Genomic DNA, 71,771 nt, shown 5'->3' with positions numbered 1-71,771 from the left:
AGTGAAGAGGTTAAAAAATATATTTTTTATCCCCAACGATAATAATACTCATGAGCCTGACAGTTTTGATAGGTGTTATCATATTTATTGGGATGTTATTGGTTCTAATGTTTGTATTATCGTCAAACAATTCTTTATCCAAATTTGGATTCTTCCCATGATGAATTCTAATATTATTTTCCTTATTCATAATATTTTTATAGTAGAATTCACCAAATACTTTATATTATTATTGTTTTATTGTTGTTAATTTATATATATATATATATATTTATATTTATTGTGTTTGAGGTTATCAGATCAAACAATTCTATCTCATAATAAAATACTATTTATTAACATTTATTGAAATGCATAACAACAACGCCTAATAAAAGTAAGACAAATATTGTGCAGATAGATTTACTATAATTATAAATGGTGTATAACTTAATGTTTATCTAAATATAATATTATCGAACTACAGTATTTATATACAAACAATTTTTCATTAAACATTTCCAAAAGTGCAATGAGTGACGAAATCTAATATTTAAAATGTTAAACCTAAAATTATGCATTCAAAATTCATTCATCCTCATATTTAGTTTTTAAGACATTACATTATTACATAATTAATAAAATATTAGTTCAACATTAGAAAAAATTCATAATAAACAATAAAAAATTACGATACTATTAATATTTAAATATTTATTAGTTATATAATTTAGTTGCGAATAAATTAGTAAAAAATAGGATCGTAATTTCCCAATGTCACCAAATAAATTAATGAAAGTTTGCAAAAAATAGTCTTCTAAATCACCAATGTATCAATGTTATGTTGTTATATTTTTCGAGAAGAGTTATCATCTCCATATGAGATCACTAATTAATTTCCATTAATTGTACATTTATAATCTATTAATTTGGTGCATACGGTGGTTTTTTTTTATAAATAATGTCTAAACCAATATTTAACATATAAAACTAAATAAATAGTATACAAACAAATTAATAAAAATGATTCTTAACAAGTGAATATATTGAATTGACTTTAATCAAAATTAATTATAAAAAGCACTTTTTAAATTTTGTTTCCTTTGGATTTTGAAGTAACAAATTATGACTTTATGGTATAGATTCAAATAAAAGGAATAGATTAATTCAGTAATATCAAAATAAAAGATAACGCTAACTATTTTCATAATCAATTAAGAAAAAATAAATAAATCCTACCACAGTAACATATAAATAAATACAAATTATTAAAGTAGTCATTTCACAAGTATTTTCTTACTTTTTTTAATATTTGTTAACCACAAATTTACCACGTGTTTATGTTGATTCTAAATATCTTGTTCACAAATCATAACATGTTTTATTTACAAATGATGTGTAGGTTCATCCACAAATCTTTTATATTTGAGCAAGATATCACATGAGTGTGATTTTTTAATTAAAATGAGGGTTTCATTTTGAATTCTCAATTTTTTCTATTGTTTTATACAAAATGTCAAAAATAGACTAAGATAAAATTGTATCATAAAAGTACAACATAAAGAGTTATATGTATAGTTAGTTTTTGAGATAATTTTAATCATTTTAATATGGATAATGCTAAATTGATATTCACATTTACTTAAAACTTGCATAAGGGTGCATTGGGGAATTCAATTATGTTTGACTTAGCACAAATACACTTAGCTTTCACATTAGGTTTTGCTACATTGTTTGTAAAACTCAATTTTTATATGTCTAACACACGTGTATTGCATCTTAGCATGATCATGATTAGACCGACACAAATGTGTTGACATCACTTTAAGACATGATACATTTTTTTTTGGAAGTAACAATACAACCATGTTAATTTATGATCATCATTATGTAACCATAACGAGTATGTTGTTGGTCATGCTGAGTTGAAAATAAATTTGTTGGTTGTCTTGATTGGATGACTATTATTTCTTATTTATTTGATATTTTCTTTTCTTTTTTGAGAAAAAAAAATAATAATAAATTTTTTCATTTTTTTTTTGTAAAATAATTTAAACTTTATTTATTTTTATTTTCTAATAGTTTGTTTGAACTGGGGTGTGAGTGAAAAAGAAAAAAACAATAGAAAATAAGATTTTTTTAGATTGAGGTAAAATAATTGGAAAATTTGTAGTAAATATGTCTTTGAATTATTTCTAACAATAATGTGTTATATAATAAATTACCAATACGTCATTGATTGTTTTTTTTTTTTTTTGAGAATGAGTATAAAATAAATTTAAATTATAGGTAATTTTTGAAGTAATTTGTTTATGTAATTTTTTCAAAGATAACTTTATTTAATTAATATATTTATATAAATTCAAGTTTAATTTACGAACATCATTAATATAAATTTAACATATTTCACTTTTATTCAGTAACTCTTTTCATAATTTAAAAACAGAATCCATCAATATATATTTTATTTAATAGTATATAGTTTTTGTAGTCATACTAATATTATTAGTACAGATTATTTATCATTAAAAATAATAATTAACCATATGGGAAACCTTTAATGCATAGAGGGATTATAAATATTGTCATTAATTTTTCTTTCTTGAATATTTAATGCAGTAGTAGTATTTTTAAAAATTTGAATTAAAAATGGGTGATTAGGTTGATGAATTTTGTAAGAATTGAATTAAGTATTTTACAATTCAATGTATGTTTTTTATAATACTATAAAAATGATATATAAAAGGTAACCATAAATAACTAAAAATTCTTTAAAGTTGAACTATAAACTAGAATATAGTGATTTAATTTTTTTTATTCCTTTCTTCGACAAACTTCACATGTTCCTTGAATTAAATAACCACTCATATGAATCATAATCAATTATAGTTTAAATAGGTGAAGAAAATAATAGTTTTTCATAATACATTGAATATTTTGTTATTATTAATATTAAACAATAAAAAGTAATGATTATTTACGAAAACAATATCAAAATTGTTGGGTATGACATATTAAAAAAAGTAAAAAAATAAGAAATTATTTTTATCAAACACTTGTCAAAGGTATAGAAATAAAAAGACAAGTGTTTGATGAAATAAATAAATAATAAAGAGTTTCATGAAATCAAAATCTAATATCAGAACCGCACGTGCACTTTCTATGTGACACGTTTCACAGTTTAACTGCCACTTTTATTATTCTATTATTCCAATTTCAGAAATTCACTCACATAATTTTTCCCACCTTCATAAGAATAATAATTATATTTTTTAATTTAAATTTCCATTTTATTTTTTTGTTATTTTTTGTTTTCCCCTTCAGGGATAAATCTCTCGGTTTTCTCAACTAGTTTCTTCTAATGTTTCAATAGGGTTTCGAATTATTCTGTGTTTTCCCTTTGAGAGTCTCTCTGCTTTGGTTTTCTCACATTTTTTTTTCCAAATTCGTGGCTCTCCCAGGTTGAATTTGATAGGTTTTTTCAATTTAGGGTTAGGGTTTTGTGAATGGTTTGTTGCGTGCAAATTTAATTGGGAGTGTTTTTATTTCCATACCCGCTTCAGTTTCTTCGTTGGTTCTGTTGCAGAGAGAAATGGGCACTTTCCCCTTTTGATTTTCCCGTTGTATCAAGTATCAAAATCTGAGCTTTTTCTTTTGTTCTCCCGCTGGTTTTTTGATTTGGGGTGGATTTTTTTATTCTTTCTATTTTGGGCACCCTAGTACATTGAATTGGCGCGGCATTCTCTTGAATTTGCAACGTGAGAGCTGGAGAAGCTGCGATGAAGTGGGTATTCTCAAAGTAGCATTCAGTTCGAGGTCGAATATTCAGTCCGAGCATGGATTCTTCAAGGGATGCGGGTGTTGTAGCAGGGACAGTGCTAATTCCCATGCGTTTTGTGTGGCCATATGGAGGAAGGAGTGTGTTTCTCTGCGGTTCTTTCACACGGTGCATATTTTGTTGATTGTTGCATGGACATCTTAATTTTTTGCTTAGAATGTTCTGGTTTAATCTTGCTTATCTCTCCTTTTGTTGTAAATTTTATCTAAAAGGTGGTCTGAGCTTCTACCGATGTCGCCAGTGGAAGGTTGTCCAACAGTGTTTCAAGTTATTTATAATTTGCCACCCGGTTACCATCAGGTCAGTTCATGGTTGTGTTACTAGCTTAATGGTGCGTGTGTTGCGTTTGATGTTTTGTGGATTTGATAATTTGTTTTTGCAATTAATTAAAGAGATGTCTTGGTAGCAAAGCATTGCTTTCGCTTGTGAGGGTATATCACTGACTGTACTCTACATTACTCCCATGTAACCAAATTATAAAATTCATGGAAGTGTAATAGGACATGGCGCTTGAGGTTTTTTGCAAAGGTTTAGAATGCTAGTTCCTGTTTCATGATACTTATTTAATTTTTTTTGAATGCTATCTGGTGTTGTCAATATTCTTATCCGAGTTTGAGGTGTGATGTGAGGCTCAAACTTGGGATTTCAAGTAGCTGATTATGATAAGCACTGGTGGATTTGAAAGATGTTATTTTGAGGAAAATGTTTGACCATAATTCATGGTGGTTTGATACTTATTATTATGAAATTATTTGAATACAGTACAAGTTTTTTGTTGATGGAGAATGGCGGCATGATGAACATCAAGCTTACGTACCAGGAGAGTATGGGATGGTCAACACTGCCTTCTTGCCAACTGATTCCAACTACATGCCTGTTTTGAATCCAGATGCACCTGGAAATAGCATGGATGTGGATAATGAGGCTTTTCGCCGAGTGGTGAGAGTTAGTCATACCCTGACATTTGTGTTTGTTTTTATTGACTGGACTGCTTTATGTATTGTGGCTATGTTGTACTTGGAAATGGAATTTCAAAACACAGATCAATCAATACTCAATTCTATGAACTGACTGGATTCTAGAGAATGTTTTGTAACTCATTTTGAAGTCAAGGTCTTTATCCAGCAATATTGATCTATGTAGGCCTATCGAGTCTTCTATCTGGAATGAAATTATATAAAATCATCCTGATTCCTTATTTGTTATAACTCAACCCTGGTAACATACAATATCTTGTTGTCCATGTTGTTCTGTTGTCTCTTATAATTCGATTTCTGCTCATGTTTGAAATTGTATCTATGGAAGAGGAAGAAATATAGGCATAACATTAATTATACATAAATAGAAGAAATTCTGTTTTCTCTAAGTTAAATATTATATGCCTATGGCTATGCGAACTGCTATAGTTACAATAAATAAATAAATACAGAATTTTTATTCTGTTTTTCACCAGTATCTTATTTATTCGCACAAGACATGTAATGGTTCAGAGTTCAGACTTTAAGTATATTATGTTGTTCACTTAAAAAACAGGTCCGGGTGACTGATGGTACCTTCAGTGAGGGGCTGCCAAGAATATCAGATGCAGATGTACAAATATCCCGTCAGCGTATTTCTGCATTTCTGTCTTCCCACACTGCTTATGAATTACTTCCCGAGTCAGGCAAGGTTTGGAAGTTTTTACCGTGACCCTTTATTTTGGATGTTATGAATTGACGACATTGCAAACCTCAAACTTGAATTATAAAATTACTAATTTAGTGACTCCTGGCCACAGGTTGTTGCTTTGGATGTTGATCTACCAGTAAAGCAGGCATTTCATATACTGCATGAGCAGGTAACTCTTTTTCCGTTTCAGATGAATTGAAGGTTTCCAGGGTCCCTTTAGCCTATATTGAGTATTTTTGCTAAACAAGTGTGCATTTAAGTACCTTTATACTGATAAATAGCTGAGAATGAACTCATGCATTTTGAATTATTCTATGGAATTTGACCAGTTATTTAGAATCTTTGCTTTGACAATGATTTTAAGTCTTTTCCTTATTCCTTCTTATGCATTAGTTTTATTAGGTTTAGTGTGAATTGCTGTAGAGATTTACATATGCATTTTTCTGATCTGGATAACTTACAGGGAATTTTCATGGCTCCTCTTTGGGACTTGTGCAAGGGGCAATTTGTTGGTGTTCTTAGTGCTTTGGATTTTATTTTAATTTTAAGAGAGGTATTTCTTTTATATTTTATTTTAATTTAATTAATTTAGAGGTATCATATGTTTAGGATCATTATTTTTTTGTATTGTCAAGTTTTTAAATGCTGCAATGCAATGCTTTGTGTGGTGATGTATTGTGATGCTGTGAAGCCAGAGTCTGAACTCCACTGATAGAATTACTGTATAGAGTTTTTTTTTTCTTATGTAGCTGCGAAAAGTGGTGACCTGAAACAGGGATGCTTATTAAGCTATCATATGGACCACTTTTTATTTTTATTTTTATCTTCTCTTAATTATAAAATGTGAAGCTGGGCCAAAGACATTTTCAGAGAAGCTCCAATAAGTAAAAGGAGTTCTTTTTATTGAAGAAAAAGCTATAAACAGAGCTTTTGCAGAAGCTAATTTGAGGAGCTTCTTCTTTATGGAGAAGAAAGGACAAACAAAGTCCAATGCTGCCTAAGTCTCCTAATTTGAGAGTGCTTTTAAATTTTTTCATGAGAGTCAACTTACTCCTTTTTGCTACATGTGACCATTTTCCCCCAACCTGGGAGGAGCTATTCTACTGGGTTCTTTATATCAGATCATGAAGACCTGGTTTTATCATGGGAAGAAAGAGTTACCTAGAGCATTTTTTTATTTTTTTTTGCGTTTTCTTGTCAGAGATGTCTAATGAACCTGATAAAAAATTTATATTTTTTATGTTAAACGTGGAAGGAAAAGGTCTGATCCATGGGTATTGAATTTTTTCCAAACACGCTCTTAATGATTCAATGTAATCATTCTCATTTTCCAGCATTATTAGTAAGAAGAAAAATTTGTTTGATAACTTATTACTCTTCATGTTGATGACCAGTGGAATATATAGCTTTGGTTCTTTTGCTACTATTGTGTATCACTTATTATTCTTAAATTTTTGCACAGATACCCTAAAGTTTGTTTGTGTGTGCATGTTTGCATAGCTTGTTGAAACTTTTAATTTCCTATTTTCAGCTGGGGAATCGTGGGTCCAATCTGACAGAGGAAGAGCTTGAAACACATTCCATATCAGCTTGGAAAGAAGGAAAGTCTTATCTAAATAGGCAGAACAATGGAAATGGAACTGTGTTTTCCACACGTTTTATCCATGTATGTTTTTTATGGTTTTTGTATGCATAACTCTCATCTTTTATTGCATATTATGTTTGTAAAATCTATAACAATTAATAATGAGGATTAATTTCTATAACTGTTTTTTTGTGTACATATTTTTTTTTACCATTTTTATCTTTTGTATGGTCTTACCATCTTTTACTCTTATCTTCATTAACTAACCTTTTTGTTTCTATAATTTGCAAGAAACTACCCACAATGATTGTTTTTATTTTGTTTTTTATTTTGATAATTATTATAATAATTAAAAATTCTTAATTGTATTCTTTGTCTTTTATTAAAAATGTGGACACACATGTGCGATAATGTTTGTGTTTCCACTGGTATATATAAAGATCATGGTGTATAATGAGCAGCTTGAGTTACTTACTGCTGTGTTTTTCTTTTTGTTGTTAATTCTATCTCAGTAAAAGGCTGATGAAGTTAAATGTAGTTAGTGTTTACAATAAGCCTAATTTAATTAAAGTGAATTGATAACATAGTTGATGAATGATGGTTATGGCACCACCATAATGGAATAGTGGGGCGCATTTTATGCTCACCTCACCACCATTTGCCTCCTTCTTTGTGCTGCTTTCTATTATTTTTTTTTATGTGGTTGTCATTGCACTGGCAACATAGTGCTATATAGCGATCATTGCAGAAATGGACTGTTTTTACAAAACATTTTTTGAAGAGTTTCAAATAGGACTTTTAGAATCTTTCTTCACTCTTTGCTCTCTCCTGGGCATATTGCAACTCATTACCTTCTACCACCTTCTGATGATTATGGACTCGGTGACTCAAACCCTGGTCATCCGAACTTCCCTAAATCCTGTCTGAGTTAAATATTTTATTTTCTTTTTTTAGTTTTTGTCAACATATTTTCTTTTGTCCTTTTTTCTGTTTTTATAATAGTATTTCTTACAGTCCAAACTTCACTGTATTGTTTATAAACTTATTAGGGCCTAAAATATTGAAGTGTTATCATTACTACGACTATTTACTGTCCTTCTAGTTTTCATTTGCTGTTATTTCAGGTTGATAAGAAATTGGCCCTTGTCTACTTAGATTTGATCTTTCCTTATAAAAAAAAGAGACAATAAATACTGTTGCTCCTTCATTATTCTTATTTATCTTTTGTTCATTTTTAGTTTTGATTCATTAGATTAAATTCAGTCTGTTTTTGAGTAGGTAGTGTCCTTGACAGTCAAGGCATGGATGGAACATAAGACAAGGATTTTGAATTTAAACCTTTCTTGGCCTAGACTTGTATGTGTTTCCAATCATGAAACAATGGAGCGGTTTTAGTAATTATCATTGTATGCTTTAATTTAAGGCACTTGTCTATTGCATTGCACCACTGTAGTTCTATTAGTTTAATATGTTTGACATTCTTATGTATTATTCTATTATGGTGCAGTCAGGTCCATATGACAATCTGAAAGATATTGCTGTGAAAATCCTCCAAAAGGAGGTTTCAACTGTTCCTATTATCCATTATTCTTCTGAACAGGCTTCATTTCTGCAGTTACTACATCTTGCTTCACTTTCAGGAATACTTAAATGTAAGTTTTGTTGAATGATTTCTTTAATAATGTAGTTAGTTATGATCCTTACCAAATTGATTTTTCAGGCCTTTGTAGGTATTTTAGGCACTGCTCTAGTTCCTTGCCTGTACTTCAATTTCCAATCTCTGCAATACCTGTGGGCACGTGGGTACCCAAAATCGGGGAATCAAATCGGCAGCCTCTAGCAATGTTGAGACCAACCGCTTCTCTTGCTTCAGCCCTAAATTTATTAGTTCAAGGTGTGAACTTTTTGTCTGACCTTGAACATAGTGTATCAAAAAGAAAAGCAACAGAGGGAAAGAATGAAGATATTGGTATCCTATTATGCTTTTGAGGTATTAGGCTGATGATAGAGAGAGCATTGTCTCCCACTATGAGACAAATTTTAACGTATGACTAATCATCAAAAGAAAACATAAATTTTATGGGGTGATATCATTTTTTTTATGCAAGCATTAAAATGTAAAAGAAACACATTCTTTGAGAAAAAGCTCAATTTTAGTTACATTAATTCTCGCCCTTTGCTTTTGCAGCCCAAGTAAGCTCAATACCTATAGTTGATGATAATGACTCATTACTGGATATATATTGTCGGAGGTCTGTTGTGTTTTATATCCTTATTATTGTTACACTTCATGATGCCTTGTTTGATGTACTATGTCTAAGTCTATGGTTCAAACATTACTTCTCCTAGCATTTTGATCATTGCGTGGTTTGTATATTCTAACTTCCACCCCATCCTTCTTTATTAGCAGTGACATAACAGCTTTGGCGAAGAACAGAGCATATACACATATTAATCTTGATGAAATGACTGTTCATCAGGCAAGTTCGTTTTCAATTTGCATACCTATAAACTGCTGACAATGTATGTTTTGGAAATTAAAAAATAACATGTTCTGATTTCATCTTTTCCTCATTAATTTAGTTAGGATGTGTATTTAGCCTACTGGCCCAGGGACGTGGATGATGATGATCTTAAGAATTTGTAGATTTATTTAGCACCCTTTCTCTAATCATTTTTCTTTAAAAAAATCTGTTTAGTTGACATCATATAGCTCAAGGTTAAGAAGAAGGCTTTGAGTTAGAGGTTTGGTCTTGTTGAAATATTTAATTTCCTTTATTCTTAAGCTAATGTAACCTCATATCATGAGTAAACACGCATGTTTATTTTTCTTGACTATTTGCTGTTGAGTAGATCCAGTGGATCTCAATAAACTCGATGAATAAATAGATTCTTAAGTAATATCTAGTATGATATGGAATTTTATTATTTCTTTCCTTCAAACATCAAGGTCAAGAAGGCTTTGATATAGGTGTCTGGTTTTGATGAAATATACAATTTCCTTTATTCTTAAAATAATGTAGCCTCATATCTTGAATAACATTTGATTATATGTTTATTTTTCTTGACTATTTGCTGTTGAGTAGATACAATGGATGACATCAATAAACATTGATCACTGAATAGATTCTTAAGTAATATTAAGGAAGCTGTGTAATTTGATATATATTTTTTTTCAAATATTAATGTTGATGCCAAGTTTAGGCTTTCTACTTTTTCATGTCAAAAGTCAATGTGCATTATACACGGGAACAAATTCACTTATGCTGAGGGCAAGTCTTGCAAATTACTTTACTTAATAACTTATTCTATAATATAAATTTCATAAATCCAACCATTGAATTTAGACAAATTGAAATTCTTGTATGTATATAATCTTATAATCAACACTTGCTTATATTTTAGAAGTATATTAAGTTAAAATAAAGTTGATTGATGAAGTATCCAATACCTTTTAAATTATATCTTCTAAATTATATGAAAATTTGTAGAAGTTATCTATTTAACATGAATTCTCTATCCAGCAGTTGGATGAAATAAATTCAATATATATGAATAGTAAATTTGATGGACTAAGTTAGACAAGCAACACTTTTGGAATAAGTAAATTCCTCCTCCTAGCATCCCTGTATGATCTATTTTGTGAAATGATCTAATTTCCACAGAAGGCAGTCTATTTGTTAGTAGTGCTGTTATTTATCTGTATTAATTTCCTGATGGCTATTCCTATTATTTAGATATTTTTAATTTCCACATTTTTAAGATTACGGTTGGAATTTTGTTGCTTTGATTGGTTGCATTTTATAGCTTATTGTTGTAACTTAGTTGCACTACTGCACAAGGGCCAATATTTGTCAGATTTTGTCTTGGATGTTAATTGAGATTTCTTTTTTCCATTTTAAAAAAATAAAATTATTTCAATGTTAGCATCCCTGTCTGCTCATTTTCTAAGCTAAGGTTGCATACTTTATATATTGATATGAAGTCATTTTAGTGTTTTTCTTCTTGTGACATTATCTTTTGCGTGGTTTTTTGTCCAGGCTTTGCAGTTGGGCCAGGACGCATATAGTCCCTATGAGCTTAGAAGTCAAAGATGTCAGATGTGTTTGCGTTCTGATTCTCTGCATAAAGTGATGGAACGCTTGGCAAATCCAGGTGTTCTTGTTTTCCCTTTCTGATAAGCATGGCTTTCAGTATCATTTTCTACACAATTATGTGATTGGTTTACTATTAATTCAAAGGTTACCTTTGGAATTTTCTTTTGGTAATTTCGGGTTTGCTTTCAGTTGCTATCAACCTTCATTTGTATATTCTAAGCTTGGTAAAATCTAATATCTTATTTTGTAGACATGTAACCCCAAATTTCATTAACATGGAGGACAAAACTAATAATTATATAGATTATTACTTAGCATTTAACATATTCTACCAAGCTTAGAAGGTTGTAACATTTAACATATTCTGATGGTAGTGGACTGACAAAAACTGAAGGGAAATTGACTAGAAAACTCTTATTTAAAATAGTTAGTTGCTTAATATTAGAAAGTGGAAGTAAGTTGGGGCCTAGTCATAAAGCTGTAACAAGACCTTTCTGATATTTTTTCATGGCATAAGCTTTCTGAGATTTTATTAATAGGGTTAGGTACCAAATGGATGAAATGAAAACGTAAAAAATGAAGTGTTGTACTGTATCCATTTTATTGCCTAAATTTCGTAGTATATGCTATTTCTCAGGATTTTGTTGATGGAATTGCATACCAGATGTCAATATAAACGATTGTGTCCAAGTTACAACAATGTGCAACATTCATTTTGTTTGTTTTTGTTTAAGTTGATATAGAAGTTAAGTTTTAATTTACCCAGATACACATTGATTTCATTTTGGAGTCAGGTGTGAGGCGGCTAGTGATTGTGGAAGCTGGAAGCAAGCGTGTAGAAGGCATTGTTTCATTGAGAGACATATTCAAGTTCTTCCTTGGTGGTTAGTTTGATTGGTGAATGGAGAAGTGAAAGGGTATTTGTTGTGTAGTGCTTATGCCATACAATTAGCCGCCATGACTTGTCCAGCCATTGAAAGTGCTTTCTACACTGTGATTTGATCACATTTCATTGTAATACAATTGGATTGGCCTCTTTCTTTATTGCCTCTTTTTAAGATTTTAGGCTGAGAAAGAGGCCTGTAAATTCACAGTATACTTGATTGCCCCAAATTTATTCATCTCTCCCCATTCCTATTATCTTCAAATGTATTGTGCTCCTGACAATAGATACCAGCAAGGTGGGGGAGCACAACATCTGTAATCATTCCATGCTGTGAAGATATCAAGTTTGAAGAAAGAAAAAAATGAGGTTGAAGATTGAGATACTGTTGTTTTATATTTGTTGATTAATAATCCTTACTTTGGGTTTGTTTGTTTACCTTACTTAAGAATAACTTTAGCCTAAGTAGCTTATCAATAAGGGACCTTTGCATATGAAGTTGTATCATTAGAGAACCTATAAGCAACAATTGTTTGTACTAGTTTATCTAATAGTAGGACATATGTTTAAGCAACTCTCTTCTGTTGCATCAGGTGCTGCTAAATGTAATGATGTTCTAAGGGCATTAGATTGCCCAAAATTTCTTCTTTATTATACAAGTCATTTTTAAAAAAATATATGAAGCATTAGTTATAATTTTTTTAACCACATTCATATTCCAGTGATCATATTCATTAGTAAATAAGTTTTGATACATGTATGGATAAGATGACTTAAAAAGTAAGGAAGTTTCATTTATGAAAGTGCAAACATATTTAATTGATACATTTAAGACATTAATACAAATAGATATTAATTTAGAAATTTTTTAATAATAAAATTAGTTATAAAAAAGTTAATCTTTCAAATAATATTTAATTTAGTTTATATAATAACTAATTATTTTTTATTTTTAAAATAATATCTAATTTAGTTAATATAATTAATATATTTTGAACAAGATTATAATATATTAGTAAAAAATACGGATGCACTGCATCTATTTTTTATGATAATAATAAATAAAAAAGTAAATATTATAATAATTAAAAAAATAAAAATATTTTATTAATTTTTATAATATTATATTTAAAAAGAAATATTACTTATTGCAGGTAACGTTTATAAATAATAAAGTTAATAATAAATACACTAAAAGTAATTAGAAAATAACTGGTAAAAATATGAGGGAATATGCATTCACATTTTTTACTACATTAAAATGTATAATTTTGTTATCATTATAAATAATTAATTGAAAATAAAAAAACAATACATTTTAATATATATATATATATTAATTTTGTAAAAATAGTATTAAAAGATTATCTAGCTGTTATGTTTTAAAAGGGGAATTATTTAGTTATTTTAAAATAAAAAAATTCAATTATTTATTTATTAGATAAATAAATAAATTCTTTATTAAATATTTTTCAGATAACATATTTTTTTTTACCAAATAATATATTTTCTTTATATAATGATCTAGATACTTAATAAAATAAATATATTATTACATTATAAATATTGTTATAAAAATAATTATAACAAGAAATACTTTTTATAATTTTATTTTAAGTAGTTTTTATTTATTCTGTAGGTAATTTTTTTATTATAACTATTTATTTTAGTTTGAAAAAACAGCTAATAAAAAAATAAAATGACCAGAATTTGTATAAATTAGAAAGAAGAACATCTATCAATAAAATTCTCTTTATTAATAGTTAATAATTATACTCGTATATTATAGATGTTTTTTAAATTCTCTAAATTTTAAATAAAATATTATCTAACTCAACTTCCTTTCCAAATAATAAAACTTTTTGTTATTTTTGTGTACAGAAGATTAGATTGATTTCAAACTACAAAGAAGAAAGAATAACTAGGATTTGAACAGAGAATCTGAAACAGCAGATTTTCCTCAAAATCCAAATGGTGAAAGACATTGAAACTCTGACAGAAGATGAAAGAAGGGCACTTCGTGGCAGCAAATTCGCCCCTCTTCCTAGTAGTTCCAGTTCTAAACCTAGGTTTGTTTGTTCTTCTTTTTAGGGTTTTTGCTCCCTTTTCAATTTTACACTTCATTGTCAACCCCATGATCAAATTTTTTATTTTGAATCCACAGTTTCAATTCTCTTCCCTTCAATTTTAGTGGGTCTGACGTGAATTTTCGATTGGTGGATTTTTGTGACAGGTTGGCTCATCCCGGTGGACCCTTGGCGACAAATAAAGCAGCGGCATTGGCGAAGTTTCTTGAGAGAAAGTTGAAGGACCCGAATGGATTGGCATCTATTAATCCTGATCTCCTTGAACTGGCCGTAAATAATGCCAAACAAACTGTCCATGCAAGTAACACTTCTAACTCTATCTCTCCTCTCTTGTAAGGCCTTTGTCTTGAATTTAATACTCTTACTGTTTTTATACAATCATTTACTCATAGAATGTGATGTAGGATAAGTTTGCAGAGTTTTGCAATAATCCCTTTCAAACTCATATATGATGTTTTTTTTTATTAGTTGATAATGTAGATTTGTTTTTAGGTCAGAACTTTTTTGAAGTTGTACTCCTTTTTGTGTATTAGATTAGTTGTCTATGTTTCATTGATTAATTATTAATATATTATTTGGTATTTATACTTGTTGATACTTTGCTGTTTTGACCTTATAAGTAAAGATTGTAAGTTTTAGACTGTGCACACAAACATATTTGATGTGTTTTGGACTCTACCGGTTGTCTTTAACTCTGATAACTTTGACAGTTGTAGCACTGCTGCAAAAATTTTCTGGCGGCTTAAAATTGTCTAAAATTTTCTATCGATGTAAAATTGTCAGAAAATTTTCAATCGTGGAGGAAGAATATGACAGTTTTACGCAGTAAAAACGAATTTTGTAGGGGTCTTAACAGCGACACCAACACCATAAGCCACTATAGCATGTGCATTACAAGGACCAAGACCAAACAAATTAAATTTACTTGTTTAGAGACTAAAGTTTGCAATTTTTACATATGGGACCAAAACAACAAAGTGTGGATTATGGACTGAATTAATGATACAAATTATTTTATTTGTTTGGCTATTAAGTTGTTGTATGAGAAATTCAAATTTCATCAGACTGAGTGTGGTTTTGCTGTGACTATTGTGGGGATTCTGGGCTTGGCTTGGCATCACCCGGGCAATCATGATTAATGTTTATACTATATCCTGTTCTGTGATATTTATTTTTTCATATCAAGTACACAGAGGCAGATTAGAGCTACAATACAACTCACATTCTATTTTATTTCCCCCTTTTGCAATGTTAGGCATAATCTTTTCTGTTTGGATTTTGGTTTCTAGTTTCTTTATCCGATGTCTTTAATTTAATTTATGTTATATTCATTAAGTATAATCTTTTATGATTCCCTGCAACATTAGGTGGTACTTCCAATTTACAAAGAACTATTCGGCATGTGGACTCCTTTGGTGACTCTGATCCTAAGGTTCTTGCTTCATTAGTGTTAATGGTTTCTGAACAGTTGTTGAGTTGAGATATCAGCCTTTTTCACTTTCTCAGTTTGTCATTGATGTTGACAGGATTCTAGCGAAGAAGAACTGAACAAACTATCTGAGGTAAAGGAATCCAAGAAGAAGAAAAAGAAGAAAGAAAAAAAGAAAAACAAAAAGCGAAAGGTCTCTACTTGTTAATGTGATTGGTTATTTACCTTGAGACTTTTACCATTCACATAATTAGGTTTGTTTTGCTGCAGAATGTTGAGGACCTTGGATGTGCAGTGATGAAAAAGCCTAAACAGAAGTTTAAATTCTGATCTTACTTGTACTAGCAGATTTTTGAAATAGAGGATTGGTGCCAAAATATTTTAGTCATGGTTTTCTTTCCTCGCCCGAATTTGTTAGCTAGAAGTAAATACGGAGCAGTGGATGCAATGTTGTGCCAGAGCTTTTGATTCTATCGATATTCCCAGCAAGATACAATATAGACTACAAACTTTTTTTTTACCTGATTCTTTCAAGGTGTGCTCCTGGAAGGAATTTGGTTGGAAACAACTCTAATATCCAAAGGCTATGGATGGTGAAAATGCACATAGGGTGGTGTTATTTAGATCTTCCATGTGATACTCTAATTCAGCAGAGGGATATGCACTTCCTTTTAGCCATCCTCTCTTTCAATATTTTTGTATCTTTTTTCGTCTTTATTTTATCTCTTGTTCGTTTTGTTGTTAGTCATCATCTCTTTTTTCTATTTAATTTAGTTTTGCAAAAAGAATTAACTCTAGTTTTTATTTTAGTTGATCCCACTTTATTTTTTGCTGTTTGCACACATACACACATTAGTTCTGTTATATATGCCTCAGATACAAGGAGGGTTGTTTATTATGGGATGTGGAAGAAGCATTTTTTTACTATAAATATGCAAACAGAATCTGGTTCAATGATGTAAATGGTTGAAGTAATTCTACAGTCAGGGACTTCTCTGATAGTTCTGAGAGTATATGGGAAGGCTTCTATTGCAGAGAATTATGTGCTTTATAGTAACTTGCAATTAGGATTTTTATTAGCAGATATGAACATCATGATTGCTACTTGATTGTAGTTGAGCACACTTTTTGTTATGATAGAAATATCAGTCAATTACATCATTAAAAAATCATCTTACATGTTGATAAATTGAGATGCGTCATCACTGTTTAACCTATTGTGTTGGCAATAGGTTGTGTAGAAACCCTTTTTCACCAAGTTGACAAAAACGCTTTTAAGCTCAATTCAACTTCTCTTCTATATCTAATATGTTATTTTAAATTCCATAACCCAAATGACCATTCACTTATTTACTACCTACTTGAGCATGAATTTTTCTGATAAAACATAAATTTTCATCCTCATCTCATCCAGTAGGCAATGCACATTGCCTTAAGAATCACACATAGTGGAGAGAAATATTCAATGTGGAATAAGTCTAGACATTATCAATTATGTAACTTATCCAATATGATCAATTATGCAAGCCATATAATCAATTACCAAAACCATTCAATCGACTATCGAAATGCTCCAAGCAATGGTGAAATGACAGAAGCCAGTGGGTGGAGTCATTCTGATACATATAAGCACTTTAATGGAGTTTGTGCCCTTTTTCTTAGGTTTTTCATTAAAGCCTGCATCTTAAGAAAATGATAAAGATTCACCTGTTGGTAAAAGAAACTGTCTCAATAATTTTCAAACAAAAAAATCTGTTTGAATATCTTGAAGTTGTCTCTATAATCACTGTATCCGACAACATTGTAAGCATGTCGAACAGTTCAAGTTTATTGAGCATCCCGCTTGATCAAAGCTAAGATAATGCCTTGTGTACTGCACAAGTGAATCACAAAGTCGATGGCTTTTCAATTCTTTTACATTGATCTCTTCGGCAAAAGAATCACAATTTCCTCCTTTTGTTGGTGTTTTTCTTTTCCTCAAAGTTAGCATTGTGATGAACAGTTATCTCCTCAGCAGCATTTCTGTCCTGTTCTTCCAGTGCTTTTTTGACAAAAACGTTTAGTTTCCATACTGTGTAGTCGGTCTGCATAAAGTAGTCAAATTGGTTAATAGCACCAAAGCACTTTCTATACAAAACAACTTAGGATAGTTAGGACAGAATCAACCAAAAATGAATGAGAACAAACTTTATTAGCTATAGAGTAACATTGTAAACCTGATTATCAAGGTCAAGGTTCACTTCTAGATCATTAGGTTTGAAGGTTGGGTCATTCTCACAAATTATCTGCAATGCCTTGTTGAGATTGTCAAAATTCAGTCTGTTGAAAGACTTCACAAGTTCCAGTCTCTCACGAATCGATATTTTCCTGCAGTATTGCCAACAAAATAACAATGCAAAATACACATAATCAACACAATGCCACAACATGGACAAACAAATAACATAGTGAACTCAAAGTCACGTATTTTGAGGATCAAATTATGAAAAAACAAATATTTATGGACCATATATATCTGCATTAATCCTTGTGAACAGTGACTTTCTAAATAAAACTAACCAATTCATGCAAGGGTAAAAGGGTTAAATTACAATCCAATGTTGAATTGTTGTTCATGAGTGGCTCATACTTCAATGTCACATCATCAGTATAGAACAATTCGTTGAAAAGTAACTTTAAAGCAGAAAGTATCCAAGGGTTAAATGAAATGATTGTGTATTCCATAACAACGAAAATCTATTGCACCTTCATGAATATGCACACCCCTCTAAACAATGCATACAAAAATGACTTAATAACTTCAAAAGCAATTAAAAGTTCCTAAAGATACTCTACTCAAATCTGGAAGATTATCAGAACTTGATCACTTCATTTCAATGAAGAATGTCAACTAGATTAGTTAATTTAAAACTGAAAAACTAATTCAAAATCATTTATTTCCCAAGCATTGAACCACGAAGAACACCAAAATGACACTCTTAATACAAACAACGACAAAAGCCTTACCAGACTAGCTGAGATCGACTATATGCAGCACACAATTACATTTGGCTCTGAATACTAAATCTTCAGAGATATCTCTCATCATATTTGACAATGTTGTTCTGTTTGGTTGGGTTGGGTGGGAAAAGCAAAGTTTTTCCATGCTTCAAAGAATCATTTCTGGTCAAATCTAGGAATGGCACTAGGAAAGGAACACAAGAACAGCTGGAGACTTATTTTACTTTGCATATTATTATCTATATGGATACACAGGAACCATATTTCTTTCAGGCTTCTCAACTAAATCAAAAAGAGGGGGCGGGAATCGGTCAAAGTTAGAAGTTGGTTGTGGAGAAAAGGAAAACAAGAAAAAGCATCAATGTCTAATTAAGAATGGTGGTCAAATCCTGTGTTATGTCTATCTTCTTATTGTAAAACTAGGACTGAATCTTGATTTAAAAGGTCCATTGGACTCCCATCTTTTAATAAATTTGTCTTTATGTAGAAAAGACCAAATCATCAAAGATATTATTTGTCATGATATTCCTTTTAATGAACAGCATGAGTAGGTGGAGAAGTTAGTGATACCTTTCCACCAAATGTACTTGTAACTAGGTGCTGGTATACCTTTATAAATTCAAGTACCATTTTGTATTTAATATCCTTCATAGTCTCAAGATTTTAAAAACACTTTAACTTCATTGTCAAAAAGACAGGACAGTAAACACAGATGACTAATAACACTCATTTATTGCAATTTGACCTTCATCCCCAATGTAATATTAACTATTAAGGGACGACTATTTCACGAACCTGCACTTTTCAATAACCATTTCTTTGAGATTCTTTAACTGCACCTCAACCTCGCATAGCTGAAACAACATGTAAGCAAACTCATTAATCATCTGATAAGTAATGCACTAAATTTACACACAACTTAACAAGGAAATAGTATATCAACCGAAAGGCTTATATCCTTTGCCATATTGGCATAAGTAGCTTCTTGAACAAGCTGCTTTTCCAACTGGGCATTTGCTTCTTCCTTTAATTGTTCACTTTCCTGATATAATCACATGAACAGGTATGAATATTTGGTAAAATGTTCATAGAATGACTAAAAATCACTACGATTTTGACTATTTCGTATCTGCAGCCTACAGAATTATATATAAGAAAGTTCCATTCATCCAAAGAAAAAAAAATATTTGGGGAAAAGAGATTACCGCCTGAGCAACTTTAGGCAACAGTTGCAGCCATTTCTTCTCAAATTTTTCCAGCAATGACTTTGCCATAATGTGGATATCATGTTTTTCGTTGTTGTATTTCATTGCATTCTTAAAAATCAACCTGACATCAGAATATATCTCACGCACATTCTTATAACCAGAACCATCCTTTGCATTCATTTTCTTTTCTATCGTACTGAAATCCATAGGCTTTGCAATAATCTAAGAGAAGAAAATTAAACAAAATATTTCAATAAAGCATTAAACAAAGAACCCTGTTAAGACAGTATTTTAGCATGAAGTTGGCAACCAGTAACAGTGATAAAGCAATTATTTGAACACGTTGACTTTTCTGTTAGCCAATTTTGCAAGGATTCTAGTTGCAATATGAAATTCTTGGTAATATTAGTTCTTCCACAGATGGTAGAAACACAATTTGACACAAAAGTATTCATTTTGAGAAGTGACAACGACACTAGATACTTCAATAAGGACTACAAAAAATTCTTTCAGAATAAAGGTATTTGTTAGCAACCTAAGGTTAAATTATAGTATATAAATGAGTGCAAATTTCACCTTACTAAGTTGGTTTTGTACAGTTGAGTTAGATAGACTTAAATTTTACTTTCTTAAGATGATATCAAAGTTTATCTTAACAAAGTTTGTTAGGACACGTGTCACCCATTATCAGGTTTCGCTACAGTCCCACATTTGAGATGTTCAAATTCTTAGTATAGGAAGTGTGTTGGAGATCATATCGACTAAAGATATGACTAAATTATAATATATACATGTTTGATAGGAATGTTACAAAGTGGATGTTGTCCTAACAACAACCTATCTCAAAAATAAAATTCCAATTTCTGTTAAATTGTCCCAACTTTGGACACTTCTTTGTAAAAATAAAAAAAATCATCGTGTTGATTGCATTTTGATTTACCTTTAAAATTGTTTAATTGAATTGTTCTTTTGCATACATCTTCTACCTCTTTCTAAATTAGACCCAAAAGATGCATCAACATTGGTTATTCACCAACTAAAAAAAGGTTATATATGTTTTAATCCCGTCACAAAAAAACTTCATGTTAGCATGAATATTACCTTCTTGGGGTAGTTAATTTGTTTCCCTGTATAACTAGTAATTATACTATTTTCTGTATGATTACTCTGTTATCGTTTTTGTTTAACGTACTTTTGGGTAGTTCATTATTGTCATATTTTCTTTCCTCTTTAAGATTTAATTTCCTTATTTCATCTAATGTAATTCTCTCCTCTGTAAAAAGGAGGAAACCCAGGATTAATCATCAACAATATTTCATATTTTCAACTCATAAATAATATATCTATAGCTTTTCTTGCCTAGATATTTACAGTTTAAATCATGAAAAAAGCTTTATAAAGAAAAGAAAAATTAAATACCTCATGATAGTCATGCAACTCAAGACCTTCAACATCTACAGGATTCAAGAAGGGCCAGGCCCATTTATGCTCAGCTATCTGAGAAGAAAAACAAATGTATCACTATTGATTTTCTGCAGGAAACTTGGTAGATCAAAACAAGCTAACACTTTTTCGCAATATATTTTTTCTGGTGCAAATTGCACCAAATAGTGTATGACTATATTTACCTAGTCTTAGAACTTGGAAATCTAAGAGAAATACAGTGACAATGAAGCAAAGAAGAAAAGAAATTCAATAAACAAGCAAACTTTATAACCAAAAGTTACATCTGTGAAAGACAAATTGCATAACATTCTAGAGTTGAAATGCAAAAATATTAAAACTGATGAACAAAACCTAAAATATATATCTGTACATTAATGACATGAAGAGAAGAAACCAAAGTAAAACTATATACTAGAAAAGCAAGGTTAACTTAAGTAGAAATTTGGTTGAATAGTCAGGGTGCAAGGAAGGCAAATGGATGGTATATGCAACAAAGAAAATGAGTAAAATACTGAGGCAAGAACACTTTTTTTTTTATCAGCAACTGAGTCAAGAACACTAAACCTTAAACCCTAACTTTAAACTAGACAAGAACACTGTCACATGAAGCCTCATAGAGTCACATAGGCAAGCTGACAAAAATGTTTGTGGATGTATGCTCAGAACATAGTGGTAAAGGGATTATATGGAATTTCAATGCAGGTCCCATTTGGATAACAAGCACAACCAATTCATGGCAAAACAATTAATGATGTCTGTCATTGAAAGCTGAGCAAATGGTTTTGATTGATCAATGGTTCAAGTTCAATTCATGTAGGTCCAGCAGAAAGAATATTTACTCAAGTGGGGTGCGACCAATTTTTCATGTAGGTCCCTGATTGAAATCTCAAATAACAAAAATAGTTGCAAGGTATTTGCACTTGCCTGATGAAAAATTGTGGAAAACTGCTGCATAACCTCTTGCATTGCGTTTGAAGAATTAGGTTCCTTACTTGATGCACCTTGCTGTGACCTTCTACTGCCAATAACAAGCTTCTCCCTGCCTTTGTCTTTCACATTATTAACTTGAGCTTTTGAGGAACGGTAGAACTTTTCAACCTCAGCAACTTGTTCTTCAAGCTGTAGACATGACACATTTTTTTTCAACTCATTGCCAATTTCAAAATAAATAGTTCAAAGAAAACCAGCAGTAAAATAACTTGAATACTTATTCAATAACTTCTTATTACATGAAGAATTGCATTATAAATATGATTCTCAATCTTGTTGGAATAAGCTAAAAGGAACTTATATTAATAAGTCATAGAAATTCATTGAAATACACCAACAGTTTATGAAAATCATAAATATTTTCCTAAGTTCACATAGATTCTCGGTAAACTCTAAATATCCTCCCATAATCTGAAACAAGAACCATGACACATACAGCAGTTTCATAAAAAAACATTAGCATTAGAAAAAAGGTTTCCAAGAACTTGCACTAATACCAGTATTTGCTAGGTTGGTATTCCACGAATTTGGGTATAAAACATGATTGCTGAAGTGCCAAAACTATTTCCGTGTGATGACAGATAATTGTTATTACTTGAAATATCAGTATAACTGAGATGTCAAGTTACATATTAATGTTGAAACATGAAACCTTTATAAAAAAAAAAGAGTGTCAAAACTATTTAGCTTTCAAAGCAAATTTTCTGAATTGAAATCAAATTTGTAGGTCCCAAAACAAAATCTCATCCAACAAAACTTTCAAATGTAACTCTTGTGCAAGACAAAGCAAACAGACAACCTACTACTATTTTTTTGTAACTTAAAAGTAATTTGCACCTCCAATTGAACCAAAATAAATAAATTAGCTTTGAATTCAGACTTAACTCCCTCAAGTGAATGAATTGCAAAAAAAAAAATGGCTATTGACAAGTGACATAGAAAAAAAGTACCAATTATTCTAGCATCAATTAACTTCATATTGTAACCCTAGAAATAATAGTTAGGTAAAAAAAGTTACATCATACATTGATCGAATTGTGGATTAAATGTTTCAGTGGGTTCATGCAAGGAGTCTTATTTAGTCCAACATGATAAAGAATCTCAGTAGCAATACTGTATGGTAGTGGGAAAATATTGATTTGTCTCACACGTGACTAGTACGACAAGACATGTTAGATCTATACCAGAATAACAAATGTTTCATGTGTGACAAGAAACAGAGGTAAAAGAAAACAATGAATTAACATAAGAAGTCAAGAAATTGGAAAGCGAAATGCAACATCAACCACACTTGCAAGTGATATTCCAAAATTAATGGGGTCCAATTGAAAAACAAAGAAATGGTTATGAATTACGAAATGAGAAATCACCTTTTGAACTTTGTTGAAATTTTCAGAGACAGAATGCCTAAATCGGTTCAAATCCTCCTTAATTGTGTCAGGATTTGGATCCATTTCCTCAGAATTGTTTTTGGTGTGGTGCCACTTTTCAATCTGAGATTATATAGGTATGAATGAATCCCTAAACTTTTTTCCACGTGTGAATAACGTCACAATTTCTAACACCCAAACATCGATCTGATCTCGTTTGCTGGTTCATTCCATGTTTTTGATTCAATAAATAATACGCATTAATTGTGATGTTTTGAACCATCTGATTAAATTCATGGATCGAACACAGAACAAAGATTGGAATGAATCCTTAAATGAATCATGTGTTGAAGTTCTCAAACACAAACTCACAATTAATAGCGTTACAACGTTATCAAACCTTTGCAACAATTCCCTATGAATGAAACTGCCATCACACTCTCTGCATGTTTCAATCTTTTTTCTACTTTCAAACCTACTACTCTCTCTATTTCTCTTTTTCTTATAAAGATTGGAATGAGATTTTTTTTTTAAAATAATTACTTAGTAGTCCCGTATCGGAGTTGAGTCTCTAATGACACTTTATATATTTTTTCCTCTTTTAACTCACAAAACGTTTTTAACAACAAAATAGTCTCACATCGATATTTAAAACGGACAATATCTCTTGAATGTGGTGATTAACCTAATAATGTTATCTTTTAGATTTAAAATTGAAATAATTACAATTTTATTTAATATTAAATATTTAAATTGATATAAATTCCTTTATTGTTAATCATAAATCAATTAGAAGAGAAAATATTACTCCATGATCATTCATGCATTGTCAACAAATAAAAGAAGTGAATGAACAAATTTTTTTTTATAAATGAACAACGAGAAAGATTAACATAAATGTAGGTAAAGGATACCTAAACTTTTTTACACATAAATGAGAAAATTATAATGTTGTCACTCAAACAATGAAAAGGAAAAGTTCGTAATTTTTTCAAAATAGTTAAGAGTGTGATTTAAAAACTAGACTAGAGATGAGAATATAAGATGGCTTGCATTTTCTTCATCTTGGTTAAAAAAATAGTAATTTAAAACATTTGAGTGTAGGTCAATGTACCTCTTAGTCAAATTATTTTTTGTGGTTAATAATAATTCAAAGTAAAAAAAAAATACATTAGATGGTAATACTCCAAAATGTATTGAAGAAGGTATTGTCATTCACTTCTTATTATTGATGTATCAATACATATGCATATTTTACTAAGTTTTGTACTTGTACCATTTCCATATCTAATGTCTATTACACATTTCTTTGGTTGTTTTATGGTGGAGATATTATGCCTAAATGTTGTAGAAGTTGTCTTTCCCAATTAAATCATTCTTTCGTTCCAATCCCTAGTTTTGTACCCAAAGTTTCATATATGTCATAATATTTAAATTTTCTCCTCAATTTGTATACAATATACAAAGGTTGAATCCTAAGGAATGATTCTGATATACAATAAAGTTTTCTTACTGATAGCTATCGTTTTGCTGTCAAATTAATATGATTCTAGTGTAGACTTGTCTAACACTAGAGAGATGATAGTATAATTGTGGACAAATGTCTCGAAGTCATCTCTCAACGAATCCAATAGTAAAATCAGTTGATCAGGGTTTAAAATCTATCTGCAAACAATAAAAGTTAGCAATAACAATAAAGATGAAAAGGGAGTTTGAGATAGTTGTGTAGAAAATATAAAAGATATTAAAATAGCAAATAAAAAGCGGTTGATCCCAAGTTCTTCCACCATTTAATTCTTCATAGGTTCTCTAAAGATTAATCTTTTCTCAATCCTCCAACAGAGCTAAACCAGATTGAATATGCACCAATCTGATTCAACTGAAACTCACCAGTAAAGCATGCGTCTATTGTTTTAATCCATAACCACTTTGTTCCATGCGTATACTCCATGGGAATGCTTACCTCCTCTCTCTTGAATCATGCGCCCAAGAAATTAATTAGAAAAAGCGCGAACTAACTAAGAAACCAAAGTTTAAGATAAGGAAGACTTTCAATCATGCGTTCAAGTACAACCTCTCACAAAAACCAGTTTTCCAGGAGATTAGACTATAAAAACAATTGCTATATAGAATTGAAAAATGAAACTTTTATTGAATGAAACCTCAGAACTCAATGGGGAATTACAAAAGAATCAATCAAAAAGGTTTAGCCTTCCATGCGAAAGGCAAAACAAAAGAATTACAAAGAAGAAAATAAACTAAGAAAACCCTATGAAGCTCTCCTTTTTCTCCTTGATGCTTGTGTCCTTTTATAGGCTTTTCTGATCCAAGGATCTTGGGAAAATATTGCAGTTTAGATTTTGTAAACAGTTTCCACTTTCCATAATTCTTTTTATTTTGCAGAAGATTTGCTTCCAATTCTGTTTCTGAAATCTTGTAGCTTTTATTTTCTCTTTCTTCTCCTCAAAATTTGTTTTCTATTTTGGTTCAAGAAGCAACTTGGACTTTTGCATATTTGGCCCATTCACAAAGGTAGATTCTTCCTCCAGATAATTTACTCTAAAAACACAAAATTAACAATAATAATAGTTAAGGCCCAAATAAACCCAATTATAAGAATATTAATTAAAACAATGGATTTATTTATTATTATAGTCCAATAATCTATGATTAAGGCTATTGTGTGTGAATAAATATATGCTCATCACTTACAATGATGTTTACTTCACTAGATGAAGAATATTACATATTTCACACTCACTCATATAACATTAAGATACAAATTATATAGGCTAGCAAAAATTTAATTTAGATAATGATTGTAGTGTTGTTGTTTTGTTTATGTGTCTACATCTTATATTTATATATGCTAAAATTTTGACTTTTGTAAAACAATCTTCTTATTGATTTCTTCTTTGTAGTTATGATAATATAATCCTTTAAACTCGATATATCATGTTATTGGATTTTGCTTGGACGAACATGCTTGATTCTTCTTATAGAAGGTTGTGTTTGTTGGAAATATTAGTATAATCTAATCTCATTATTATTGTTACTTTTAAAGATAAATGTTGCTTTATTGAGTGAGTGCTTTGAATGTTACTTTTATGAGTTAATGAGTCAAAGTTACTTTAGTTATCTTGTTTTAATCCTATTTATTACTATTGTCGCAAATGGTTTCACGAGAGGACGATGAAAAAAAACTTTGAAAAATAAAAGAGTTGTTACCATAATTTATTATGGAAAACTAAGAAAAAACCAAAAAGAAAGATCTACAAAACAAGATTTAGGATCCAAGAGTCAATACGCAGGGAAGGTGTTAACATCTTACCATGTTCGTTCTTAGATTATACATTTAATTAAATGTGCAAAAAAATGTAGTTTTTTTAAAATGTTTATTTTTTTTGAAAAAAAAAACAAAAATACATGTAAAAATAAAGAAAATATTTATGAAATGTTTTATTTTGGGTATGACAATGATTTACTTTACTCCTACATATTTTCAATCATAATGAAAAATCAAGAATTACATAATTCTAAGAGTGAAAATGACATTTTTGAAAGAACTGAGTTTTTGTCGGTGTGAGTTAGGATTTTGAAAAAGTGAACCCAACAAGGATTAATTTTGCTCTTACATATTTTCATTCATAATAATTATTAAGGTCAAAGCTATTTATTTATATTGATATATTTTAATTTATTTATTTATTTATATTTTTTGAGATTTTATGTCTTTTATTATTCACGCTGATTGGAGTATAAGATAATACTAACGACTATGTTTAATACCCTTTAAAAATTATACAATAAATGAAAACAGTGTAATCTAATCATTGATATGGTTGACTGTTTGCATGAATTTTATTTGAAAAAAACATATTTTTTAATTTTTCAAAAAAATAGTGTAAGGTACTCAAACAATTGTATTAAATATCAAATAACACATCGTCATACAAATATTTAATTTTTTTTTGAACTGAGGTGCTAAAATTATATATATATTTTATTTTACTTTTGGAAAAAGAAACTGTTGTTGACTTTATATGTAAAAAACAGGTGGCAAATAGTAGAAATACTGGGCTAAACGTGTGAGCCCAGATTTAAGAAAACTTGTGGTTGAAATATAAAAAAAAGATATAATAAAACATTGGGGAAATACATGGACCCAAATTTAAGAAATTGATGAGTGTATATATAAAAAAAGCTAGTGGCAAATAAATTTTTTGGGCTCAGACTTTTGGTTTAAGAAAAACTTATGGTGTGAAGGAATAAAATGAAGGATCCCGCTGTCTTTTAGGCTTTGTTTGGATTAGGGAGTGGAAATGATGGAGCGAATTTGAGATGATTTGAAGAGAAAGTGTAAAGAAAGTTAGAATATTTGGATTAAAGTAAATAGAGGAGAAAATGTAGGGAAAGTTTGTAAAAGTTTGTGAGTGATGTGATGGATGTGATTGAAATTATATTTTTTTTAATTGATAAAAATGTAACTTTACACATTTGTCCTTATATTTAAAAGTTGATAAAAAAATTAATTTGATTGATTATTTGTGAAGTTTTTATAAATTTTTTTACTTGATTTTAGAAAAATTTAAAAATTTAAAAATTTTGTATACTTATAATTATTTTATAAATTTAAACTGATATTTATAAAGCTTTTTACTTTATTTTTAGAAAAAAAATATTATACATAAAAATATCAGAAAAAATTTAAATATTAATAAGTTTTTTTTTAACTACCAAAAAACTCATTCAAACTTTCATTAATGCTATTAATATACTCATGTGATTAAGGAAAACCTTTGAAAAATTAAAAGGCAGCAACATTCTATTAACATAAATAAAATAAATTACAAAAATTTTTTCTCCAAATTTCATTCTCATAATATTACACTGCATGACACGGGCATGCTGCTGTGACAAAAAGGTAGTAGGTGAGGTATGAGTAATATGGTAAAATCAAAGAGTTTTTCACCTAATCTTCTCAATCCAGCAGAGAAGCCTATTTCACATTCTTCGCTTTTCTTCGTTCTCTATTACCCACAAATTCCCAAATACAAACAAGCTATTTCTTTCCTTTTCAATCCGGGTGAACAATAATCACCCGGATACAAACACAGCTTAAGATGCAAATCCCATCTTCATCCATGATTCATGATTCATATGCTGCCCTAATTCCAATTGTATATTAAACATTTCATTTCCATCATCTAATTAATTCAACAACTCAAAATTACTAACATTCTTAAAGAAAAAAATTTATTATTCCTTTTATTGCAAAAGTTAGAGATAATATTTTATCATATGTGTCATGAAATGTTCAAGTCATTCAAAAAATTTCCTTCTTAAATAGTGAAGAAGAAATGTGTGATTTTTTGGAACTTGTGACATTATTATGAAGTAATACCTGCCTATATTCTTCAATCCAATAGTTGAAAGAGAAAAATAAAAATTAATTGGTTAACATACCTCTTAATAAAAAAAGAAAAATAAGAAATAAAATAATTGAAAGTATCTTTATAGGTTATTCTTTACATAATTCTACTTGCTTATTAATTCCGAAGTGATTGAAATTTCGAACAATACTAGCATGAATCTAAGATGTTTTTGCTTTGAAAAAAATTCCTTTAAAATAAATTGACCAAAATTATTTGTTACATTTAGTTCTGTCTTGGTTTCTAGTGATAATGTTACTTGTGATGCATTTAGTTTTGTTTTGCCTTTTGGTGATAGTGCTAATAAATTTTTTCTAATGAATTTATGAATTTAGGATGAGTAAAAGAAAAAGAAAGGCTAAAGTTTTTGGTGCTTATTTATGTTACAAAAAAATTAATGAAAAAAAAGACATCAAAGAGAGTGAGACAGAAATTTATTAGAAACTTTATTATTTCCTATATTATTTCTCATTTCTATCTTGACTTTGACATATTAGAGAGAAAAATTGGAAATCTGCTTATAAAAAAAAAAGTAATAACAAAGTTGTTGACTAAAGCACAATAACTTATTTGAATAAATGGTGTGTCACATTCCTACGAAGAAGAGGTATGTGCATTATTGTGTTTAATTTTTTAAATATTTTTTAATAAACCCAATAATTATTGTACGGTTGTGAGTATGAATATGGATGACAAAGCGGGTCGGGCCATGCGGGTCGGGCCGCGGTCCGCTGGTAAAACACGTGGGGTGGGTTGACCTTTTCAACCTGCTAATCCGCATTAGCCTACGGTCCGCACGGGCCAGCAGCGGGGCGGGACGGGCTGACCCGCTAACTCGCAAGAAAAAAAATTGTCATTGTTTTAATGTGTGCAGATGACGGAGAATATTATAATTATGAAAAAATGGATGAAAGTTCTTCTAAGGCGGGATCCAATGTTATTGAAATGGAAGAATGTCAATAATGTTTATGTTTAATGTGATTAAATTAATGTTTATATTTATGTTTAATGTGATTAAATTAATGTTTATATTTATGTTTAATGTTTTGGAATTAGGTATTTTTAATGTTTTGAAAGTGGAAGAATAATGATATTTGATATTTATCTTAATGTTTAATGTTTTGATGTTTGACTATGTTTGAAAAGAAAGAAAAAAATAATTTTGGTTTGATTGTAACAAATAATTTTTAATGTTTAATGGAAGAATGTCAATAATGTTTATGTTTAATGTGATTAAATTAATGTTTATATTTATGTTTAATGTTTTGGAATTAGGTATTTTTAATGTTTTGAAAGTGGAAGAATAATGATATTTGATATTTATCTTAATGTTTAATGTTTTGATGTTTGACTATGTTTGAAAAGAAAGAAAAAAATAATTTTGGTTTGATTGTAACAAATATATAAGTTTAATTTGACAATTTTTAAAAAACAAAATGTAAAAAAAAAAGAAAAAGTAAAAAGAACGCGAACTGACCCGCAAACCTGCATACCAGCTCTTATGCGGGGCGGGTCGGGAATTCTAGCCTGCAATAACTTTGTGGAGCAGGCCAACCCGACCTGCATTTTTACGAGCAAAGCGCGGGGCGGGCTGACCTGTTTTGCCACCCCTAAGTACGAAGTCACCTTTAAGAGTTTACGTGACAAAGGAATAAAATCTAAATGAGGTGAAAGATTCTTGTAAATCTTATATTATTAACTTGAAAGAAAAGTGTTAAGATAAAATAAAATATTTCTAAAAGAAAACAATATAGAGGAACTAATTTTAATTTTTATGTTTTAAATTTCATGTGTGTGGTGAGTTTGTTAAGATTATTAGAGGTAGAAGCTATATATTCTCTAGTATTTATATTGCAATGTATGAAACAAAATCACCTTAGTTCTTTTATTTTTTATTTTTTCTGTTTATTGATATGAAAAAAGGAATGTTATTAATATATATAAATAAATGCTGATAAAAAATTGTATAATATTTTATACAATATTATAGAGAACAAATATTTAATTATAATGTAGTGAATAAAACTATTCATCATAATATAATATTATATCGTTATATTGAATGCATGTACAAAAGAAATTCTATAATAAAAAAAAACTGATCCAAATCAAACTGAAAAAATTGGTTTGGTTTGATTTTTTTTTATTTTTATATTTAAACCAAATCGAACTGAATCAAAAGCACATAATTTTATATTTGGTTCAGTTATATTTTAAAAAAAAAATCAAACCTCATTGTTATGCCCCTAAAAAAATATTATAAATTTTGATATGACGTTTTTTTTTATTTCGACAATTTCATAATTCATAAAATAAAAATTTGCAACAATTTTTTTACCATAAAATATTGTTTTTTTATTATAAGCGGAATATTTGAAATCTCTTTTCACTTCTCACTAATATAAAAAATTGAAATGTTTTCTTGCTATTATACCTATATCTAATATTCAATATCAAAGAATTTATTGCATAACGATGAATTTTAGATATAGGATTATATATATGTTTGACCCCGTTTTTCAACTAAACTTAATTTTTCACTTTTTATAATATATAATATATTTCTTCAAATTATTTATTACATAATTTAAATAAAACTTAGAATTTGATTTGAAAACAATTGAAAGCATTTCTAAATGGAAAATGAATCGTTGACAATCAATTTTTTTTGTAGACAACTAGTTAACTACTCCTTTTTAATAATAAAATATTATTCTCAAATTATAATAATATATATAAATATAAATTAATTAAATAATATATGACATAATAAAAATGTAAAAATGTAGTCACTCTTTTTAAAGTAGAAGCCGGTAGGGCTTGATCGTTATTTTAAAAAAAAAACAAAAACAAAAGTATGGAGAATAAATTTACTTGAATTTTAGAAAATATTTTCAGAAAAACATGTTCATAATTGAAAATAAAATAATATTTGTATTGGTCGGACCGGACGACCGGGTAACTAACCACCCGAGACAAATATCATTTACAACATAGTAAATAAGCATTTACAAATACTGTTGAATGAGTCAAATGCACACTCCGAAATATCAAGGAAACATCAATATAACGATAGAAACTGATAAACTCGAAAGATACACTCTCATGATATCATGGAACCATTAAGCATGTAAGTTGTTAACTAACTATCCAGCCCAGCTCATGAGTCAACATTATAAATAGAACTCTTTATGAGAAAATGATGTACGTTTTTTATATTATTGGAGAACACACCTAAATCATAGCACTGACTTATCGCACACCCCAACCAACGAAGCATCTACAATTAGAAAAGAAAGCTTGAAGAAACTCAAGAACAACCGACACATCGACAATTGTCTACCCAACCTCCAATATTACCTGAACCCTCTACTCCCCACAGGTACAATATTAAAATAATGGTACAATATTAAAATAATTTTTTAATCAAATTTTAGTTTAAATTCGGTAAGAAAAATAAAAATATATGTTTTCTCGAAGTAAACATATCCCTTTTTTTCATGTTTTCAAATCTTAAAGCAGTGTCACAGCATACATTCTATTCTGGGTAGAGAAATAACTGTTTGACAATGATATTTATCCATCTTTTAATAAACACTTATTTAACATATTCTTCTTTACATATCTTGAGATTTAATTTTTTATATATCCACATTACAATTTTTAATATCATTATTTTAATGTTTTTTACATTATTTATTTTTAAATTTACTTTTTATTACACATATTTATTTTTAAACTCATTTATATTAAGAATTGTATACATCTCCTGTCAGCATCATTTTGGTCTCATCTCATCTATAAACTTGTTCTCTTTAAACTCTTTATCTCTTAAAATATGCATTAATATTTTTTGTGTATCAAATATTATCCATATATATATATATGTGTGTGTGTGTAACTTATAGATACAGATATTACAGAAAGAAAAAAAACCTGCAGAGAGCCAAATTCATCCTTTAGGGGTAAAGTTGCTGACAAGAATCTACCAACCATGATAATAAGGAAGCATGAGCATGAGCAGTGAATGAACACAGCAAAAGAATAAATGTAAACTCAGCCAAACAGAACTTTCCATCATAGAGGAACTGATAACTGTTAAATGAAAGAACAGATAGCTGTAAGAATGGTTCAATAAACCAAATTAATCTCACAGTTACTTGAGTGAAAAATGAAAATAAAAAATTACAAAACAATTTCACCATAAAACATTCACATATATTAATCACCAAATCTGCAACAACAATATCAAACTAAGCAGCACAAAACCGATTTTACACAGGAATAAAAGAATAAGGAAATGATATGTGACAATTTTGAGTATATGCAAACTAAGAGTACACGTATATCTGCTGCATCATCTTCAAGAAGCAGCTACATCAAGGTTTTGGTGGTTCTCCTTTCTCAGCTTCAGCAGGTTTCTCTTCCTCTTTTGCAGCAGGCTCAGATGGTTCACCAGGTTTCTCTTCCTCTTTTGCAGCAGCCTCAGATGGCTCTTCTTCCACCTTTTTCTCCTCTTCAACCACTATCTCTCTCTCTTGGACAGTACCACTACTTGTTTCTTCTGCTTTAGTTTCTGCAGTTCCATCTTTCTCTGCTTTCTCTTCTGTAACAACGAAAGTTGACACCTTCTCAAAAACAAAGAAAATCGAGCTCGAAGCCAAGGCTGGTCCGAACTTAGAAGATACTTCAGATGCTGCCTTTGATCCAGGGAAATCTGAAATTTTATCAGGGCATCTCAGTTAAGAACAGTCGAATCATTAATAGGGATCATAGTTGCAACTTGAGGTAATAGCCAATAAATAAAACTTATAAAATGACCATAATCACTTTACCAATTTTAACAAGCTCTTCTAGGAACTTGTCAACTTCTGTGGAGTGCTTCTTTAGCCCAACTTCTTTGCGTTCTTTAACCAAACTCTACAAGATGATAAAAAGTTTTAACCCATCAATCATGGTTTGGCTCTTCTCCTTTTATTTCTTTTATTATATATATATATATATATATATATATATATATATATATATATATACACATGTGTATGTGTGTGTGTTCTCAGTTCTCACCTTGATTTCAGTTGATGAACTGTCATATATTTCAACTACTTTAGTTTGAAGTTCAGTCTTCTTTTCTTCAAAGGCTTTGCTGTATTCCTCCTACAAACCAAACACCAAATTAACCACACATAACATAGCTAGGTTGTTTCAAATCCAACACATGTATAAAAAGAAGTTGAATTGAAACAAAAAAAGTATGATGAAACCTTAGAGTCATCAAAGGACTTGGTGGCCTCAGCAGCTGCAGCTTTCTTAGAGCTGTTCTTCTCAAAAACCTTTTTGATCTTGGGAAGAACCTTGGACTTCCAATAACCCATCTTGTGTTTTCCAAATGTTCTCTCTCTCTCTAGTCCTTAACCTTAACTAATCAAAGTATAGGTATGAGAGCAAGTGTTGCAGCCACTTGTCCTTCCAAATCAACACACATATATAAATTAAAAGTATGTATTAGTGTGAAGGCAGTGACTGAGCAATCCAGCACACACATCATGCATACTTCCAAGTTACAACGAAACAAAGGAACCTTAAAATTGGAAGGTAATTACATGCATGACCTATTGGCCATTCATGCCAGCAAAAGTGTGCTGCTCAAATGACTTGTGTCGGTCCATGCAGCAAATATGAGACGTTAACGTCAAAGATGAAGGAAGGGCAAAGAGGTAAAGACAGGATATATTTTACAAGAGTTAGGTGTTACAGATAGGATTAACAAGGGTGATGGAGAAGGTGGCGATGGTAATTAAGTGGGGTGGGAGAGGGGTATAAAAGGGAAGGAAGGTTTTGTAGGGGAAGTGACAGTTGGCAGTAAACTTATTCCATAGGTGGCAGATATGAGAAGGGGGTCCCTTCCATTTTGTAATTATGTTATCTATCATTTTATTCATTTTATGGATTTTAATACCTCTCATGTTGATCTGTAACTCATAATCATCTGCGTTGGGTATTGTTGAGGACAAAAATGCGTTTCTGTTTAATTGCCTTCTCAAGTGAAACTTGGCACATGGCTTAGCTGGTATGCTGCTGCTGCTGCAACTCTACAATCACACTCTCAATCACTTCCCTTTTCTTATGTTCAAACGCTTTTCCGTTTACAATATATACAAATTGATGCTAATAACGTTCTTTGACTGGCTAACCAATTATAATTTATAAATCTCTGCCTTGTGTGTGGATAAACTCAAATTCTGAACTTATTTTCAACCAAATCTGGAGTTGAAGGCCCCTATCACTTGTAGGGTCTACAAACCCTCCATCTATATATACCCTATCTTCTTCTATTGGAAAAGAGAAACATCAATAAAATACTCTTTCATATATATACTTGTAATTTGATAAGTTTGGTTTCAGTAAAAATTTCTATAGGTGAATTTATTCTTTGAAAATAATTTTGGTGTTAAGGGGTACTTTTAGTTTGAAGTTGTATTAAGACATTGTCAACAATATACATAATGAGTGGTTTGAAACAATCATAGTAGTATGATTGTATTATAAAATGTATTTAATAATTGTACAGCTTTCGTAATCTGAGACCTTATTTTTATAATTGATACAAGGCTTCTAAAATAGATATGAGATAAATGATTAGGTAAGGCATGATGATATAAGTGGTTGGCAACAAGTATGTATATCATGAAATTAGTTATACTAAATAATTTATTTATTTTAGGTTAAAAATGGTTTTTAAACTAATTAAAACGTTTTAATCAGTTGAGAATATAAATACGCTAAGTGAAAATTAAATTCTATAGTTATTAACTTTCTATTAATCATGTATATGCTTCAAAAGTTTACAACGTTTAACATAAATTTTGATTTCCTTTTGGTGTATTTTCATGTCTACTGCCTTAAATTAAGACTCTGACATTAAAAATTATATTAATTAACAAGTAGTGAATGAAATGTGTAATTTGGGAAGATAGTTGAATATAAAATAAAAAGATGATGAGAAGGAGCAATAGAATGATAAATACATACAATTTCTAGATACAAATATATTATAAAGGCCTATCATCATCTACCAAGTCATCAGATAACGAACAAATTTGCAGCAGAAGACAAATAGAAGTATTTGTGAAAAGTGTGATTTGTAATTGACTCAGTCAACGACATAATTGGGAGCCACCGCTAAAATTCGGTTATTTCTAGGTGCGCCTCCTCCTTCAGCAGCCGCTTCTTGCCCATCATCTACCACTATTAAATGACCTTCTCTGCGAATTAAACTCTGCACCACCAAGTGCATTTTTAAAATGCTCATCAATAATATTTTAATTCTTCAAAATATGTAAGACTAAAATAAAATCCTATCAACATATTCTTTTCCACCGGATTAAAAAAAATGAAAATTGTTAAAAAACAATGATCGTGGTTATACTTTCAATAAATTTCGTTCATAATTTCACAATTTTTAACAAATTTTAATAAGAAAAGTCTGCTAAAAAGCTCTGGACAAAAAGATACCTCTATAATAGCTTTAATTTTAGAAATTTCAGCTGTCACTTCCTCCATCGAACTGTAGTTATTTCTCTCGTTTTGTTGGTCTACGTACCATTGAATCAGATCTTTTTGTCTCATTCCAGCCAAACCATTTCCTGTAAAGTTCATAGAAATTTCCGTTTTAAAATAATAATTAACATTTGACACATCTAGTATTGCTAACAAAAAAATTAATAAAAATATCTTTATGTACACCAGACAACATGATAAAGTATACATTTAACCAAAAGCTAATTTGATTGAACATAAATAACTTTTCTGGTGTTTCAGATGGTTTAAGACGTAACGAGTGATGGTTTAAGTGACCACCTTGCACAGCAGCCTCTTCATGCTGCCTAAGACGCATGATAAGGGCGCCGGTTACTCTTTGAAAATATTCATCACTTATAACGAGTTTTTTCGCTTGGGGTTTAGACCCATCTGCTGGATTTCCTGCAAGATAATTAAACCGATGCATAATTAAGCTTGCTGCTTCATCGATGGATAATTTCAAGGTAAAAGGGGATTGAGACACCTCCTTACCATCTTTTCCATCAGCTTGTTTCATCCCCTGTGAGTTAGATCCATCTGCTGGATTTCCTGCAGAATAATTAACCAATGCATAACTAAGCTTAATCAAGTAATGATTGTCAAGGGAAAATGGGTGAGCAGCAGCTTACCATCATTAGCATCTCTATTGTCATTTGCATCACCACCTCCACCATTAGCATCTCCACCTCCGCCATTAGCATCTCCGTTATTATCATTTCCATCACCACCAACTGCCCCGGCATTCTGATTTTCTTCTTGAAACTCAGACAGATCGATCTCACTGGACTCCACACTGCAGGAAAACAGTAAAATGCAATTATCACCAAAAGCTAGGTTCCAAATAAAAACTGCAAAAGGTAAGCGTGAAATAAAAACCTTACCTTATAATGGAAGTTTTCAGCAGTTTTACTGCTAGACGAACATGGCGAGGTTGTACCTGATACCAAAGCTTCTTTAGACCAAAAAGAAAATATGAAATCAATGAATATTGATAATAAGCCACTGAAACTAACCTGATTTTCCAAATGACACCGCGCGATGGCCTCTGACAACCTGATTAATGCTTCCAACTGCCTAACTGTCATACGATAAGCAACCCTACTCCCTGGATTTGTATCACCTCTACGAAGCGCAACATAAGAGTCTACCAGTAGTTTTCTGGAATCTGACGTGAGCTGCATTAATAAGGCTAACTAATAAGATAGGTGCACAAGGCAAAAGTTATCCTCATTAATAGAAGCACTCCATCTAAAGGAGACGTTAACCTTTGGTTTAAGAGTTTTTGCATATGCTATATAACGCTTCAGTTCTGCTGTACTGAATGCTGGAGCAAGAGCAGCTTCCCGCTTTTGATGAACTCTCACAATATGATGGGCAATGTGATAATCTGTCTGATCATCTGGATCATCGATCATAACGTATACGAGATCAAACCTCGAAAGTATAGCCGGTGGAAGAGCCACATTGTACTGAAAAAAGAAAAGGGAAAAAAGAAAACAGTTAGGCCAAGTTGTATTTAACGGCACGATGACCCATAACTGGGTACTGGAACATCTTACCTTAAGTGGTTTAGATTTATCATAGCGTCCCCCAGCAGGATTGGCAGCGGCAAGAATGGACGTCCGAGCATTAAGCGTTGCTTGTATTCCTGCTTTTGTGATACTAATAGTCTGCTGTTCCATGGCTTCGTGAATGGCAACCTGCAATCCAATCAAATGAGACACCAGCCACTCCACGACCACGGCATGTAATGCAAGTAAAAAAGAATATGCCTTACCTGATCTCTGATGTCCATCTTGTCAAATTCATCAATGCAGCAGATGCCATTGTCAGCAAGCATCAAAGCACCAGCCTGAAACAAGAATTTATCGATGTAAAAATCAAGTAGACAGGTAAATATCGTGCAAATCAGATAATGATGATTATGCAACACCCAAGCATGTCGAAACCCTCCCTTCTGTTCTGTCCCACTCGATTTCATACAGTACCTTCTAGTCACGTTTCACAAATAGTTCTATGCTATATACTGAGTTGTAAAACTGAAAAATTATAGTTTCATAAACAGTTTCTAAGCTACTCTATATATTAGTTGTCATTTTTTGAATGCAAAATTCTCATTGCAACATCATGCAAACAATTTCGAATTACTAGAACTCACAATCCATGATGGATAAGAATTTATTAATGAGACAAGAGGACCAAAATACATGCTCTGACTTAGTTCTTTGAGTTTATGTAACATTTTATCATTTCTTGATTACCTTTTTCCAGGGAGTAATTCAGTCTAAAGAAGTTTCTATTACTGCTAATATGCTTTAACAAGTAATGTAAACGAATAGACACTCTTGCTTAATGTAACTCAAAGTAGGAAATGCATTGCATATTTTAAAATTAAATTTCACGAAATCATAGAAAAACATGTCAGTTAAACACATACAACAACAAAAGGTTAACAAATTTTTAGGAACTTAGAAATAATCTAGATGCCCCAATTGATAGTGCAACTAAATTTTACACTTCCAATAATTACAAAAGGGGAAGATTTTTTACCTCAATACAAAACTCCCCAGTTTCTGGTTCCTTCGCAACAGTTGCCGTCAAGCCAGCAGCAGATGAGGATTTCCCAGATGTATACACAGATCTTGGCACTATGCCTGAAGTATACCTACAACGATAAACTAGCATTCATAACCATTCACTTTGCACAAACCAGTATAAAGTAACCAACAAAAAGAAAAAAAAAAAAGAGGATTACTTAAGAAATTGAGATTTTGCACAGCTGGGATCTCCGACAACGCAAACATTTATGTCTCCTCTGAGGTTGATGCCTTCATGAGTAAATTTGTGAACACCACCCAGGAGCATAAGAAGGATAGCTCTCTTTATATCTGGATGACCAAAAACAGTTGGAGCAACGCTTTCAACTAGTTTGGTGAAAAAATCGGGAGTATTTCTCATTCTTTGAATTTCATCCAGTTCTTGTGTCTGTCAAATCACCCAGGCAAATAAATATAGCGTTAATTATGCTTTTTCAAATAAACATAGGCAGAATAGCAATCAACCTAAAATTCTTAAATTGAATAAAGCAAATGACAACAGCAGTGATATCCAGTTAATGATTAAAGCAAAGTTACCGCTCTTAGATCAACATGAATTATTTACAGCTCTTAGATATACATGAATTAATACCCAACAAGTTTCATAATAGAAGTAACACCGGTCACAAAAGCTTACAATATAGAATCTGAACCAAAAGATTACATTATTAAAGGATATAGATGTAGTGCATCAAGAAACTTACAGTAAACAGTTGGTCATCGTCATCGGCATCCTTCTTTCTATTCCTGATGTCTATTTCTCTTCTTCCATCACAAATCTGAATGAAGTCATTCAAAAACAACATCCGTTACAAAATCAATCAGATCACATGAACATATGACATGAACATTCGCTAATAACCAACCTGAACAGAGTTAGCAATAAACGCTAGACGATAGGAGAGGTCTCTGACTCCCAGGGCCTTAAGGCCACTGACACCTTCATTTCCAGCGGTTGAGCCCTTGCGTTGAGAAGCATCCCGACGACACTCTGATCTTTCTCCAGGAGATGCCAATGCCATTATGTCAGGTATAACAACTACAGTACCTGTGAAGATCACCCTACAGATAGCCAGAATGTTATCGATTATTGTTATTCAAATTCAGGCAATCGAAAGAGCCACTATAATTTGACTAGTTCAAGGAAATTTAAGGCAAGAGAAATCTCACGTGTCACCAGCCCTGGCCTGTTCCACGATCTCATGACGAAGAATAACATCCAATGACCTAGGAAGAGAGCCAGCAGGAATCTCTTTGGATGTCTCCTGCATTCTGACCCTCTGCCAATCAGCAAATTTGCTCTCATGGCGAAGCAGTACCCACCTTGCTCGATTGCTACAGGTGGCATTTGTACAGATTGTTGGCTGCAGTGTGGCATAACATCAGAATGGAAATAGTAAAATAGAAACCAATACACCCAGCAAATGACAAATAACCTAATAAAATCCATACATGAGCATTACATGATATTGATCAAACACGACAAGAATCAAAATTAAAACATAATATTGTTTTAACCACCTCGGTATACTTGAATTGCTGTTCAACATTCTTTATAACACTACCGCATTCCAAGCACTTGAAAGTCCCTTGGAGAAGTTCAGGTCGAACCTCACTTGTCCTCGTCACCACTCCTGTAACGGATACAAGTCTCCCAATTTCCGATGTACCCAATTCCCTTAGCCTGCAAAAGGGCAAGTTTAGCAGTGAACAAAATGCACAATATTAATTCCATATGAGCTCACTCAAACTCTGGCAATTGAAACACCAAAGCCTTCAATATGTCAAAATTCGACACAACCAACAAATTAAAAAACAATTAACAGTAAAAAGTAAAAAGTAGAGCAAAAATGTACATACCGCTTAATAACGGCAATATTATAGAAAGCAACGTTGATGTCCTTGTTAGGGCCATCGTCGGATACAATTGATGGCTTGAGTTCCATAACAAACCTCTTGCAAGCATTCCTCAAATAAGGTTCATATCTACAAAAACCAAATCTTAGTGCGGCGAAATATTAAAAAAAACTCTTGTGGCTTCTAACCTCAGCGTTCGAAATCATAAAAAAAATTCAAAGTTTCAAGACAGAAATAAAAACCTCAAATACTCATCAGAGATAGTCTGCTGGAGGAGGTCGCTGAATCTGACGACATGGGAGAAATCGATGAACATAGTGTTGGATTCGCTGACTCTCATCACTTCAATCTCCGGTTCGTATTGAAGCTCGTTCCGTTGGCTAGATTTAAAACTGTCGATTCCGCCCATACAAAGAGGAGACTTAGTAATTTTCAATTCGAAATGAAAAGAAAGAATTAGAAGACGAAAGCGAAGAAGAAGGGAACCTTTTGAGAAAATCCAAAAAAGCGTTCTCGACAGTAACGGCTTTCTCGTCCACCACGAACCCACCGAACGCTTCCATTGTCGATTGTTCTGCTTTCTCTGCTTCTTACTCGGAACTTCGAACCCTAAACACTTCTGCTTTTGGAATCTCAGTTCTCTTGTACCGTTACTTACTAATGGCTCTGTGCTGTGGCGGGAAATAAATGACGGAGAACAACGCCTTCCCGCCAAAACGTCACCTTAATGGGCCTCTTTGGGCTTATCTATTACGGCCCATTTTCGGTTTTCGTTGTTTCTTTATGCACTTCTATAGTTTTTTTATGGAAGTCCATACTTCTTAAAATATATAAAAAAAACATTTATTTTATTGATATTTTTATTTTAGAATTAGTGATCTAGAAAAATTTAAGATTCTATAATTTAAAATGAGCTTCTTTAAAAATCTACATTCCAAATTATAGATTTTAAAAATTATTTCTAGATTATAGAATTCAGTAAGTCTTTTTAGATTATTTCTAGATTTGAAAAATTTTGTAATCCAAAATGTACCTTTGTAAAGAAGAAAAAGATTTAGATTGGATAATCCGAAAGGTATTTTCAGATCTAGATATAGATTCCAGATTATACAATCTGGAAGGTGTAAATAGAAAAAAAAAATCATTTCCAGATTAAAAACTTCAGAATGTATTTTTTAAGGATAAAATGGTCTTTTGCCAGATCTATTGGGTGTCAGTAAAAATTATGGAGGTGCAGAATGAATAAACAGCCTTCAGTTTCTGTGTACATAAGCCCATATCTTCATGATCGGGCTCGGCTATACAAATTGAACTGTTTCTTTCTGCACCTCCATATCTTCTTCTGGCACCTCCATACACAATATGAAAATACATTTTTATCCTTTTTTGTCACCCCCATAAACTAGTTTCCGGATTATATAATCCAGAACACATTTGAAAAAAGACTTTCGGATTACATAATCCAGAAGCTAAATAAGACTTCTGGATTATGTAATCCGGAAAGTAATAATACATCTGAAAAAAGGCTTCTGGATTACATTATCCGGAAGCTAATTATAAATTTAAAAAATGACTTTCAGATTACATAATCCGAAATATTATAGAGGGACATTTTTGGAAATTCAAAAATATATGGAGGTGAGAGAAGAAGGTATGGAGGTGCAGGAAGAAACAGTCTGCAAATTGTGTAGAAATAAGACATCACATTTCATAAGAAAAAAACATTTTTTCTTTCCATGTATTTAATGTTATTATATATATTTTGATTAAAAATAATAATTAGTATATATAAATATTTTTTGTATAGATACCAATCTAGATTTATCTAATATATAAATAGATAAAAAAATATTTATTTAATAATGTATCTTAATCATTACTAATAATAAGTTAATACTAAAAATTTCCACTTATCTCAGTTGATTTCAATGACAAAAAATGTGAACCATTAAAATTTGTAATGGTATAACATTTTCCACGTTTTGAGAACATTTTGAACGGTGTAATTTTTATTTTTTTAAAAAAATACATTTTAGATTTTTTAATCCATAAGTTTTTTCAAATTAGTAAGATTAGTGTATGAATTATATAATTCATAATTATTTTAAAAAAAATTAGATTACATAATTCATAATTTTTTTTTTCAAATTCAAAATTAACGTTGAACTATGTAATTTAAATTTATTTTTTAAAATACACATTCTACATTATATAATCTATAAACTAATCTCAGATTTGAAAAAAACTTTCAGAGTGGAGAACATTTCAAACTTTGGACATAGACATGTTTTTGGAATTACAAAATTTATGGGTGCTGCACGAATTAGGGGGTGCAGGAAGAAGTAGCCCAAATTGTTAGAAATAAGACATCACATTTCATAAAAAATAGCATTTTTTCTTTCCATCGTAATTAAGGTTATTATATATGAATTAAAAAATTACTTAGTAGATGTAAATATTTTTTGATAGATACCAATCTAGATTTATCTAATATATAAATAGATAAAAAAAATCTTTACTTAATAATACGTGTCTTAATCATTACTGATAATAAGTTAATACTAAAAATTTCTACTTATCTCAGTTGATTTCAATGACAATAAATGTGAACCGTTAAAATTTATAATGCTATAATATTTTTCACACAACTTATTTTTTATCAGTGTATTTAATTTGAACTAGATGAAGTAGTTTTTTTTCATGCATTTACTAACTCGTAAACATGAGATAATAATTAATCTAAAATAGTGAAAATTAATTGAGTGAGTCCATTATTTTTGCTACATGGATTGAACATAGTTTTTAGGAACCAAATATTGCTTGTGATCTTATGAGATGGAGTATTTACATTCACCCAAGAGATTTTTTTTTTTATTAAAATCTCAAATGTCAATGTTCTTGGTTGGGTAAAGGAACTGTGATCGAAAAATATGTAATGAATATTAGATTCTGAATCAGGCCTAAAGATCACATAACCTATAAAATAATGACACCAATATGAAAGAAATAATAGAAACATCAATTTTCATAATTTATATCTTCAATTTATAATATTGTCTTATAAAGCCATTAAATCTTCACTAGTTTTTAGTTTATAAATTGTTTTATTTCCTAAATTATGCATAAAAACTATATATATAACTAAAAGTTGAAGATTTGTAGTAAAAAAAAATTGTACATTTTATTTAATTCTGAAATTAATAAGCATGATTGATTAAGAAAAACTAAAACCTAAATCACACTATCCAAATAAAGGGTAGCATTAAAATATAAAATAAGTAAGATTTTATCCCATTGCAATTAAGTCAATTAAGTTTCGGGTTTATTTATTAACATTAGTGCATTTAATCATTAAATCATTTCTATTAAGACTAAATTTGATGTTTAGATTTAGTAGATAAAATAAAACATGATTATATATATATATGATTGAAAGAAATTGATTAAGTATAATGAATCTGTCAATTATTGACATAAATTAATATAAATTTTATAAGTTTGGTAAAATAAATAACTTAATTATTAATTTATTTAATTATTTATATTTTTAAAAATAAATAAAAAATGTGATTTAATCAAGCAACATTTTTTAGTTTTTGACTAAACATGTACTTTTGATGATAGAATAATGAGGTTTTGTTGGAAGTCTAAATAAATTTTAATTGTGACGAATGAATAGGAAGCGTGATTATCCAAAATGTTGTTTTAAATTACATATTTGCACCAAACTGTGATACAGTAAGATTTGATGATTAAACTATACACATTTCAAATATTTACCTCTTGATATCCACAAACAAACAGTGTTTGGATAATTAGTAATGAATTAAACCCTAAACAAGACTAAGCATAGTAGAAGCTTACTTTTAAACAGAAATAATATAATTATTAATTAAGTTTTTTTATGAGTTAAATATTTTTTTTTTAATTTTACGTTTTACTTTTATGTTTTATGTTTGGTCTAAATTTTAGATTTTTTAAATCAATTTTCAACTTCGACTATAATGTTAAGATATTTTATGTCGATTCATCATTGATATGTTATGTTTGGTCTAAATTTTAGATTTTTCAAATGAATTTTCAACCTATTATAATGTTAAAATATTTTATGTTGATTCATCGTTGATATAAATATTATAATATAGTCTAGATTGAAAATTTGTTTGTCATGTAAGAAGAATGATTAAAGACTCGTTTCAATAGTTTTTTTTATTTTAAATACCTAAAAATCACTACAAGAAAATCATGAAATAGAAACTAGTTTTATAGATAAAAAATAATTAGTTTTTATAGTGACTAAACTAGAAACCATTTTAGAAACTACAAAAAAATTTAGTTTCTAAATTAATTTATATTATTGTTAAATGGTTTATAAATTGGTATCTAATTAACAACCAAGATTTTTGCTACCAAATTTGGAATCTAAATATTTGGTAGTTAAAATCTTGGTTGCTAATTAGATAACAATTTAGAAACCAAACATTTTGTTAGTATCTAAAATGATTTTTAATTTAATCACTATAACAACTAATTATTTGTTATCTCTAAAATTAGTTTATATTTCATGATTTTTTTTAGTGAACCTAATATTTTTATATGATAAAAATCAATTTCATGTTATTATAAAAAAACCATTTTTAACTATTTCTTTTTTATCAGATCATATTAATTTAAGATAATGTTTTATGCTAAATGTGAACACAAAAGTAAGAAACAAAGTTAGGGAATAATGCATAAAAGAGGAATCTATAGAGAAAGAAAGAGTGTCATATTTGTGTACAGTGAGAGAAGTGTCTTGCAAAGGTTGGAAGTTGGAATGCATCTAAAAGAAACAAAATTTGCTCTCATATATAGCTGCACAGATTATACCCGTGAACAATTTGAAAATATCATAGACATCTTTAATCTCACATAAAATCACAAATTAAGTTTTAAATCTTCTTTAGAAAACTATCTCCTTATATCTAACACTTCCTCAAATAAGCTTCTCTTCCATAAATATGTGTCAAAAAATAGCAATTCCTTCAATAAGTTTAACTTTGTCTATATCAACTTAAATGCCATGCTGCAATTCTTAAAAAAAAAACAAGTTTTTTTAATCATTTTAAATAATTGCTAGTGGTCATAAAATTATTCTCTAGTTCAAGATCTTCTTGTAATTCTAAAATTATTCTCTAGTTTAAGAACTTATTGTAATTCTAGTACGTGCCAAATATATTTATAGATTATTTGATAATATTTATAAATCTTCTTGTAATTCTAAAATTATTCTCTAGTTTAAGAACTTATTGTAATTCTAGTACGTGTCAAATATATTTATAGATTATTTAATAATATATATTTATAGATTATTCGATAATATTTATAAATGATTTAATAATGATTCGAGAGTGAATTTATATAAATTATTCGATAATATTTATAAATGATTAGATGATTTAATAATGATTCGAAAGTAAATGAGTTGATAAACTTACTTATATAAACCTATGACCTCAAAAACCTAATAAATACTCGTTAGTATTAAATTTTAAATAACATACTATAATAAAAAGGAGACTTTAATGGTAACTAAACCTTCAAGAGATTTTTAATAATTTTCAATTCTTTCCTCTACTTTTATTTTTTTTTCTAATAATGATGATAACATTGTCATTTTTCTATAAAAAATTTATTAAATAGAAACTAATTTTATAGATAAAAATTAATTAAGATTAAACAAATTTTTAGTTTTTAAATTACTTTATATTATTGATAAATAATTTATTAATATCTAATTAGAAACATGGTTTTAACTATCAACTTGATATAAAGTACACCGATTATTTAATACAAAACTTGATATTAAGTTTCTATTTAATGATTATTGTTATAGTTTCTATTTAGTGCTTAGGTAATGCGAAGATTAATTAATATTCCTAGAAATTTCAGAGACCATAAGTGGCATGAGTAAAACTCCAGTTATTTAGAACAAAGAGAAGTAAAACTCCAGTTATTTAGAACAAAGAGAAAATTGAACAAATCCTTCACAACATTCATGAATGCAAGAACACTTTTGCTAATATATTAGAAACACTCATTGACTGAAGAGTAAAATTACACATGCAACAACGTTCTGAATAGACGAAACTGAGAATACTTATACACTGATACTTAAAAAACACTGGTGGAAGATGACATGACAAAATAAACTACATCACACAAAACAAAACAAAAGCAAATACATTTTTTTTAGCAAAACATAAAAGCAAACACATAGTTCAGTAAGCCACAACGTTGATGATGTCGGTGGATGAGTCACTGCTGTTCTTGTTTCCGGTGAGAGCTTTGTGGTGCTCCTTTCTGTTGACTTTGTGGACGCCATAGACATAAGAGAGGAACCCCCAAATGCAGAGAATGGTGGACACAGCTTTGAAACCACCAAATGCATCTTTGTAAACCAGAACTCCTCCTAACACATTCATGGACAACAATGCTGTCATGCAAATCCCCCCTGTCAGTGAAGATGTCAAGAACACCATTCCTGCAGTTCCCATGAAACAGAGCTGCCAAGTCACCACATTTGCCACCACTGTCACCCAATAAACCATGCATCCCTTGTCAAACACCATTGTACTCTCGGAGATCATTTTGGCAAATCCACCCCCACTTGCCATGCCAATTGTGGCCATTGTTGTTGCTGAAAACTCCATCACAAGCTGCATTTCCATCACCATTTCGTAGCAGTTCACCCTCTTGTAGATCTTCTCCATCAGAGGCAAGTAGAATGCAAACAACAGCCCTGCGGCTATGGTGCAGAAGAATCCAAAGAAGTAGTTCCTCTGCGTGAGCCCCTCTGGCCTCTCGTTGCTGGAGTCCAAGGCTAGGAGGATGGAGCTCAGGGTGAGAAGGATCACACAGTTAACGTTTGAAAAGGTCATTTTTTGGTTCACAATGATGACAGAGAAGAGAAGGTTGAACACAAGTTGGGAAGACAGCAAAAGGGCAGAGGTTGAAATGGGAAGATACGAATTTCCCCATGAGAAGAAAAGGTTGTTGAATCCCAACATGATACCAACTGAAACTGAGAGAATTAACATTGTTGGAGTGAAATCAGTGAAGGGCACCCTCTTGGTGAATTTAAAGAGATAAGGGACACAAATTGGGATCATCAAGAGAGGAAAGCCAGCGGTTTGAACCCAAGTTGAAACCCAAATGCTTGAACCTTTGTGGATGAAGTAATACTTAGAGAGCAAGCTAGCAGAAAGAGAACCCACAAAGAGCATGGCATAGTTAATCACCAAAAGGGGTAGGTACCTCTTGTTAGTGGTAGACTTTTGGTCTGCATGCAGCTGCATTTTTGTGTTGGTGTTGTTTTCCATAGGAGGAGCTGAATTTGCATGCAAATGTGGTAGCTCTTCTCCACCTTGACGATGATGAGTGAATTGAATTTCAGTTGTGTGGTTTTTGACAGAAGGGGTCATGATGAGAGGAGAGAAGATGACGGTGAAGATGTGTTGGGAAGAGTGATGATGTAACCTCTTTGGAAGAAAGTGATCAAGTTTTGAAACCGATCAATTGATGTTATTCAACTTTTTTCCTTGCATGTCACCTTCACGGAGATCCATCTGTCACCTCTGTTTGTATGTACTTGTGTGTGTAGTGTTGCTTATTTTTATGACTTTCGATTATTAAAATAGTCACTTATTTACAACAACTTATACAATCAATTTAACTATTATTTAATAACTTATTAAAATTTCGTTAATTAAATCCAATATTATTATCAGATTACTATAAAAAAAACTTATTAATTAATTTTTATATATAACAAATAAGTTGTTAAAACATTATTTCTTTTATTAAAAACATATGAACTCTAAAATGAATTCCATTCACACCAACTTTTTATTCTGATTCGATATACCCTCCATGTTTCTCTATCACACTTTTTATATCATGTTGGCATTTTCTATAAGTTATTTTATTTTAATGAATTAAAATTTAACTTTTATATATTATAAAATATATAGTAAGGTGTGTAGATTTTCTTTTATTTTTCAGTTTATTTAATTTGTTTACATTATTAGTTACCAGTGTGTTTTATGTGTTCGAGAGATATTAAGACTGATTCTGGGGAAATGTTTTTATTTCTACGTATTTTACTACATACAATTTTGTAGTTTTTTTTTATTATGTATAATTGCATAATCAAATATGCAGTATAGATTAATTAAAAAGTTAAGATATTTTGAATTTAAAAAAGGTAAAATAAAAAAATTATACACAAAGAAGCAAGTACAAAAAAAAATCATTTATTAACTGTTATGAATAAAAAATAGACATCGAAACAAACTCAACATTTCAATTGAATGTGTATCTTACATTTTTCAAGTGAAAGAATAGAAAAACATGTTTTAAATGTACAAAATTTAGAAAAGGTAATTTGTTAGATATTTATTCATATCGTTGTGGGATGAAGTTTTATCTCGATTATCCATGTAATAAATATCTACATTAAATATTAATTTTTGTCAGATAAAATGGTAATTCCAATAAAAATAACACTGAAAAAGAAGCAACTATTTATATTATAAGTCTTGTTGAATGAGTAATTATAGCCACTCGAAAGTGTATGCTTTTTTAAATAATATTTTTGTGTGTAAAACTAAAAATAGTTACTTTAAGCTTCTTAGAATATATATTTACAGAAAATAATGTAGAATTAAAATCAATACTTTTTAATTATAGATTTCTCTCTCACATAGTAAATATAAAAAACTATTAAAAAATAACATTATTAAAAAAAATATAAATAAATAATAAATAAATATAAATCAATTCAGAGATAATACAACTCTTATACAATAGTTAAGAAGAGAGATAAAGTAAAAATAATACAACTCTTATACAATAGTTAAGAAGAGAGATAAAATAAAAGTAATACAACATTTATACAATAGTTAAGAAGAGAGATAAAATAATATGATAAAAATAGAATAAAAATAATATCTGACACTCTCAATTATTTCAAATTCCCAACAAAAACTACGAGCTATTACTTACCAAAACCAGCCCACAGATACACACAGAAAATTTGTTTGTTTGATAAAAAGCATTTTTATAAAAATTTGAAAAGTTGTCAGTTTGAACCTCTAAAATTCTTGCAGTTCTTAGCATTCTGGGTGACTTATAGCATTGCATGCAAAGTGTGGGAAATGACAAACTCATAACTTTGATATTTACAAAAGTGGGACGAGGCACAGCAATTTAAGCCTATGGTTTGAAGCATCTTCAGATTTATATCAGTTGAAAACATGTGACCCTCAACTTTCTGGTGAACCAATGCATGCATTCTCCTTCATCGATATTATCACCCTTTTGCTCTCAAACAACAAAGAGAAAAACAAAACCTTAACCAAAATATGTATAAAACAAAATCAATGGAATCCTATATTTTTTTTAACCTTTTTAACCTGAAATTATTCATAAAATAATTTAACCTTTTTTATGAAATACAATATAATATAATAAAATGAACCACCAAAGAAAATATAAACAAATTTATAAAGTTTTTGAATGAGAGAAAATGAAAAGAAAATCACTAAACAATTTCATAACAATTATCTACTTTAATAAACCACTTCAAGTTTTCAAAAGATTGTGAAAATAAAAAATAAAAAAAGTGAAACAATGGAAATAATTTAAAGTTAAAACATTGGATTCTCTGAAATATTAATGATATGCTCAATTATTTTCTTAATTATTAACAGTGTTGGTTACGTATTTTTTTTAATATTTTTCAATTTGATTGTCATTTATATATTTTAATATAACGCTTATAATTTTATGCTATATTATGTTAAATAAATGTTCACACTCAATGGTAACAAATTGTTCAACCATTTCTTATGCATTACAAGTTAGCAAAAATGTGAAATATTAGACATGTTTATAAAAAAAATATAATAATAATAAATTATTTAAAAGCATAGTAAAAAAAAAAGATACAATAACATTTTAATAAAAATGTTCTATTCATTAACTTATTTATTGTTTTTAATGTATGATTCTCTCAGAAAACTTTTGTAGCAATTAATGTGGACAAAAAATCTAATGTCTTTTTTCGCATTTCGTTTGCAGATTAAAATTGAAGTTTCATGTTGATTATTTATCAAATAAATGTTTTCATTAAGTATTAAGTTATTCCAAATAAAATTTTACTTTTAATAAAAGAAATACTAAAAACACTTAAAGGAATATGTATCGTCCTTAATTATAAAGAAATTCATCATTCGTATATACACATTTAAATAAATAAAAATTAACAATAAAAAATATTTATATAACATGATTATCTTATACATTAAATTTTTTAAATTAAAAAATTTAAATAATTGGTAGTTAAAATTTTTTATAGCTAATTAGATACCAATTTAAAAAATATTTATTAAAAAATTATTTCATATACTAATATTTTTTTTAGTTTCTAAAATATATTTAATTAATATAATAATAATTATTTTTATCTATATTTAATTATTTTTTAATTATCACTACAAGAAATTCATTAAATAATAACCAAATTTAAAGACAAAAATAGTTAGTTAATATATTAATTAAATTATATATTATTTTAGAAATTAAAAACTTATTATATCTAAATTAATTTCTATTATTAATAAAAATTTATGAAATGATTTATAAATTGATATATAAATTAGCTATCAAGGTTTTTTAGCTATTATTATTTTAGATTCTTAGTCTTAATTAACTTTTTAAAGACTAATTTAAAATTTAAAATATTAATAACTTTAATAGCTAATAGTTAGATACTAATTTAAAAACTATTTTATATAAATTTTTATTAATAATAGAAACTACTTTTGATACTAATAACTTTTTTAGTCTATGAAATTATCTCTAATTTAATTCAACAGTAACTAATTATTTTAATCTCTAAAATTAGTTCCAATTTGATGATTATTTTTGTAATTGATATAATATTTATAATTTTTACATTATTTTTTTTAAGCATTTGAATCTCGGAAGTTTTCGAATCTTTATCATGTTATTCAATAATAGTAATTTGAATATCCTTAACTTATATGATTCACTAAAGAGAGCACATTCTGAAATTACGAAATTTAAAAACCTACATTAACAGAATATTCACTAAATAAATGTGCTATACTCATTAGAAAAAAAAAATATCAAAATACTTAATAGAATGATTTTAGGTGTACAAAATTAATTTCTTATACAAGAGATTACTTTCATTGAAAAAAAGGTAAATACCTAAACGAATTTAAAATGACTAAGCAAATTACATAAAAATATTCAATATTTTTTTCTACATAATTTTGACTAAACGAAATCAAATTGACTAAACAAAGGGAATACATTCTAAATCTGAACTTGAAAAAAACCAACTATATTTTTTATAGAAAGTGTTAGAAAATACTCTAAAGATTACACAATACACTTAAATAAATACTTGTTTTAGAAGTTTTCTTTCATAAATAATTAGTCACTCAATGCATAAATTATGCCATTGTTAAAAATAATTATTCCCCTATATAAATTAAAATAATTATTTAAATAAAAGTACTTTTAGAAGTTATTATTCAACAAAAGTGTTTCTATGGTATTTTCTTTAATAAAAGTGTTTTTGAAAAGACTTCTTAACTTTTTCGTGACCTTCAATCTATTCATTATATTTTGATTTTTTTAAATTTTAATATATTTTAAATTTTATTATTAATTAATGTATTATTAAATCAACTTTAATTAATATGAGAAGTGGTGGGACTTGTGTGTTCAATCAATTAGTTCAAGATTTGAATCTTGATCTTTTAAGGAGTAAATAAATCAATTAGTTCAAAATATTTATATATTCTAAAATATTTTTTTATAAAAGCTTTCATGTTAAATATCACTATCCAACTTGATATCTCAGCTAGGCTGATACCAAAAGTAACAACAATCAGTCATCACATGAAAAAAAGAAAAAAAGATATGGAGGACTAGACCAAAACCCATATATTAACAAAAATGATACATAGGTAAACTATACCTATTCATAAATAATTTCTAAGAACAAAAGGGATGGAAAGCTATTATACTAATGAAATGATTCTCTATGAATAAATCCTAAATTAGTCAACTTATCAACACACATATTCTCTTCACGAAAAATATGAGTAACCCTAAACCTGATTTTCACATAGTAATTAAGACAACTATTTCATTGATTATGAAACACAAATCAAGGCAGAATCACATTCAAGCCAGACATTAGTAAACCTCATCTTTTAAGCTTCTTGCATAGCATGTATAACTCCATAAAACTCAGCAACCTTAGCAGTCTGAACTCCAAGAAACACAAAGAAAGCACCAATAAACTCCCTCATACTCCCACGAAAAATACCTCCACAAGTAGCAAGATCAGGATACCCCTGACAACCCCATCAGTGTTAATTTTAACCCAGTCTGATGAAAAAACTCTCATCTAACAGGAAGAGCACAAAGAACTTTACCACTACGAGTATTAATACCAAAAAACTTAATCACGTTGAAATTAACATATCATTCTTCATTGAAGCTTTAGAAAAAATTTCCACTAGTTAAGTTAAATCTTTAATTACTAAAATAGTCCTAGAAACCTCAATCTTATCATGAAATCTAGCATAATTTCACATACGCCATATCATTCAAATAGAAAAAGTTATCACAACAAGCTTAATCAATTTAACCAAAGGACTATCATCACTCTTACTAAAAAAAATAAAAAAAAATCCTTATTAGAGAAATGAGAAGTAAGAAAAGTCTATCGAATCCAACTCCAAATATGAAAAACATTAGAACATTCAAAAAATAAATGTTGAATAGATTCTTCATGCTTTTCACAAAGCGCACACATAGAACATATATGCAAACCTTTATTATGAATATGTTGATCTGTAGGAAGTCGCCTTTGAAAATCTTTCCAGAGTACTAGAGTTTTGGAATGCGGAATAGATGAAGACCAAATGAATTTGCCCCAACCATAGGGAACTCCTGGTTCAAAGAAAAAAAGTCCTAGCCAGTTTAAGAGTGAAACAAGCATACTCATCTAGAATCCAATTAAGAATATCATGTTCCTCCCTAACCATGATATGATTAAAAAATGAGACATGTGTTGTAAAGATAAGGGAATATTTCAATCACAACATGTCCAAAACTGAGAGACTGTATCCGAAATGTTAACACCATTAGATAACATTGCAATATTTGCTAAAGAGGTAGTAGAACACCATTTATCATTCCAGAAATTAATAAAAGAACATGTACCAACAATCTAAGAAGTATAATCAAGTATAATAAAATAAAACTGCTTAATTCCAGACCAAAGAGATGAGAATCTATAAACCATTCTAAACTCATATTTTGATTTAAGAACCCATATATTCTAAAATATTTATTTATTATAAATATTTAAAACAACATAATGTAAGTATCCCTTTGAATCATCTTATTTTTTCTCTCTCACACAAATTATTACCATCATGTTTCACAAGAAATTTGACTCTATATGTGGAAGAAATCTTTAGTCCAATATACATATGTTTCTCCATTTATAGCTTGAGGGCACCACCCTTTTGTTGACCTTTTATGCATGTGATAAATCATCCGCAGTTTAAATTCACATTGTGTTAGTCATAATTTAAGAAAGAAGTTGTATAGTAAAGTTTAGAAGTTTAAGAAAAACAAGAAAACCACTCCATACTATAGTGGTATGAAAGAAAGAGATAAGTCATATTGTTAAAGACCATGTCTTAAATAGTTTGGAGGAATGTTAATGATAATTTTGTATGATAATATGTAGGATCAATTATTAAATTTATACTATGTGTTTAAATATTTGTTAATGTTTAAAATGTATGTAAAAAAAATGAACGTTCTATATATAAATAGACAATCTACAATTGGTTACTGTGTCTACTTTGGTTCCCACATCATTTCATGATCATCCCACAAACAAAAGGTTATTTCTCGAAGTAGCATGGAGACTGAATATCGTGGGATCGCTGCAGTTCTCACTGATATCATTTGGCTTTAATCTTTACTCTCAAAGCTTCACATCTCCACTTCTATTCCCAAAATTCTAATAATCTTGGAGCTTTTTTCCCTATACAAATCCCTTTATACACTTCAAAACCAAACATTTTGAGTTGGACCTCCATTTCGTAGAGTGACCACGTTCAACATCAACATGCATGTCTCACTCACATTCCAGCACAGTTCCAACTTGCTGATATTTTAACTAAACCCACTTCTAAGTCCAATTTTACTATGTTCATAGATCAACTTATGGTTTTGGATAATCCAAACCTAAGTTTAAGGAAGTATGTTAATCATACTTTTCACAACATAATCAAAACACATAAATAATTGTTTATTTAAAGGAGGAGTTGTTGATCATACTGAAGTATTTTTCCTGGCATAGGTTAAAGTTTGATCTTGGATCGATTCAAAGATATCATCAGTGAGTTTATCGTTCTCTAAATGATGTCTTAAACCCTTCGCATGTATATATTCGATTTAATGTTGTTTTATTGTTTTTCTTGGGAAAGACAGTAAGAGATTTTTTATGGATTTTAGATGTGAATGTGGAAAGTATCTTTTTTTAATTATCTGTATGAGGGTTGGATCACCCTTTGAGTGAGCCGATTTAATTTAATTTAATTTAATTGCTTATTGCTTATTGCTTATTGCTGATAAAAAACAAAATCTAAAAATACCAAAAGTAAAAGTAAATTTACATTTTTAAAAATAAAAAGATTTTATCCTTTGTAAAAACATAATAATCAATAAAGGTCATATTCCAAATAGAATTAGAGAATATAAAAAATTAATATTTTAATAAGAATATAAAGGAATTGGAAGACAAAACAAGACCTAAAAATACTAAAAATAATTCTTATAATCTAACTCATAGGCAAGTTAGCCATACATTATTTGAGTACAATGATAGAAAAGTGGAAACATACTAATGTTAGTATATAAGTTAGTAAATTTAGATTGATTATATCCTCTATTTTTGTTTTTACAAGTTTTCTTTTTCTGCACATACATGTTTTTATAAAAAAAATTAAAATCTTAACTTTTTTAATATTTTACTATCTTAATTTTGTTACAAGATTTTATCATAATTTATGTTTTGTTATTATATTATGCAATGAATAAATATGTATTTTTTTACTTAAGCTTTTATAAAGTTCAAACTATGGTAAAAGTGTAAATATAATTTTTTAAAAATATAAAACTATTAATTTTTTTTGGCAGTTGTTATGAAAATTTTGAGATAAAAAAAATATATCCAAAAAACATTAATAATTATTTTACAATGAATTTATAGTCATCTCTGTGATAAAAATACACAGTGACAAATAATAGACATCCATGACTAAGATTATATTATTTTATGACTCTTTTTTATAACAATTTCAGGGTAGTTTCTATCTCAAAAAACATAAGTGAAAGTTCATCCCATTTAATTAATGTTTATTGAACCAATTGAGTTATCTATCTTAATAATCTTATTTAATTAAAATTTGCAATGATTTTGTGTTTGGATAAACGCATTTTAATTTATAGTGGGAAATGCCCATTCTTTAAAAAAATTCTTAAATTTGAATTTACTTTTTAATTGTGCAAGACTTTACCTTTAAATTTATTAAATTTTAAAAAATAATAAACAATTACATATTTATTCTTAAATTTGAATATGAATGTTTTTTAGTCTATAAAAGTTTAGAATTCAACTTAAATAATTGTTCAGCAGTAAGTTTACCTTCTTTTACAGCAAAGTATATATAATTCAAAATAATATAGATTAATAAATTGATTTGTTTTAATTAACTTTATGCATTGTTTTATATATATATATATATATATTGAAAATTATCTGTACACTTTATTGATCACAAATCAATATTTTTTTTTTTTATAATTTGAATTTTATACTTTTACATGGAGTTTATATTCTAAAAATTTATGTTTTATATGGTTTTCCTTAATTTTTATTATATTCTATTTTGTGGTATTCTTTGTATATTCCTGCAAGTTAATATAAATTTTATTACTCTTATTTATTATTCTATAATTAAATTGTTTTATAAGGTTTAAAAACTTAGAGAAAAAACTGTTTGAGCCAATAAAGACATTTCAGTTTAATCTTGTTAAACGTCAAGTAGATTAATCACATTATTTAATAATTAACAGTTTCAAATTTCAAATATTAATATTTATTACCATTCCATTAATAATTAATAATCACTGAGTGAAAACGCTTTAGGTTCTAGAACATGTATTTGGTGACTCACTTCAAAAAAATCTCCCTAAACTTTTTATCTTTTGGTCAACAATTTCCAGTTTCAACAGATTTCATGTGATACCAAAGATGTTACAGCAATATATATTTTTAATAAATTTAGCGTTTAATGATAACTGTACTAATTATATTAACTTATTATTTATACGGTTATCTAATTAAAGATTATAAATTATTAGTCGTTAAATAATTATTTAAAAACTTATGCCCTAGAAATATAAGTTTTTTTGTGGAGAATTCCTAGCAAAATATCTTTAACCTTTGCATTTCTTCATTAAGTTACAAACTTAATCTTAATTAACTTAACTGTAATTTTTTTTTAACATACCAAAACATCTTATAAACCATGTGCATGTGTTAGGGTCTGAAGGTATAAACATATGTTCCAAAGATAAAACTGAGAAAACATCATTGAATTTAACCTTAGTACATAACCAACATCTCAGAATACTCAAAATACAAATAAAGGAGAATCCATGCTACAAACTCAAACTCAAACATAAACACAAACACAAGCAAACTTAAACTTACAAACACAAATGAAAGCACAACCAACATCCTCGTTTTCTGCAACAAATTAAAGACTCAACGAAACTAAATTACCACCTTCATTCTTATCCCAGTTACATATCAGAGTTTCTTCTAGGGATCAACTCGGTGGAAGATGCACTGCTGCTGTTCTTCCTTCCAACATTCTTCCTCTTCATTCTGATGTACATGCCAAACACATAAGAGCAGAAACCCCAAATGCACAAAACGGTTGAAACGGCCTTGAAACCTCCAAAGGGATCTTTATAAACCGCCACCCCACCCAACACGTTTATGGACAACAACGCCGTGGAACAAATCCCACCGGTAAGAGAAGATGTCAGAAAAACCATTCCTGCAGTTCCCATAAAGCAACACTGCCACGTCACCACAGTAGACACAATGGTTACCCAATAAACGGTGGTGCCCTTATCGAAACCTCCCTCGGCCTCTCTCTTCATGTCAGAAAACCCTTTGTCGCACGCCATGCCCACAGTGGCCAATACAGTTGCTGCAATCTCCATTATGAGCTGCATCTCCATCACCATCTGGTAGCAGTTCACGCTCTGGTAGATCTTCTCCATCACTGGCAAATACAAAGAAAACAACAAACCTGCACCGATGGTGGAAGAGAACCCTATGAAGTACTCCCTGTCTGTGAGACCCTGTGGCTTCTCGTGGCTAGAATCCAAGGCTAGAATGATGGAGCTAATGGTGATGAGGATCACACAATTTAGGTTTGAAAAGGTTATTTTTTGTTTGACAATGATGGAGGAGAGAATGAGAGTGAAAACTAACTGGGAGGACAAGAGAAGTGCTGAGGTTGAAACTGGAAGGTATGCAACTCCCCATGATATCAAAAGGTTGTTAAACCCTAACATAAGGCCAACCAAAACTGAAAACCAAAACAGCTTTTGACCAAAACCAGTGAAAGGTTTTCTCTTTGTGTAGTTAAGGAGGACAGGGAGAAAAATGGGAAAGAGTAGGAGGGGAAAACCTGCACTCTGAACCCAAGTAGACACCCATTTGCTAGAGCCTTTGTGAATAAAGTAGTATTTTGAAAGCAAACTTGCTGAGAGTGACCCAACAAAAAGTAGAACGTAGTTAAGAACTAGAAGAGGCAAGTACCTCTTGTTGGTGGTGGATTTTTGATCCTCAGCATTGTTCTCTTCTTTGTGGTTGTTCTCCATGAATGAGTTGAGATTTGGAAGAGTTTCCTCCACAAAAACTATCTCACTCTCAGCATCAACATCGTTTGTGCCGTTCTGGTTAGGGCTTGCCAGAAACTGGCGATGCAATGCTGCTGCTGTGGATGGCGATGTGGTTGCCATGGATGCTGCTAGATTGAGAAGAGAAAGATTTTTTTTTGTTTCTTTGATCAACAAAGATAGAGAATTGGTTTGGAATAGGTAGAACCAGCTCTTCTCTTATATAGAGTAATGAACAGCTTTTATTGTGTATATTCATTTATGGTTAATTAATAAACTAGCATTTATGAATTTATGAATTAAACATTTCACTGCATAAAGACAGAAAATATGACAGCTAATAACATGCGTTAAAGTTTATTCTATAAAGTTATACTTGATGGATTGATACGTTTGAGTTATGCTATTACTATGTATTAAGTTTTTAAATAATTTTAAAAAATATTATATTAAATGTTTAGGGGTTTAGGGTTCTAAAAAGTATCAATTGATTCTTCAAATTGTAAATTTTTTGCAAACTTGATCTATTTTCATAATTTTAAGGTGTGGTTTTATTAAATTTGATTTTTTTTATGTCCAAAGAGCTCATGGAAATATTGTAACTAAATTTAAGAAGATTAACATAATTAAATTATCTCTTCTTTCCAACTATCTTATCTTTAATATGTATTTATTATATTATAATAAAAGCAATTTAATATGTCAATAGAATTAATGTTATGCATAAACTTGTATCACACATTAAACTAATAACAATGATATTTATTAGCATTCCCAGATAGGCATCATCAAATGTGGTATATTCATATTTTGATTTTCATCTAATAAAAGTTTACAAATTTATAACACTTCTACATGTGAAATATTTTAATTTGTGTTAATAAATAATAAATCATAGTTTGAATTTTTTTTGAAAAATCTGAAAAGGAATGGAATGGTATGTTAAGAAAAATATAGTTTGCAACAATTTATATACCTGCATTATTTGTACATATTTGTGCATGTATTTTTATGGGCAAAAATTTATACTTTTTAATAATAGTTTTGTTATAATTTTGAAAATTTGGCCTTGTATAAATTTTTGAAAAAATGCATGTGGTAAGATACATGAGAATGAACAAAAAAATGAGAGTGATTATTACACAATTCCAAAACAGTGTTCTGATGTGGCAGTAAAATTGGTATGAAAAAGCTGAACCAGTAATTGAATTACAATTAGCGAGGAAGCTATTGGTGTTTGGATCATGCATGCGAGGTGTTCGGTCAATGTTGAAAGCAATCACTCCAAATTCTTATCTGTCTCTTCAACTTTAACGTGGGTGCGCAAAAAAATTTATTTCTTCACGTGAGTTTCATTACAATTAGGTTTAATTTTCTTGATAAGTCCAAAAACAAAATTAAAAGTTTTATGCAATTATTTAATAAAAAATATTTATCTATATCTTAGTTGGCAATAAAACTACTTTGTTTTTAATGTAAAGCCTGCTCTTCAATTATAGGTTGTGAGATTTTGCAGATAAATATTTAATTACGTGTCGTTTTCATTAAAAACTTGATTTTTTTTACTTACACTATATGTAATTTTAACAAAATTTTACATTTATCAAATCATACCCATATATATGTTAATTTAATTATTCAGAAGAAAAGGAAGTCATATGATGGATTTTAATGATTTTGGGATTGATTTTGAATGTTACTGTTATTAAAATTTATGTAATGCTTATATGATAAAAAATCAACTCAGTTATAAATCTTTACAGTAAAATATGAATGGTAAACGAATGAATAACTAAGTACACAAATTTATATTTAATGTTTGAATAGCATTGGGTGAAATTTGGAGAGATAAGAATAATTGTTTATTTAAAGTTGGTGTGATTGATTATTCTGAAGTTTTTTTCCTAACATAACTTAAAGTTTGGTTCTGGATTGTTTCAAAAATATATCTTTTGTTATCTGACTGGTGTCTAGAACCTATTCGATTGAATGTTCTTTCTTCAAATGGTAGTGTAGGGGAATGTTTTTGTTTATTCTTACTCTATATGAGGGTTGGACCATCCCTTAAGTGAGCCGATTTAATTTAGTTGTTTCTTTATGATAAAATAAAAAAAATTGATTGAGCATATAAATTATATAAATTAAAATATTATGTAATAAAATATTGAGAGATAGTTTATAACATATATGAAACACATGTAATAAACCTGGATATATGTCTAGTCTGATATTTCCTTTGGAAACAATAATAATCTATATGATTTTTTTTAGAGGTTAAGTTTCAAGTTCTAGGGTTGGTATGTTTTCAATAAAGTGATCTTTTATAAGAGTTATTCCTTCGGTTGGGTTGTTGGTTGTTCTTGCTCTTTTTGCCCTTGTTGTGGTTGCAAAGAGATTGTATTGGGTTTGGGTTTGGGTTTGAGTTTGTACGGATTATATTTGAATTTGTACGAGTTAGTTTTGAATTTGTACGAGTTAGTATAAAAAAAAAAGTTTCAAGTTCTAGGGTTTAATATTAAGATTTTGGAGAAGGTTCTAGAGTATAATATGAATGTATGTGTTATGTTGAAAATGTTTAATTTTGTTCTTGAATGATTATTACTTTAATTCAAATATATTGTGATTTATACCTGCATGAAATGATATACTTGTGTATGATGTGTGAATTGGAGGTCAAAAGTTTGTTATGGTTTATTAATTATGGTTGTTCATGAGTATTAAGAAAAAGTGTATGTTATAACATCAATTATGTAGCTTCACAAATGGTATAAGTTACATTGAATAAAACATCTAATTTTTTTTTATCAGCAAAAAAAGAATAAATAATGGAGATATTTCAGGGATACATTAACCCTTATACAAAAACCTCAAACCACTCACAGAACCTCAAGAATAGCATCATACTCTTAACTAACCTGAATTTTTAATAACAAACTTCATGCACACTAGTGTTTCGAGACACCAATCAGAATCAGAATAAGAAAAACATGCTAGTCTAACCTCTGCAGTTACCATGACCAAACTTTCAGCTGAACCATCAGGAAGATTTTACCATGATCTATAGTACCGTTCCTAAAAAATCTTTTCGTTCCATTGTTTCCAAAATTCTCCAACGACAGTTATCCATACACAAAACCATATGTTATTGATGACTTCACTTTCCTTGGTCAACCTAAACTGGGTGAAGTGCTTGGTCAATCAGAATAAAACATCTAGTGGTAAGAAGTTCAATGAGGTTTGTTGTTTCATTAGATTCACATGTTTTGGAGTCTAAATAAAAACACATGTTGAAGTTTGTGTGAGAATATACTTTGATTCATGTAGTCGAGATTGTGTACCTTAGGAGCTAAAATGAGTCAGGTGTTAAATTTCTAGTGGTGAATGCTTAATATGGATATTCCAAAAGATGTCAATAGACATTACTTGATGAATATACTAAGTATGTGGATCCATGAGTGATCTGTAAGTATGCATGCATGTGTATGATGAATAAAAACATGAATTGTGTGTGTGATTATCTGTTCCAACATTATTAGAATAAACTTAGACGGTATGGATTTTATTTAGTTCATTTTTTTTAGCTTATCTTTGCATTATTTCCTATGTGATGATTAGTTAGGAATGAATAGGTATAAATACCTTTTTGGTCCCAACATTTAGGTTAATATTTAATTTACTATAATGGTTTTTAAAAAAAATCATTTTCTCCACGTCAGAGTCTCGTCATCATCCTCAACCCTAAACCCTCTTTTTTTCCCTCTCTCTCAACCCTAATCATCTTCCTTTGCAAATGCAACCTTTCTCCGGCCTCACATTACCCTAGGGCTTTCGTTAATCACTTTAATAAAAGGTTGTTGTTCGGTGCAGTGGAAGCACACAAGGTTGCTTTTTCACTGGAGTTTCTCAACTATTCAAAAGATTTCAATTCTCTTTGTCGTGATCTACATGTTTTAATTTTCCTTCCATGTTAGAATTAAGTCTTTTGTAAAGATTAGATTAGAGGTAATATGGTCAGCTTTAGGTAATATGTGAGGATTAGGGTTGTGTTTGAGAATGGGCAGGTAGATCTAGTGGAGGTTTTTACTGTGGTACAAAGGAAGACTTGGTCTTGGGTCACAGTAAAAGAAAAATTGGTTGTTTTCTCCAACTCAAACTGGTGTTTGGAACCTCATTGTTGTGTCAGGTATTTGAAAGATTGATTGTTTGGTTTTATTAACTAATGTTTTTGCCCAGACTTGGAAGTGGTGGCATGTTTTGTGCAGGTTTCATCGGGTCCTCCCACCTGGTAAGGTTGGATTGAGGTTTGGAAGGTATAATGTGTTTGTGCAGGTTTTTTTTTTGTCTTTCCTACTTGGCAGGGTAGGGTTGATTATTTTGATCTTAGATTGCAGTAAAGGAAGTGTTTTTTATGTACACTTCTCGATCTGGTGGTGGAATCTTTATGGTGTTTGAACTTTGGGAGATTGATATGTTGCGTTTTTGGTACTGATATGTCCAGTTTTGGGAAGGTGTTGTGTGCTTTTTATAGGATATATCTGGTTTATGTATCCTCATCATAGGATCGGTTTGTTGATGTTGGCGTACTTCAGCCTGCTGCAAAGTTATTGTTTAGTTGTTGGATGTATGTCCTATATTGAGGGTGTGATCTCTTTGGTGGGTATATGTTGGGTTTCTATATCTTGAACTGGTTTTTTATTTTGGTTTGTAGTGTAATGTTTGTTGGATCCTTAGTTGGTAGGGTGCTAGGAAACTTGTTTTGGGTGTTTTGTATAAGGGTTGTGACACTCCTGAAGTGTCTCATTTTATTTTATTTATTCTGATAAAAAAAAGGTAATATGTGAGGATACAAGCTATGAGGTAATAGCTTTGGTACCTAGGTAGGCTTCAAGTAAGTTGTTTTTGTGTCTTTCTTCACATCTAATAACATTTCTTGTATAAGGTTAAAACATCCTTTCAACTCTCTTATTTATTTATTTATAAAAATATACATCAAGACATCTATAAAATTTTATTTGGATTAATCATAAAATAAATACAATCAATCATAAAATAAATACAATATACAGTGGAATGGAAAGATACATTTTGGGAACATGACCTATTGAAGATTAATAATATCTAACACATTTTAAGTACTTTAAGTTTCTAAACTCAACTCCATGAATTTATTGCACAAGAGTGTACATCAATTTTATGTTCTATGACTTAAACCTTAATTGAAGTAAGAATATATTTTTTTGGTAATAGGTTATGTGATTAATACTTCAAATAAACAACATATCATCATATTATTTCAAACATGTAATTTCAAACTATTGGAATCAACATTCATAATCTTTTATATATATATATATATATATATATATATAATACCATACAAAATTCAACACTGTGCACGATCATATCTACTAAATTTAGAATCATTACATGTAAACATGAGTACATAGGAATTTGTACAAGAATTCACTATAAATTTTGTTGAGTGAAATTTATTTATTTTTTAAATAAGTCATTTTTTTCTCATTCTAATTAGTTCAAAAGTTACTAACTACAGAGACAATTTCTCTAGTCTCCCAAACCAGCAGATAGAACATACAGATCTACCACAAAAAATCCGTACAGCCCGTACAATTTCAAAAACCAACCCGTACAAAATCAAAATTAACCTGTACAAAATCAAACCTAACCCGTACAAACCCAAATAGACTCAAGACCAAACCCAATACAATCTTTTTGCACCCACAACAAGGGACAAAAAGAACGACAGAAGCTTAGAACAACAAATAGCCCAACCGAAGGAGTAACTCTTATAAAAGCTCACTTTATTGAAAACATACAAGCTTTAGGATCAATGCACCACTCAGAGTAAGTAAAACTAGCAGAAACAGTTTTAGAAGTTACCCAAGACCAAGCCTTTAATTGTGCCAAAGTGAACGCTTCCGAAGGATCGATCACCCCTCCTTGAAATATATGTTTATTCCTGTGCTTCCATAATTCACTAACTATAGCAATCCAAACACAATTCCATACTACATTAACCAATTAATTTGCTTTCAAAGTTGTATATCTATACATGCTACCAAATAATTAATAAAAAAAGTTATAATTCTATCTATTATAGAACAACATCCTCAAGTAACCTGTCCATTTCAATATACTTTAAAAATAATTATTATTTTTATATAAAATTTACTTGTAATCAAAGTAACAAACTAACCTAGCAGAAAACTTTCACTCCTAGTCACTTGAAAATCTAATATAAAACAATGTAAGAATTTAAACAGTAAAGGGATTAGGTTGAAAGAGACTGAGATAAAAAATAAAAATAAAAGGTAAAAAAAAAAAAACGAGAGGAGGGAAAAGAATGGGCTTTGGACCAGTGTACAACTTCTCACAACTATAATCTCTAAATTTTTTTAACTTTTACATTTAAAATAATTTGTATTAAATTAAATAATTTAATTATAATTGTTCAAAATATTTTTAATTCTAGAATGATCTATTTAATATAATATTTTAATGTTACAAAATGTATTTTAATTAAATGTAAACAAATTCTCATAATTGTCATTAATTATTTGTATTGTATTTATTATTATTTGAAAACAATTTTCAAAGTTTTGTACTTTTTTATTGTAATGTGTTATATAACTAAATATGAACTTACTAGTTATTTTATAAAATACATTAATTTTTTTAACACGAAGAAAATTAATATTTTAGTCAGATTTTCAACTGGTTCTGTAAAATAAAAATAAATTAAAAATATTTTATTATTTAAAGATAAAGTCTTATGTGATTAAAAAATTTAATGATCACTTAACTCTTTTATTATATATATTGTATATGTAAATTGAACCGAGTAGTTCTTACTCTTAAATTTAAAGTTATCTTCTCGATTCCTAGATTATTAATTTATTTTGACTTCATAGTCTATCAGATATTGATAAAGACAATCTTCGTGATGTTGACCATAAATGGTTTAAGATGAGCGTGATAAGACTAAAATCAAATATGGATTACTTGTTAATTAATGATAAGTTAACGAAAAAAAGACTTAGAACCTATTATTATAAATAGTATAAAGAGATGGCCCAATAAAACTAAAAAAATTCATTATCTAATAATATAAATAAGTGATGAAGTGAACAAGTAGGTGAATTTCATTTATGACATATTTAATACTGAAACTAACTTAGATCATCAAGTAGTCATGATGAATAGAAGTTGAAGACTTGAAGGAGAATTAATTGTTGTCATCTTCAAATAAGTCCCATAAAAATAAAAACACAAACAATAAAACTATAAAATAACTAAATTTTTCAATTAATTTTCAATTACTTTTACCAAACACATAAGTTAATACTAATAGTTAATTTATCATTATTTTACAACCTTTCTTTGACAAAAAAATTATTTTTTATTTTTATTATTTTAATAGTGAATTGAGTTCGTGTTGAAATTAATATGGTAGAGGGATAATTTGCCAGTCATTTGTACCTTTTGCTTTCATAGTACAAAATATTTGTGAGCTCTGACTTTGGGTGTAAGATTTTGTTCTCTTTTTAATGAATATGTGGATAATTTTTTTTGTATTGAAGAAATATGCATGATAGTGGAGTTTGACATAGGGAAAATACTAAAGTTAGTGTCTTAGAATGAAATTAGAGAGAATCTAAATAAAAAAGTAACTCTTTAATTTGAGCATGTTTACGGAGGAGAAAATAAAATAAACTATATATAAACTAAAAATAAAAATTTAGAAAATTATACACTTGAGTATCTATAAGATAGTTTATATATAAACTAATTTTAACTTACAACATCATAAATAGCATTTGTTTACAATATTTGCTTATAAACAAAATTATTATTTTAATGAATCTCACGTATATAGGTATATAGGTGGATTAAAATTAAAGAGAGTGAAATTTATATTAAAATAATATTTTTATTCATATTGAAATACTTATTTCTCACAATATAGGTTGTGAGATTTTGCAGTTCAGATAATCTAATAATCTTATATTTGAATTTTAAAATATACAAATATATAAAAATAAATATTTAATTACTTCTACCGTATGTGTTGTTTTTTTTTTCTTAAAACACTATTTATTTATTTACTTTCCAGAATATGTGATTCTAACAAAATTTTATATTTATAAAATCATATCCATATATATGTTAATTTATATTCAGTAAAGGAAGTGATATGATGAATTTTAGTGATATTGAGATTGATTTTTAATGTTACTGTTATTAAAAAATTTATGTAGTGTTTATATACACAATTTTTACCTTTAATCTCTCCTCTTAAAAATATTATAAGCTGAATTAAACCAAAACTCAAGAGATTCATCACTTTGTCAAGTCTATTTATCATTAAAAGTCGAAATCGGCCTCGAACCTTGCACTACCTCCAGAAGTTGACACACCTGAAGCCTCTCCCACTCAAAGAGACCCCTTCTCCAAAAAAAAATTCATCTTCAAACATTGTTACTCAAAACCCCACAAAGACTCAACGAAATATCTTTATCAACGCTAAGAAAGTAAAATCTCGAAAATTTACTCTTCAAAGTAACATTATCCACCCATTTGTCTGTCTTCTTAGAAAGAAATATCATTCCCGCTACCAACTTCCCACTTAAAGCAGTCTTCAAAACTCCTACCCCATTCTTCCAACTTCCAAATCTCCTTCAAGTCCCTCCACCAGAGATATTCACAACTATTCATCCTAGGTTGTTTCAGAAATATCCAACCTCCATACTTAGACTCTACAATCTCATTCCATAAACCACCCTTGGACGAACCTATGCCAAATCCATTTTTCAACAAGGTTGTGTTAAAGACCTTAATATCAATAATGTCAAGATCTCCAACATCACGAGACTCAAACTCCCAACCCCAAAGAAAGTCCCTCTAATTTTTTTCGATCTTCTTTAATACAACTGAAGGAATTCTGAATAAGAATAAGAAATTAAACCCTTGATTATTTTAACTACCAATTATTTAGTTTCTAAATTTGGTAGCAAAAATCTTGATTGCTAATTAGATACCGATTTAAAAACTTTAACAATAATAGAAATTAATTTAGAAACCATTTTTCTTTTAGTTTTTAAAATGGTTTCTAATTTAGTTAGTATTGCAACTAATTATTTTAGTCTATAAAAATTAGTTTCTATTTCATGATTTTCTTATAATGATAAGTTACATACACCAAATTGGAACTCAGACTCATAGGTCCCTAGCAAGATTGGCACATGAATATGGTCCACTCGTGTATCTGCAGCTTGGAGAGCTAGGGTGCATGGTGGTACCTTCACCAGAAATGGCCAAAGAAGTGATGAAAACACATGATGTCATCTTTGCAAATAGGCTTCGTGTGCTTGTTGTTGATGCTATCACTTATGGCTCTAAGGGCATGACCTTCAGCTCTTATTGGAGGCATATGAGAAATATTTGCACCATGGAACTGCTAGCACCAAAGCATGTTGACTCCTTCAGATCAATCAAGCAGCAAGAGTTGTCAAATTTTGTCAAGAAGATATCTTTGAGTGAAGGGTCACCTATTAATCTCACTGAGAAGATTAGTTTTTTGTCATATGGACTTATATCTCAGATTCTTTTTGGTACAAAATCCCAAGACCAAGAGGCTTACGTGGAACATATGAAGGGTGTTGTTGAGACAATTGCAGGGTTCTCTGTGGCTGATCTGTATCCTTCTATTGGAATTCTTCAAGTTATTATTGGGATTAGGATCCATCAGGTACTTCAGAACATTGTCAAGGATCACAGAGACAAAACTTTGGACACACTGGCTTTTGGTGAAGAAGATAGGGAAGATCTAGTTGATGTTCTCTTAAGGCTTTAGAAAAATGGTGATCTCGAACACCCCTATCAGACAACTCTGCAAAATAAATACAAAATGGCCATGAACACCCCCTATCAAAGCAACCTTTTGGTATGTTTCAGTTATCTCTGCAAAATTGTCTATATAAAACTAATACTTTGTATGTATGATGTTTTTTGCTCGTTTGGTTGATGATTGATAGAGTCCAAGTAGATCGATAATACAAGTTTATGGATATGACAGAAACACATTTTTTATTATTGATTGAAATTTATTAAAAATAAATACTTATCAGATAAAATTTAATGAAAATCACTGAAATATCAGTAAAAGCATGTTGTTAGCCGTTTTTAAGTTATTTACATTAACTGATAGATTTGACTGTGATGAACTTTTTGGTGATTATTGAACTTGTTAGAAGTGTAACACACCCTGATATTTCTTTCAGGACATATTCAGTGCTGCAAGCACACTTCATCCACAATCTTGGAGGGTTAATTGATGTGTTTTTATATCTTGTTGTGGTATGTTAATGTGGCTGATGTGTTCTAATGTTTGTTGGATTCCCAGTTTATTGGATGACAAGAAGCTTATGTTAAGATATTAGTATAAGAATTAAGATACTTTTGAAATACCTCATTTTATTTTATTTATTCTTTAGTGATAAATAAAACTTCATCAATAATTATGGATAATGTCAGAATTAGTGAAGAACCCTGGGGTGATGTTGAAAGTGCAAACTGAGGTAAGAAAGAACTTTGATGGAAAAGGATATGTGGATGAAACAAGTATTCATGAGCTGAAATACTTGAGATCGGTTATCAAAGAAACATTGCGTGTGCATCCACCTGCTCCATTGCTGCTTCCAAAGGAATGCAGTGAGAAATGGGAGATTAATGGGTATGAGATACCAGCCAAAAGCAAAGTGATTGTTAATGCATGAGCATTTGAGAAGGATCATAATCACTGGATTGAAGCAGAGAAATTTGATCCTGAAAGGTTCCATGATAGCTCAATTGATTACAAAGGTGGTAAGTTTCAGTTTATCCCATTTGGCATCAGTCTTGGCATTGTGAATGTTTAATTCTCACTTGCAAATTTGCTTTTCCATTTTGATTGGAAGTTGCCTTAAGGGAATAGAACTCAAGAAAACATGATTTGGTGTGGATTCCTATCACTCACTACTCACCTCTTTGAACACTCTAATGCATATTTTATCAAGTGCTTATATGTTGAAACTATGCACCATATTATAATTAGAAAAAAAAAAGCAACTTTTTTGTTAAAATAGAATATTTTTGAAGATTATATTGCATATTTCATCTAGCGTTGTTGAAAATCATGTTTTAGATTACAACCGAAAAAAAAACAATTTTTTTACTAAAATTAAGTAATTTTAAAATTATATTAACCAAATCGTAATTATAAATTAGAGTAATTCAATTTGTAGTTAAATTAATATTTTCTTACTTCATCATGTTGAACTTATTTATTTATATGTTACATGTAGTAGTAGTGTTGTAAAACCATATAATAACTTCTTCCTACTTGAAATTGAGTTGATTACATATCTTAATCACATCACATCAAACAAACATATTTTAACCTTTTCTTCTTCTGCATTAGAGCATATTAATTATACATTCAAATTGTTTATTACAACCTTACACATACGAATTTATAAACATGTATAATGACAAATCTTAATAATGTACATGTAAATTCTACTAAAAAAATATATCTTCTATATTAACATTTGGTTTCCATTTTGTCATTTTTATTATATGAATGATAACTTCGTATCAATATGCATGCATTACATGTGTTGCGAAACTGTATAAAATGGTTTTTAATATTTTTACACACAAAATAATGCTAATAAAATATTTAAAAATACTTCATGAGAATGAAATTTTCATTTGAAAATTATGTTTAAAACTAGTTATAAATAAAATAATATATTTGAGGTTTAAAATTGTGCTACAAAATAATATTTTGTAAAACGGTTAAAAAATTATAAATAAACACATAATAAATATATTCAAATTTAATTTGATAAACATATTTAGACTAAAAAAACATGTACCCTCATAATTAAAAACATATATAAATGTTTTCAAAATTCCTATTCATTGCAAAAATATACCTTCACAATAATGTAATGTTTGAGGTTTTAAGTTTTTCAGAAAAATGTGAAAGTTGTATATATATCGAGGGAGAAAATATTCAAATTAAATGTTTTTTATATATTTGATAGAAGTATCATAATAGATATAATTAAGAAATTATTTTGTTTCATCTCATGAAAAAACTATGAGACTATAGAATTATACAAGATATAATTAGAATTTGAGTTCTCAAGTATATGACTTTTTTATTGCTATTTTAGATTTTAAAGTATGATTCATCTTATTTTTATATTTTTCAAAGGTAGCATTCGTAGTTGACTACCATGCAATGGCAATAACATGGTTGCACACGTTAAGGTAGTGTCATTCTTGGTAGGCAACCGATTCTTAAAAAGGCTTCTTCTTCCTGCACCCCTACATTTATCTTCCTGCACCCCCACAATTTTCTAAATTCCGAAATTAGGACACCATAGTTACCGAAAATAGGAATCTGGGAGTGTGCTACGGATTCAGCAATCCAAAACTGAATAATTTTTTTTTTCGGATGAGGGGGTATTCCAGAAGCAATTTTTGTATAAATTATTGATTTCCGGATTTCCAGATTGCTGAATCCATAAGTCTAATTTTATTATGGATTTTTAGATCCAGAATT

At 29.5% G+C, this 71,771-nt stretch overlaps 8 protein-coding genes across 17 annotated transcripts; 3 read left to right on the top strand and 5 right to left on the bottom strand.

Moving 5' to 3' along the window:
• The first annotated feature begins 3,201 nt into the window (after window positions 1–3,201).
• Window positions 3,202–12,624, top strand: LOC137820696 (sucrose nonfermenting 4-like protein). 8 transcript variants are annotated; one of them, XM_090295162.1, is made up of 13 exons: window positions 3,202–3,925; window positions 4,030–4,117; window positions 4,580–4,756; window positions 5,351–5,480; window positions 5,595–5,654; window positions 5,949–6,038; window positions 7,017–7,151; window positions 8,578–8,722; window positions 8,791–8,964; window positions 9,259–9,322; window positions 9,481–9,550; window positions 11,111–11,225; window positions 11,962–12,624. In XM_090295162.1, exons 4-13 carry the CDS (start codon window positions 5,364–5,366, stop codon window positions 12,054–12,056), a joined length of 1,065 nt encoding a protein of 354 aa, XP_090151288.1. In that variant the 5' UTR covers window positions 3,202–3,925; window positions 4,030–4,117; window positions 4,580–4,756; window positions 5,351–5,363; the 3' UTR covers window positions 12,057–12,624. The 8 variants fall into 8 exon arrangements, 3 of the variants coding, with proteins under 3 accessions (XP_090151288.1, XP_090151286.1, XP_090151287.1); XR_011082668.2 differs by having other exon boundaries at window positions 3,206–3,925; window positions 5,351–5,485; window positions 8,791–9,060; XR_016515521.1 differs by having other exon boundaries at window positions 3,206–3,925; window positions 5,351–5,485; window positions 8,582–8,722; window positions 8,791–9,060; window positions 11,962–12,431.
• A 1,273-nt stretch (window positions 12,625–13,897) lies between these two features.
• Window positions 13,898–16,353, top strand: LOC137821574 (E3 ubiquitin-protein ligase). Of its 2 annotated transcripts, none has more exons than XM_068626232.2 (5): window positions 13,898–14,119; window positions 14,284–14,438; window positions 15,505–15,569; window positions 15,664–15,759; window positions 15,837–16,353. In XM_068626232.2, exons 1-5 carry the CDS (start codon window positions 14,022–14,024, stop codon window positions 15,894–15,896), a joined length of 474 nt encoding a protein of 157 aa, XP_068482333.1. In that variant the 5' UTR covers window positions 13,898–14,021; the 3' UTR covers window positions 15,897–16,353. The 2 variants fall into 2 exon arrangements, with proteins under 2 accessions (XP_068482333.1, XP_090151402.1); XM_090295276.1 differs by having other exon boundaries at window positions 15,821–16,353.
• Window positions 16,354–17,077: 724 nt separating this feature from the next.
• Window positions 17,078–23,929, bottom strand: LOC137822936 (transcription factor GTE1). Of its 2 annotated transcripts, XM_068627962.2 has the most exons (8): window positions 23,581–23,929; window positions 22,145–22,339; window positions 21,194–21,271; window positions 19,772–19,996; window positions 19,510–19,608; window positions 19,362–19,420; window positions 17,783–17,933; window positions 17,078–17,650 (listed from the first exon to the last, which is right to left on the bottom strand). In XM_068627962.2, the coding sequence occupies exons 1-8, from the start codon at window positions 23,662–23,664 to the stop codon at window positions 17,507–17,509; spliced, it is 1,035 nt and encodes a 344-aa protein (XP_068484063.2). In that variant the 5' UTR covers window positions 23,665–23,929; the 3' UTR covers window positions 17,078–17,506. The 2 variants fall into 2 exon arrangements, with proteins under 2 accessions (XP_068484063.2, XP_090151400.1); XM_090295274.1 differs by lacking the exons at window positions 22,145–22,339; window positions 23,581–23,929 and adding an exon at window positions 21,785–21,864.
• A 9,279-nt stretch (window positions 23,930–33,208) lies between these two features.
• Window positions 33,209–35,138, bottom strand: LOC137820031 (plasma membrane-associated cation-binding protein 1). The gene is made up of 4 exons (XM_068623805.2): window positions 34,277–35,138; window positions 34,080–34,169; window positions 33,848–33,932; window positions 33,209–33,729 (listed from the first exon to the last, which is right to left on the bottom strand). The coding sequence occupies exons 1-4, from the start codon at window positions 34,385–34,387 to the stop codon at window positions 33,392–33,394; spliced, it is 624 nt and encodes a 207-aa protein (XP_068479906.1). The 5' UTR covers window positions 34,388–35,138; the 3' UTR covers window positions 33,209–33,391.
• An 838-nt stretch (window positions 35,139–35,976) lies between these two features.
• MCM6 (minichromosome maintenance (MCM2/3/5) family protein) lies at window positions 35,977–41,746 on the bottom strand. The gene is made up of 19 exons (XM_068625486.2): window positions 41,534–41,746; window positions 41,290–41,439; window positions 41,051–41,176; window positions 40,712–40,874; window positions 40,361–40,554; window positions 40,057–40,252; window positions 39,895–39,969; window positions 39,349–39,578; window positions 39,144–39,258; window positions 38,371–38,445; window positions 38,153–38,293; window positions 37,859–38,062; window positions 37,607–37,768; window positions 37,475–37,530; window positions 37,223–37,386; window positions 37,086–37,142; window positions 36,873–36,995; window positions 36,528–36,658; window positions 35,977–36,291 (listed from the first exon to the last, which is right to left on the bottom strand). The coding sequence occupies exons 1-19, from the start codon at window positions 41,608–41,610 to the stop codon at window positions 36,166–36,168; spliced, it is 2,565 nt and encodes an 854-aa protein (XP_068481587.1). The 5' UTR covers window positions 41,611–41,746; the 3' UTR covers window positions 35,977–36,165.
• Window positions 41,747–47,085: 5,339 nt separating this feature from the next.
• Window positions 47,086–48,679, bottom strand: LOC137822793 (putative purine permease 4). The gene has a single exon (XM_068627792.2). It carries the CDS (start codon window positions 48,508–48,510, stop codon window positions 47,308–47,310), a length of 1,203 nt encoding a protein of 400 aa, XP_068483893.1. The 5' UTR covers window positions 48,511–48,679; the 3' UTR covers window positions 47,086–47,307.
• Window positions 48,680–57,793: 9,114 nt separating this feature from the next.
• LOC137822713 (putative purine permease 4) lies at window positions 57,794–59,356 on the bottom strand. The gene has a single exon (XM_068627660.2). The coding sequence runs from the start codon at window positions 59,258–59,260 to the stop codon at window positions 58,025–58,027; it is 1,236 nt and encodes a 411-aa protein (XP_068483761.1). The 5' UTR covers window positions 59,261–59,356; the 3' UTR covers window positions 57,794–58,024.
• An 8,983-nt stretch (window positions 59,357–68,339) lies between these two features.
• On the top strand, window positions 68,340–70,122 carry LOC137821653 (ibogamine 10-hydroxylase). Its single transcript, XM_068626353.2, is given in 4 exon segments — window positions 68,340–69,068; window positions 69,439–69,457; window positions 69,460–69,481; window positions 69,678–70,122. Coding segments are annotated over 4 exon segments (1,215 nt in total).
• Window positions 70,123–71,771: the final 1,649 nt, after the last annotated feature.

The sequence above is a fragment of the Phaseolus vulgaris genome, chromosome 9 (assembly GCF_051622355.1).
Source record: "Phaseolus vulgaris cultivar YP4 chromosome 9, ASM5162235v1, whole genome shotgun sequence".
NCBI lineage: Eukaryota > Viridiplantae > Streptophyta > Magnoliopsida > Fabales > Fabaceae > Phaseolus > Phaseolus vulgaris.
Note: the sequence above shows the minus strand (reverse complement) of the source record. Positions and strands in the feature narration are given on the sequence as shown.

Bases quoted from the DNA above. Each gene is read 5' to 3' on its own strand.
- LOC137820696 (XM_090295160.1), top strand. From the start codon at position 3,816: ATGGATTCTTCAAGGGATGCGGGTGTTGTAGCAGGGACAGTGCTAATT. The intron at 5,486-5,594 runs GTTTGGAAGTTT...TCCTGGCCACAG, and splicing joins TACTTCCCGAGTCAGGCAAG to GTTGTTGCTTTGGATGTTGA. The intron at 6,039-7,016 runs GTATTTCTTTTA...TCCTATTTTCAG, and splicing joins TTATTTTAATTTTAAGAGAG to CTGGGGAATCGTGGGTCCAA.
- LOC137821574 (XM_068626232.2), top strand. From the start codon at position 14,022: ATGGTGAAAGACATTGAAACTCTGACAGAAGATGAAAGAAGGGCACTT. The intron at 14,439-15,504 runs GTAACACTTCTA...CTGCAACATTAG, and splicing joins CAAACAAACTGTCCATGCAA to GTGGTACTTCCAATTTACAA. The intron at 15,760-15,836 runs GTCTCTACTTGT...GTTTTGCTGCAG, and splicing joins AGAAAAACAAAAAGCGAAAG to AATGTTGAGGACCTTGGATG.
- LOC137822936 (XM_068627962.2), bottom strand. From the start codon at position 23,664: ATGGATCCAAATCCTGACACAATTAAGGAGGATTTGAACCGATTTAGG. The intron at 19,421-19,509 runs GTTGATATACTA...ATGTTGTTTCAG, and splicing joins CAAAGGATATAAGCCTTTCG to CTATGCGAGGTTGAGGTGCA. The intron at 17,651-17,782 runs GTTTACAATGTT...TACTTTATGCAG, and splicing joins ACCTTGACCTTGATAATCAG to ACCGACTACACAGTATGGAA.
- LOC137820031 (XM_068623805.2), bottom strand. From the start codon at position 34,387: ATGGGTTATTGGAAGTCCAAGGTTCTTCCCAAGATCAAAAAGGTTTTT. The intron at 33,933-34,079 runs GTGAGAACTGAG...ATCATCTTGTAG, and splicing joins GTTCATCAACTGAAATCAAG to AGTTTGGTTAAAGAACGCAA. The intron at 33,730-33,847 runs GTAAAGTGATTA...ATAAAATTTCAG, and splicing joins AGAAGAGCTTGTTAAAATTG to ATTTCCCTGGATCAAAGGCA.
- MCM6 (XM_068625486.2), bottom strand. From the start codon at position 41,610: ATGGAAGCGTTCGGTGGGTTCGTGGTGGACGAGAAAGCCGTTACTGTC. The intron at 38,294-38,370 runs GTAAGGCATATT...ATTGGATTGCAG, and splicing joins AGATGGACATCAGAGATCAG to GTTGCCATTCACGAAGCCAT. The intron at 37,143-37,222 runs GTAAGCTGCTGC...ATTATTCTGCAG, and splicing joins CAATAGAGATGCTAATGATG to GAAATCCAGCAGATGGATCT.
- LOC137822793 (XM_068627792.2), bottom strand. From the start codon at position 48,510: ATGACCCCTTCTGTCAAAAACCACACAACTGAAATTCAATTCACTCAT.
- LOC137822713 (XM_068627660.2), bottom strand. From the start codon at position 59,260: ATGGCAACCACATCGCCATCCACAGCAGCAGCATTGCATCGCCAGTTT.